This window comes from Bacillus rossius, chromosome 5, assembly GCF_032445375.1.
Source record: "Bacillus rossius redtenbacheri isolate Brsri chromosome 5, Brsri_v3, whole genome shotgun sequence".
Taxonomy (NCBI): Eukaryota; Metazoa; Arthropoda; class Insecta; order Phasmatodea; family Bacillidae; genus Bacillus; species Bacillus rossius.
This window is the reverse complement of record NC_086333.1, coordinates 67,568,816-67,640,904: the sequence shown is the minus strand read 5'-3', so window position 1 is coordinate 67,640,904 and position 72,089 is coordinate 67,568,816. Positions and strand designations below refer to the sequence as shown.

General features: G+C 39.9%; 2 protein-coding genes and 1 long non-coding RNA gene across 5 annotated transcripts in view; 1 reads left to right on the top strand and 2 right to left on the bottom strand.

Moving 5' to 3' along the window:
• LOC134531948 (mitochondrial nicotinamide adenine dinucleotide transporter SLC25A51) overlaps window positions 1–2,809 on the bottom strand; it is a 6,762-nt gene extending 3,953 nt beyond the window's left edge. Inside the window, exons 1-2 of one of the 3 annotated variants that reach the window (XM_063368036.1) lie at window positions 2,463–2,809; window positions 1–813 (exon numbers count right to left, since the gene is read on the bottom strand). The exon at window positions 1–813 is cut by the window's left edge and continues 3,953 nt beyond it. In XM_063368036.1, the coding sequence (XP_063224106.1) occupies window positions 100–813; window positions 2,463–2,687 (939 nt within the window). In that variant the 5' untranslated portion in view covers window positions 2,688–2,809 and the 3' untranslated portion in view covers window positions 1–99. The remainder of the gene's footprint in view (window positions 814–2,462) is intronic. The other 2 variants (XM_063368037.1, XM_063368040.1) reach the window with 2 other exon arrangements.
• Window positions 2,810–3,058: 249 nt separating this feature from the next.
• Window positions 3,059–8,557, top strand: LOC134531947 (uncharacterized). Its single transcript, XR_010075099.1, has 2 exons — window positions 3,059–3,201; window positions 7,946–8,557. It is a non-coding gene; the product is annotated as an uncharacterized LOC134531947 (long non-coding RNA).
• A 6,245-nt stretch (window positions 8,558–14,802) lies between these two features.
• Window positions 14,803–65,611, bottom strand: LOC134532288 (glypican-6). Its single transcript, XM_063368706.1, has 11 exons — window positions 65,453–65,611; window positions 54,144–54,312; window positions 32,499–32,657; window positions 27,464–27,698; window positions 26,767–26,923; window positions 24,884–25,049; window positions 23,537–23,667; window positions 22,070–22,231; window positions 19,397–19,512; window positions 17,055–17,230; window positions 14,803–15,772 (listed from the first exon to the last, which is right to left on the bottom strand). Exons 1-11 carry the CDS (start codon window positions 65,609–65,611, stop codon window positions 15,474–15,476), a joined length of 1,929 nt encoding a protein of 642 aa, XP_063224776.1. The 3' UTR covers window positions 14,803–15,473.
• Window positions 65,612–72,089: the final 6,478 nt, after the last annotated feature.

Genomic DNA, 72,089 nt, shown 5'->3' with positions numbered 1-72,089 from the left:
GTAGTAATATGTCACAGCGTATTGCAGAGGACAGAACAAACAAACCCATAAAAATAATATTTTCTTCTCATTCTTAATCACATATTTACATCTGCCATACTAAATTACAGTTTTCAAGTATTCATAGGATGCGTTGATAATGCCCCAACTGACAAAAGCCCGTGTGTAGTTAAGGTGTACGCCCCTATACAAACTTCTAACGCCGTGTTCGCGTACCATTTGGATAGTGAACTTGATGGTGCTTTCAAATTTTCCTCCCAGCTTGCTCTGCACGTGTACTTTGATGACGTTGAACGGATAGAAAATTGTGCTCGCCGCCGCCCCGATAACAGCTCCGCTGACAAACAACTCCGAGATCTCACCCCACCACGTTCCACTCGCCGGGAACAGGGATTTCACCTCGTCGCGGGCCACGAAGAACACCGTGCTGGCGCCGCAGTTGCGCAACAGCACGGGGACGAACCCCCGGTAGAACTCGGAGAGGCCGTAGTCGGCGGCGACGACCCGGAAGGTGTGGACCGTGTTCCTGAAGTGGCGGTCGAACCGGTGGTCCTGCAGCAGCGTCTGAACCCGCTCGAACGGCATGATGCAGGCCTCGACCGCGCCGGCGGCGACGGCAGCGCCCGTCCTCGCGGCCAGTTCAGGCGCCCGCGCTGCCACCAGCGCCCTCCGGCAGTCCTCGTAGACGCCGAACATGAGCGACAGCGCGACCGTCTTCTGGCACAGGGGCGGCAGGATCCCGCGGTACAGGAAGTACGCCCCCTCGCTGGACAGCTGGCTCACCGCGTGGTTCACGCCGATGTTGTGTATCATCTGTCACAGAACCCTCCTCGTGAACATGTGCACAACACTGCATGTGCCAAACCACACCATCCTTAATTCACATTCTTGCTCCTCTGTTTGGAGATTACTGGGCATAAATTTAATGGGGAAACATATCTTCAGATAAACAACCCTACAAAGTTACCAAGCCAAAAGTGGAGCATGACTCACTATTTTGTATTTTCTGTAATGACGGTAGTAAGCCCTAGGTCTCAAGACACTTGTATAATTGGTACCTCAAAATAATTCAGAATTTTTACTTTCATTAAAAATCCAAAATTACATAAATATTTTAATGTTGTATGTAGGTATGTGTGCATTACTGTTTCCAAATAGCGATTATTTTTTGAAGCAAAAAAAAAAAGTATTTTAGCTACTTTTTTATTTTCAATTGAAAATATAAACCTACGCTCTTTTTTGCCATCTTATCTTTTGTAATATTTGTGTGACAACTTGTTCAATAACTGTTTAGTTGGTGCATTTTTTTTTTTAAGATTAAAAAAAAAAGTCATTGTTTTAAAATTTACAGTCTAATGGAGACTACGTAAAAGTGGCTGCATGTATTTTGAGGCCAGGTTTAATATTTATTTTCTGGGGTGCTTTGAGTCAGCTGTGATAAAAAATTAGAGGTTTATAGGTATGCAATATGTAGTTGAAAGCTCAATTAAGCTATTCTAGGAGAAGGGGGGGAGGGGGGGAAGCGAATTTTTACTTGGATTTATGAGTTCTAAAAATAATACTTATTATTCATCTGGAAAGTGTTTTGTAATTTTTTTTTATACATTTTCAGGAATGTATAGTGTAAAATAGTAACTCTGTAACAATATAGTGTGTGTGTGCTGAGGGGGGGGGGCTCTACACAAGCAGGAAAACGTCCTAAGAAGTTCTCAGAAGAAGCATAAAAAGGGATAAAATTTACTGATAATTAAATTATTGGAGAACATATACAAGAAGTATGAGTTATGACATTTCAGGAAGAGAATACAATAATCAAAATATCTGACATCAGTGTAACAAAATCCTCAGATTTTATATTTCCATGCCATTACAAGCATAATGTTACTGAAAAGTTTGCCAGAATATTGATGATTACAGTGGTGCATTGGTGATATTAATATATGTATATTTTTTTAATGTTTTATTACTGAATTATAAATTAATCTGAGATTTCTTTGATAAGTTTTATTACTAAATTATGCTATGAAATATATTTTTTCATGCCCTACTATTTCCAAAAAGAATGTTAAATACTTAACTTTATTCTAATTGATAAAAAAAACTTGTATATATTGATGTGTTCATGTGTGTAATGTAAATAAAATGGCTAGAAAAAAAATTTGTATAATCTTTTATTTTAGTTCGTTGCTTAGGTAAAAACTGCATCATAATGTAATATTTTGTTAGTATTGCATTTATCGTACTATTGTGTGAAATAAGAAAAAAATAAGGATTATTAGCCAATGGGCTTGTGCCTAGCAGTAGCTCGATTCATAATTCAATACTTTTGATGTATATAAGATACATTTTATTACTATAAGACTATTGAATTGTTTTAGTAAATTATCAAGCTTAATATTTTGATAACAATTATGGAATTTTGGTCATTGCTGAGCGACTAAGACATTAATTTTAGTATTTACCTGCCTGAAAATTAACTTGTTTACAGGATATGTCACTGATACGTTAATAAACGCTGCACCCCATCCGCAAATAAATTCTTTGAAGTTTGAAAACACAGATATTTTTTTAGGGTCATCATTACCCCTGGAAACCAAAATCTGTAAAATTTCTTTGTGTGGTAGTTTCTGCTGCTGCGAATTTCTCCTATTCTCTTCTTGAACGCCATCGGGATTTTCTGAACTCATTTCACACTTCAAAAACTAACATAACAAGCTTTACTCGACCATATGACTATTGACAATTAACGTTCCTTTAGCTTCTGCTAGCTAAATTAAAAAATAGAAAACAAACACATTTTTCACCAAAGACAAACCCTACTTTACAGTCAAGCCAACATGTAACAAACGTATAAAGTAAAAAGTACCCAACATTTAAGTTAATAAAAAGGTATATATATATTTTTTTTAATTCTGTGTGATCACAATAATTTTTAATGTTTGAGAACATGTAATAATTACGTGAAGATTAGCAAATGCATTTTATCTCCTTGTTTTTTTTTAAATTATACTGGTTTATTATGTTTGTTGTGATATCTCACTGAGGTCGGTCGGTGCGTATATCTTTGGTACGTAACTGCTTACGTCATTGGGACCCATATGTTTACGAAACATTGTTTTGTGAGTCGAAGTGTGTTGTTGGGTTGGCGTGGATGGTTGCATTTGCGTAACATTTTGTACGAATTAATCATTGCTGCCGTACGTAAGTGTTTAGAACTTTGGTTTATTTGTCAGTCGTTGATGATAGGAATGAGATGGGAGAGCTTAAAGGATAGAAGACAGAAGGAGAGATTGGTCAAGATGTACCAGGTGCTGAGTGGAGTGGGAGGATGGGGAGAGCTGGGGGGAAAAGTCAAAATGGGAATGCCTAGAAGTAGGAAGGAAAATACTAGGAAGGTTTTCAAAGAGAGGAGGAGAACAGAAAGGGGAAAAAATGTGATGGTCGTGAGGACAGTAGGGGAATGGAATAGGCTGGAGGAGGAGTGTGTGGCAGCTGGGAGTGTGGACCAGTTCAGAAGGAGAGTGAGGGGGAAGTAGGGAGAATGCTTGCCACCGGGCACTTTGTACCCAATCGCAGCTATATATTAAATATTGTAAATATCTGTATGGTGTATCATGACTAGTAGCAAGTAGTAGTTGCAGACATCGCCTTTACATTGTCTGCGATTATGCTGGTAAAATTTAAGTGTGGTGATTTATTTCGGGCGGTAAATGATGAGGTTGATGTTGTAATAACACTGGCGATGATAAGTAGTATTGTACGCAGAATTTCATTTAGATGGATTGTGGGCGGGGGGGGGGGGGGGGGGGTGAAATTTAACCACGTTTCATTTGTTGGTGCGAATGATAGATTTTTCAGGATTTCGAGGTATCCCCTCCCCCATGATAGAAGTATTCTGACTCCACCGGGGAAGTAGACGAGCCGGGCTGGCGTATAAGTTTAGTTAGCTTTGTGCGCTAACAGCAGCAAGCAGTCTGGTATACTCAGGGGCGTAGCCAGGGGGGGGTTTTAGGGGTTCAAACCCCCCCCCTTAGCACCGAATCTTCAATTAATTTCTTATTCATCATCAAACAAATTCCATATTAAAATTAATAATTTTTTTACCATTACAATATTTAAATTTAAGTACCGAAAACTGCTAAAATAGCACTATTTTACACCTTAAAATCCAAATTTTCCCGGGGGAGGACCCCCCGACCACCCGCTTTAATACACCGGGGGTGGGGGCCATGCTTCTTATTAACACCCCCCATAGACAAATCCTGGCTACGCCACTGGGTATACTGCACAGTGAATGGTTGGTTTGGGTACATACTTTTATACGTTTGGCTTTGGGCGATTAGTGCAGTGTTGACTGTTAGTGATTATGTTGTGCTGAGATTACAGATTTGACTAACAGCAGTAGCAGGGCCGACTTAATTTGCATAGAAACGGCCAATGTGTAAGTGGTGTACGGAGAGGCAAATAGAAATCCAGCAGGAGCAGTGTGCATTTACCACATTTCAAACTGAAGTGTAGCGAATAGGAAGACTTTCATACGGCGTAACCGTTGAATTCCTGGTGAATTGTCTCATCGTTGCTTATTCCAAATTTTGGGTATTTGAACACTAAAGACATTACTCTTTTCACCCTGAAAACAGTGTTTTAAAAAATCCGACTGAGTTATGAGAAACAGTAAATAATGGAAAGGTCCGTCAGAGAAAGTGAGGGAAATGATATGGGAGAGTAAAAGATCGAAGATGGGCAGCGTGGTTGATGAGTGGGGAAGGGCGGAGGAAACTTAGAAGCAGGAGGGAGCACTCCAAGAAGGTACTTAGAGAGAATGAGGACAAAGAGGGGGAAAAACTCGTTGGTTACAAGAACAATGGGGGAATGGAATAGCTTGGATGAAGAGTGTGTATTGGCCAGGAATATAGTGTACTTCCACAACTGCAGCAACAATCAGTCAATCATGTACATACACGTAAAGTTAATTTTTTCCATAACGTCACGGTCTCTACTATAATAAAAGGCTGTACGGAATGTATTGCATAAATAAATTATATGCATTAGGAGGTTAAAGTTAATATTTTCACCATTGTGTCTATAAATCACTATCCAAGCGTGTGCTTGAATGATTCCGTACCTTATACCATGGACATTTCTTATTTGATTATGTTGTAGGTGTGTGTCATTTTGATTCACTAGATTTTGATACACTTTGTGTACGGTAGAGTCTCACTTATCCAACATAAATGGGCCAGCAGAACGTAGAATAAGCAAAAAATTTGGATAATAGGGAGGTGTTGAGAAAAAGCCTATTAAACGTATGTAACCCATATATATGTTCCTAGCCTATAGGCTGCACACAACTATCCTCTACGTGTCTTGCCCTGTGCTGTGCAGTTAGTAAACAGTACATATCATGTTTGTCATAATTTATTTACTGGAACACACCTATTTGATAAATTATTAAGGGTGTCTCATACCTTTCTTAGCCAGTGGCGTCTCGTCAGGTCAAGCAAGGCAAGCAGTGCTTGCCCAGGCAGTTTCCAGACATTGTATTTTTTAAATAAATATTTTATTCAGAATAGTATTTTACTTTGGCTCGTGCAGTTAGGTATATGTATTTTTTTGCACTATCTTCTTGGGACCCAATACTGTGCGCTGCGTGCTATAAGAAAAGAACTCGTTGACACACAAAACATGCTGTTTTAGAAGCGTTGCTAGGTTTAGAAGCGCTGGTAGGACCGCTTTCAGCAGGAAGGCTGCCGCAATAGTTTCCTTTCGGAAGGGGGGGTGGCATGGTACAAAGGTTCGAGGAGGGGATTGACTGTAAAAATACGTGGTAGAAGCTACGAAGGTAACGCTTTCTTGCCGAACTGAAGCGAACATGGCCGAAGCAGACCGTGGAATTCTTCCGCCGACTGCTTCTGCTATGTCCGCTACAGTTCCGCACGGCAGGTGGCGAGGTGGCGTTTCAGGAATGGTATTATTGACGTGCCAGTTTCTTGGTACACGTACCAGTTAACAGAGTTTCTGATCACGTATGAAGATAATTTCTTTTGTGTTGGTACGAAAAATACCAATATTTAATTTTTACTATTCTATTTTTATGAGGTTCTTCTCTTTATTTTAAGTACCTACTTATTTTGGTATGTGTTGTCTGTTTATATATTTTGTACCAGATATCGATGATACTACACTCCCACTTAGTATATAAATAATGTAGAGTAGGTATTTTATTATCATAATAATGTAAGTCAAACATTATTTTTCAAAAATAATTTATAATTTAAAAAAAAAAGTCTATATTTCTACCTGTGGAATAGTCATTGTTCAGTTAATAAAACTACTTAAATAGCACCCTTTTTTACCTTGAAATCCATATTTTCCCGGGGGAGAGCCCCCACCCTCCGGTCAAGTTTTGGGGCGAACGGAGTTGTTGCTTCCCCTCATGTAAACCTCACGCCTCACCACTGTTCTTAGCTTATGATTTAATAGGTTCACTAATAAATTGTAGAATTTATGACTTACATGAAATTTAAAAAAAAAAAAAAAAAATTCATGGAAAATTTTTTCAGAATCAACTTGGCTAAATTTAAAGCCAAAATTTCAATGATTTTGGGATGTGCAAATAAGGAATACCAAAATGGATTTCAGAATTAGAATTTTTCATTTGGAATACAGTTGCAGTAAAATGAATTTTGGCTGGTAAACAAGTAGTGTCAACAGGCTCCCATAATATGATGAATATCGCTTCATATAATATATTTTTGATATGACCAACAACAGCTGCAAGGGATGGAAAAAACAAAGGTTGGAGGACAAATAATATTCACAACTCCCTTAGTAAAGTACACTATCCAATCCGTTCAAACTGTTTGTAAACCTTATAAATAATAGCTAAAACTTTTGTCTGAAACAATTTTTATACAACCAGCCATTGCTGCTAAGGGTGATATAAAATAAACAAGGGTTAACGGAAAAAAAATTCCTTAATCTCTTATTAGGTAACTTGTAAAATCTATAATAATCAATTGTACTCGTAAATTAAAAATTATCTCAAAATTTGGCTTTGAACATTTTTTGATCACTTACATTATCCAATCTGCTCTTATTTAATTTAAATTTCTAATTATTGTCTAAAACATTTGTCTTAGATAAATTTTTATGTAACCAACAATTACTGCAAGGGGTGGAAATAACATGGATTGTTAGACAAAATATAATCATAACTTGTTTAGTAGGTATGCAATCAAATCCATTATAATTATAATTTATTGCAAAAATTCTAAACATTCTCCAAAACATTTGGCTGAAACAGTTTTTGATTAAAGAAACTATTAACTTAAAAACAGGGGTTGAAATAAAATAAAAAAATCAATATTTTCTTACTATCAAATTTGTTAATAGGCCTAATATATTTTCACAATCTACAGAATCACAATCAATAGAATAATTTGCTATTTTTAATTTAATCTGATCTCAACTTAAAAAAACACTAGTATTTTCTTGGGATTACTAAAACACTTATAGTGACCCTTTAACTTATTTTTCTCCCCAAAATTTAATTAAATATTTTTTCACAGCTTTTTTTGTGCAATAAAATAAGATTTTTTTTAATTTAGTTTATGTATTGAGCTGCTTTGTGGTACAATTTTCCTATGTGGGTGCCTTAAAATAAACTAACAGCTTTAAATATTTTGTAATTTTAATATACTAAAGCTGATTCATTTCTAAGATCTGTATGAATAATTAATAAAAACTTAAGAAACCTGAAATTTGTTAAATTAGCAATTGCATAATTTTTGTGTTCTGAGGCATAATTAAGTAGAATTGGTAACTGGATTATCCAATTTGGAGTAGAAAAAAACCACATCAGCCCAGCACTAAATTTTTATAGAAATCAAATTTACATTCAAAAGAATGAGGAGGAAACTAAAATCACATTATTTATTTTCAGGTAAGTCGCGATGCGTCAGCTGAAAGGAAAGGTGAAAGAAACGAGCAAGCAGAAACGAGAGAGAAAGAAAGACTTCATAGAGAACAAAAAGAATTTCTTCACTATTGTGCTGCCGTCACTAGCAGCTGTATTTGTTCTCATTGCTGCATATGTTTACGTCAAGACCAGGCCTAAAGCCAATTTGGACTACTAAAGGAGAAATGTGAAGGAGGGAGGTAAAATTGTTCTGTCTGTCTGAAAGTGTTATATCTTTGTTAACTCCACCATTGATTTGTTTCAGTGGGAAAACGTGATAATTCCTTTGAGGGGTCCAATTAGCAATACTTGCTAGTTTTGTGCAAAGTTTACCTAACAGAAAAATATATTTTATTATAAATTTTTATGGGTTTGTCTCATTGTTGATGTTTAAATGGTGAGTTTAGAAACAAAAATATTATTTCTTCCAAAAAAAATACATAGAAGTAGGTTTTTTAAATGTTGGGCATTTATATATGTATTCCAGGTGTTATATAAACTATATTGCATGAGGTTGCCAGACAACAGCTACACAATTCTGTGATGTTTTAAACCTGTTCATAAAAATAAAATAAAAATGATATAAATCATATAAAATGTGTACAGTTCATTGAGTCTAGCTTTTAGAATTATTCTTTAATGTGTTGGTCTGAGATATGGTAAATATGTATTGTACGGATTAGCGCCAAAAAAAATCTTACAAATATGAAATAACTTTCATTATATGCTATCTTACGTCCTCTTTTCAGAACCGCCTGCGGAGATAAAAAATTCCAAATACATTTGGAGATATGGCCGTTCTTATTTTGCTATACCAGACGTGTGTATTAATTTGACCGTCGCCATTTTATATTTTGCCGTGTGCGCGTGAATGTCTAAATAACAGAAATTTTCCATTAGGTAAGGTTAGTTACATTATAAATACTTCAAAATAAACCAAAATTAAAAATTATATCAATTTATTTTACATGTTGTATAGTTTTAAGTATTTATAATGTAACTGACCTGACCTAACAAAATGGGACAAAGGTAGATTAGGTCAGGTCAGCTACATTATAAATACTTTGAAACTGAACAGACATTAAAAATAATAAAATTAATTTTATTGGTTGTTTAGTTTTAAAGTATTTATAATGTAGCTGACCTGACCTAACAAACCGGGAAAAAGGATGAACAGAATAAACTCACGTAAGTTTCTTTTTACATGATGTATTCGTTCACGTGAGAGTCCTAAGATCCACATAAAGTTCTGCCATTCCCGATTACACCCGAATATTCACCTTCGGCCAACCTCGGGATTTATTTATTTTTGCGCAGGAAAAATGAATTGAAATATTAAAAGTGGTCGGATAGGTTAGCTACATTAAAACACTTTAAAACCATTTGGATGGTTAGTTAGGTTAGTATAGCTACATTAAAATAAACACAGAAATATTAATAAATAAACCCGAGGTTGGCCGAAGGTGAATTGTTCGGGTGTAATCGGGAATGGCAGAACTTTATGTGCATCTTAGGTTTCTCCGTTTGGGAACATCGCAAAAAAAAAAAAAAATGATACTTGTAAACAAGCAACCGTTATCGCCGCACGAGTTCACAGGATGAAAATTAAAAAATTCGATATCTCCAAAAGTATTTGGAATTTCTTATCTCAGCCGGGTTTAATGAAAAGAGGAAGTTTAAGAGCACAGAATAAAGGTATTTTCGGATTTTTAAATTTTTTTTTAAAAAAAATCGCCAAAAAATGAAGATTAAAAAATTCGATATCTCCTAAAGTAATTGGAATTTTTTATCTCCGCAGGCGGTTCTGAAGAGAGGACGTAAGATAGCATATAATGAAAGTTATTTCATATTTGTACGATTTTTTTTGGCGCTAATCCGTACAATACATATTTACCGAATTTTAATTAATGTTTCTACTGCAGCAGACATTATAGATGTATAATGTTCATGCTGTTCAGTCATTAAGGATTACTTTCACTCAGTTAATTAGGTACTTCGTTTTAGTTTAGTTAGCCTTATGTGGTCCACCAGCAATACTTACTTTTATGTTAGTGGGGTGAGGTGATAAGATTGATGCTCGCTGGTGTTTCTAGGGTGGTATCACCTCTAAGCACAAGGCTCTGAACTGGTGCACTGTCTTCTCGTCGTTCAACTATGTGATGTGAGCGGTAATAATAATATTTTAGGGTATAAATTGAAGATAAAGGTGTAATGCAAGTCCCTTGAGTGTTTTCAAAAATCTTTACTAAAAGTTTCATACTTGATATTATTCTGAAAACACAAATTTTTAACAATTTTCACTCTCCAAAAAAATACTATTTGAAAACAAAATATGGAGGCATTACTAACATACTGATCTCAATGTATTCGTGAAAGCTTTTTGTGAACAGACACCATTCAAATATGCTGAGTTTTTAAATTGTGTTAGTAGGTAGATAAGTAGGCGGGCCCTTAGGGTAGTTCTGTGATCTCTCTGAAAATTCTGATTTTAGTTGGAAAAAGTCACTTGTCATCAATTCTAAGTTACCCCAAGATTAACTTCAGCAGAATACCACACTTGCTGCATATGTGTGTCCATTCGCGGAACAAAGTATGTATGTACACTCTACCTACAATTACAGTTTGAAGTCACAGTGTTCCAGCACAGTTAAATTACACAGTGATGAGACAGTTCATTTTTTAAGTGCATCAGTTCTGTAAGGAAGAAGTAGGAGTTCTAATTATTTTCTGTTGTGTTAAGTAGTTGTGCATAATATTGAAACAGTTTCTTCATGCATGTCATTACTGTCGAATCCAAACTGTCAATTATGTTATGACAACAGAAAAAATTCAACTTATGCTGCTAGCAATATTGGAAGCACTACTCAAAAGCATAAAGCACAATCCGAAAACCATTAGACTTAAAGATGTAAAGCAGTTCCACAGTTTTCTGCGATAGCTGTGGACTGCTCAGTTAATAATGTCTACGCATTGTCAGTTAGTACTGTCTGTGTCGAATATTGGCAGCAAGTTGTGGGCTGGCTGGTTGGCTCTGGTAGCTAAACCTCTAGACATTTTATCAGCATACAGACTGTTACAATGATATGGGCTGCTGATCGTTGCATACGTCTCCTGCAATGACAGAGGAATAATTTGGTAGCATTCGTAAATATAATTCCGTTGATGATGATTCCTTGATACTTGTGTCCCGAGCACGGTTAACCCCGGTAATGCTGCGGTGAGGGAAGCCACTGTGCACCTGGGGTTTTCATGGCAGGTTGATTGTGTAATCATTTTACCGCCACATCCCATGAAAGTAAACCACAACACGGATCCTGGATCTGGGATCAAAATAATTTTTCTAAGAGAGAAAAATTTCGGACTCTGTCGAGAATCAAAATCAGTGTCTTTGGCTCACTAGTCGAGAGCTTGAAACACCAAGCTAAAATAATTTCAGACATGATTAGGTAATGACATGGTATTTGTGAGTATTTGCAAAATTTTTATTGATATTCATTATATAATTCACAGCTTTTCAGTATCTGGTTAGGACAGTTCTCATATTATAACTTAAGACAAAAATAATATTACTTATTAAAACTCAAAACACTGGCTGAGTGACAGACAACACATTGTTTAAACCATTGGGTCTAAAAGCATGAAATTTTGCTTAAGAGTTCCTTACATAACGTAGGTGAGCACTAGAAATAATTTTCGAGAATTTGTTCCCTGAAAATTTGTATTGAAATATAATTCCATTGATGATGATTCCTTGATACGTAGCATTTCTTCTCAAACTAGTTGTTAAATAATCTTATTTTCATGTATTATTTTCTCTTATATGAATTTATATGTCAGTTAATAAAGACATGTATATGCCACAATTAAACAATTAAAAAATTTGTTTTGACAGTTCTAGGAAGTCAATACATGACGTTAAACAAAGCTGTATGCGATGTGATTTTAAGCCAATTATAGTTTTGGAATGAGCGGATGAATGAAGAATGAGAAAATAAAAATGAAGTCAATGGTGACAATGATGGTGATTAGATTAGACTGGCGTATTGACAGAATGAATGGGTAGGGTGTACAGGAGTACTCCGAGAGAAGCCATAGACCACGGCAACGTCAGCCGTGTTTCACCCAAGCAAAAAGCTGGAAAAGGAACCCGGACCACCAGGTGGCGAGTGTCTGAATGCATTCATCGCACGTTGTATGCCAGCTATTGGCAGTTCATTTGATTTATAATTATTTTTTGAATTTATAAAAGCTCACATAGATCTGAGTGTATTAGCCAGTTCTTGTCCATTATTTTTTATCCTGCATTCTTTGGATAAATATTTCACTAACAACAGTGTATTTCCTGGCTCTTGTAGTTCCTTTTAATAATGTTGCACATAAGCCTTCTACAGGATTATTTATTTTCTCTCCATACTGTGAATCACTTTATAGTTGCGCTAGCATCCATGACATGTGAACATAAACAATGTTTCTGCGTGAGTAGATGCCTCCCCTAACGGAAGCCATACCCTACTCCCTGCATTTTCAACCGCCGAGATGTAATGTAATCTTAAGACAACGGGCCAGTGCTGTGTACATCTTTAATTAACTATTTTCAGAGCTCAAGAAAATTTATTTGAAAGATAGAGCCTTAATATAGGTCTCAAACTAAACTGAGAGCTTAGTTATTGCAAGAGCTAATTGATAGTTCTTTCAAGTGGTGCATGTGTACTGTGTATTATCTTTAACTAACAAATGAAGAAAGCCGTGGCTGAGCTGTCTCATATAACCTGTCTATCTCTAGCGATTTCCAATTTCCAGGTTTACTTGTTCTATTGTGCATAGGCATTAAAAAAAAACATTATGAGCAACATACAAAAATTCAGTTTTCAAACTGTTAGTTGATCATACCTTATTTTTCACTATAATTTTAATGAAACAAATTATTTTAGATGGTACCACTTCACACCAGTTAATAATGCTGGTGCAGAAGATTTTGCTGTGTTGCATTTTGTTAATTTTCAGAGCTCCGCCCGTATTGTGGCGTTGTCAATGGTAATGTAAGAAAACCTTTGTTATGAGGTTACACTGTGTGCTATTCCAGTTTTTTTTTTAATGTTGAGGTTCTGTCTTAAATCTTTTTTTGCAAATGGCGCACTGGAAGCAATAGGTACTGCTGAAAAACCTGGCATTACTGGTGTGTTTCAAACTGAAATTAAAAATATAATAATTAAACGGTTCCATTACTAAACATGCATTTAATTCATAAAGTGGAAAAACAAAACTAAAATAATCCTGTACAAATAAGTTTCTACGAAGTCTAATAAGTACCATCTTAATGCTGCACTCTGGCGTATGGTGGTGTGTGGTGTGGCACACCGTAGCATTTCTTCTCAAATTTGTGCGTGAGAAAATTCAGCAAACATCACTGTCAATCAACATGTTTCCATTTTATCTCATTTCACCATTGCTAAGTTCCGACGTTTTCCTCTATAGTGTAATGCATAAATAAACTGTAATGCTGGTATCACAATAGTGCAATGGGCACAAAATGAAGAATACAATGTGCAAGAAAAAAAACATTGCATTTTGTCAACTTGAAGTTTTTATCCACACGACAAACAAATATTAAAATTATTCATATAAAATGTTTGTTGCCATTAAAATAACATTCATCAAACATTCAACATCATGAATGTTTACAGGTTTCTTAACCAAAATATAAAAAAAAAATATTGTTAAAATTGAATTCACTGTAATGTTAATTCAAAAAAAAATTACAGCATAAATGAATTTCAAATCACAGATGAATTTAGTAAAGAAACCTAAAAAGTGTATAAATAATATTATTACCAGTACACCAGTCTAACCACCTTTTGCAAACAAAATTCTTTCTTATTTCAGTAAAAAAAAATATTTCTAACCAGAAAACCTGTCATGTCTGCCATTTTCGCAATGATAAAGTTACAGATGTGTCGAACATGATTGGTTAGAAAAATATTTTATTTGCGTTCCATCACATTGCGCTCGTCATGCTATTGTAATTCCAGCATAAATCTCATATTACATGCCTTCATATTATAAACAGGACTTAAATTTGCATGTGAACTGTTTAAGTCACCCACAAATAAAATAACCATACCAAGCCGGAGTGAGTTCTTCAATAAATACGGTGGTACATAACATTTGCTATTTTCACAGCCACAAGTAATTGGAATTCTTTTAAATTATGGTATTATATCTATGTGCACAGCTCAATCAATATATCTTTCAATATCCATCCAAATACAGTAACCAAAAGCTAAATTGGGATACCTACATATTTATTCCTAAATTTCTGTATGCTGCAGAAACTGTGCAAGGAATGCGTTTGTGGCACCGGAATTTATTTATAATTTTTTACATGCCCTAAGTAAATTTGTAGACAATTTTTTTTGTAATGGTAATCAGTCCTGTGTGTAGCTAATTTATAGTTTAAGTGGTTTATTGTCATAGCAAGTCCAGAAAAACATGCACGGATGAATAATAATGTATGTATTCTAAAACTTTCAGAAACTAATACGTATGTAAGTACATACATGAATTTTAAGATGTAGTCCAGTCAGCATTAAAAATATATATAGCTTAGGTTGAAATGAAAAAAAAAAAAAAAGTACACAAATCATACTTTTAAAAATATTGATATATATTATACTGAAAAGCGATTATAAAGTATCATTACGTTTTTAATTTGCAAGAAGAAAGAAAATATTATGAACTTGAAATATAACTACGTATTAACTTATCTTAAGAAGCAGAGAGGATGAAATGGAAAGGTTTTTATCCAGGTAGGCACAAGGGTGACAATGGAAACTATTGTAAAATTATAAAATAATGCATTTTACTACACAACAGATCTCGCTATGTTAGAAATCCAACAATGTTATTTTTACAGATTATTTCATAATGACCAATCATTATTATTATACCTATAACATGACAAATTCTACTCAAGTTCATACACAACAGCTTTTTTTTTTTAAGTTTCGCATAAATGGCACCCAACAAGGCTGTTCCATCTTAAAATTGACAACATATTGAAGTCCGATAATTTATCACAGAACTTATTACGTGTAAACTTTTCAGATCACACATCAGCTCTCGATAGATGTAAGAGACGTTCATTATCGTCCATTGATAATACAAATTATGCCGCATGCTTCGGAGATAAGCGAAGTCCTCTTTGACATTTTCCAGCATCTCTCTGACGCACTTGTGAAATTAACAGCCGTCCGAAAAGTTTTCAGCCGGAAACTCGCATTGTTTACGTCGGTTGTGGGACTGGAAATGAATTACGCTCGGAAATTCATCTTCGCTTGTATCTTCAGTCCACTTGCACGTCAGATGTAAAATATTGTTCGTTTATTACGGATACACACATAAATTCACATTGTTTTTACCCTGTCTTAACAATGCAACTTCCTTTTATAAAACACTGAGAACACCTCTTCTGGTCGCAGCTGGAAGGGAGCGACGCAGGGCGCTGCGGGGGGGATCACAGCCAGTCAGAGAACATCCCCCCGAACCACATGACCACGATGGGCAGCAGGTACGTCGCGACCGCCCGGCCCACGGAGACCCGGGGGTGGAGCGACGGCCGCCCGCTCCCCGCGGTCGTGTTGTACGTGTCGCGGGGGGCCTCGGGGTCCGTGATTCCGGGGACGGGCTTGTGCGGCTTGGGGCCCGCGTCCGGGGGAGGCACGTAGTGCGCGCCGGAGCCTTCGAAGGCGTCGCCGTCCTCCGTGTCGTCCGTCCCGTCACCGGAGCCGCTGCCCGATCCGTACGATGTCTCCTCTGCGGGAACGACAACACGTTCGCTGTGCTACAACCGACGTTTCCTCGTATGTGTATTTGAAGAAACACTCTCATCACACTAGAATCCATTTATTACATATAGAGATATCACACAGTGCCCTTTGTGTTCTGCAATAACTTCGTAACTCTGTTTAATACGATAATAGTCCAGTGCCTTCTGCCAAGTGTGAATTTAAGGGTATGGTACACAGAGTATATTGATGGCATAGAATGAAAACCTTGTATCTCATAAAATGCATATTTTACAGCAGAGACAAAAAACTATTTATTTCTACAATGTGGAGTGCTACTGATATACGTGGTTTCTTTTTTTCCCGATAGAAAGCAGTAGGGTGCACATTTTATTTCTTTCTGCCAAACATTTTGTGAGAGACGAGGTTTTCATTCTAAGCCATCGATATATATATATATATATATATCCCTACACTCCCAAATATGATATTTGTGTTAATTTTATAGGGCCAATTTCACTGCATGGTACTGTGCGTTACAGATGATTTTTTATTGGGTGTAAAGAAAATAGGGGGAAATCCAAGACATCATGGAAGTTGGCAAATGACAACAAGCTTGAATGGAGGAACGAATGAAAATTAAGTAGTATGTAATGTTTGCAACAGTGAAAGAATGAAGAGAGTCGTGAAAATAAATATGTACAAATAATGGTTTAGATTTTGGAACAAAATTAAGCGGTTGTGGTACAAGGAGTGAACTAAAAATTGGAATGTAATATCGTAAAATATAAAAGTGATAGAGTAAGTATTTAGTTGGTAATAAGAAAATTATTTAAATATGTGGTGATGAGTGTAGCAGCCACAAGAGAAAGAAAAGTTGTGTTTCTTTATGCTGAATTAATTTAATGTGGCAGTGTAGAAAATGAAACAGTGAGAAGTGACGGTTTGTGTTTAGGGATGTACATATATATATAAAACACACATCACTGCAGGTTCTAAAAATCAAAAGTCAAAACTGGAAGTTTAAAAAAAACTGTATTCTAAAGTAACTTTATCCCAGCATTATTTTATTTACTTATTTTTTTAATGTATTTGTAAAGATAAGTTACTAGCTTTAAAAAAAAAGTTACTTTAAAGTGTGTTTACTGAATCTGGTACAGGCAACTTTTTTTGTGTCGAATTTGTGAAATAATTAAATGGACATACAAGGCTTTGCAATTGGTTTGCAAACTTGTATTATCACAGCTACGTGAATGGGTGTTGTTCGTGTCCTGGGGCCCCAGGGAAGACGCCCGCGCGGGCAGTCGTACCGTAGTCGATCCACTCAACGTCGTGGCCGTTGTATGCGCTCTGCAGCTTGCTGGTGATGGCGCGCAGCGTGAACACCTGCTCGTTCAGGACGCTGCTGGGCCGGTTGACGTCCACTGCCACTTCCGGGTTCCCGCGCTGGTTCACCAGCCCGTCCCCGGCGACGAGGGTGTCGTACCTGCAACCGCCCAAGCGTTCGGTGCCTCCCAAGCGTTCCCAGCTCCCGTCGCTAGGCCAGAACTTATTTGGCGAGGGGAGCACGTCTTTCAACTTATTCATCCATGCATGTTTTTGTGGACTTGCTATGACAATGAACAACTTAAATTATAAATTAGCTACACACAGGACTGATTACCATTAAAAAACAAAGTGTCTACGAATTTACTTAGGGCATGTAAAAAATTATAAATAGATTCCAGTGCCACAAACACATTCCTTGCACAGTTTCTGCAGCATACTGAAATTTACAGTGTTATGTTACATTTTTTGAAAAATTGCACTAAGTCCAGGGATGAAGGTGTTATAATGCATTCTATGTAATGGTAAAGACACCTTCCCTGTAACATTCAAAAATTACATAGTTACGAGTTGATGAAGGTGCTACGTACACATAAGCAAGTAGCAAACAAATTACTTTCGGAGCCTTTTTCTCAAAACAATAGTTTTGTAACATAACACCTTCATCCACTTGCCCCCAATTATTGTTAAATTAAATATCACATTTCATCATCTTTATTTTCCAGCTTGATATTAAAAAAAAATTTCAGCAAAAAATCTAAATGTTAGCGAAAATTAGAAACAATATAGATATAGCCAGTAAAAAATCATACCCTTTTAGTTTTGAATAGCACCGTGGAACAATGTTAAGATGTGTCACAATGGAATAGAGAGTTGAATAATATTTTGATACGTATTCAAAACTTCTCAATTCTCAAATCATCCTACACGGCTCTACCTCCTGAGACTAACTCATGGTACACTTGAGAGAGAGGGGAAGGAAAAGGGGGGGGGGGGTAACTCCCAGTTTGCGAACCACTGCTACAGATGCTAGGGAGCTGAGTTTGCTAGAGAGCCATGTACTTTGCTCGTCAACGTCCACGCAGGTTAAAATGCACCACAGCCAACATCCCACGATACAAGAAACGATACATTTGAGAAACAGTATAAATATTATTAAAGCCATCAAACACAAATAGAGAAGATGGATACAAGTCAAGCAGAATTTGGGAACCACTCTTCAGAAATCCTCAAAACCTAACTGCATCCAACTAAAGACAGATCGTCTCTGGTTTGCCAAACAGCCCAGCCAACCAGGAGAGAAGAGACCACTGCTTGTCCAGCACCCCCAGCCAATCACAGAAGCCCAGACCAACAGGCCAACCAGAAGAATTGGCTCACAACTGCAGCCAATCTGGAATCACTCCCCTCTCAGGAGTGTGTGTTATTGACCTCAGTAGGTAACTGCTCCCTTATGATGGCGACTGCAACGTCGACCGAAAATTCGGTGATATCTTCGCCTTCGATGCAGCTTGAACCCCAAAGTCAAGTAACTCCAGATAAAGGCAGCGAAAGCCTGCAATATTTGTTAAAATATTGTATACTAGCAGTAGTGGGGCCTTGGGTGGGGCAGGGTTGCTTCTCCCCACCCAGTAGTTATCCCGGGGGGGAGGGGGTTTATAGTGATTAGTGAAATCTTGCTGCTCCAATATTCACAACTAGACCAACAAGATTTTAACTATGCCTACTTGGTGGCTCACTTTTATTACATAGCCTACAAGCTAGAATCAACACAGAAGACTATCAGCCTGTTAATATGAACACAAGGGAAAGTTATGAGGGGAAGTAGTAAGTGCATTTCAGAACTCAACTAAGTGAGGCCCTGTAATTTTTGATGACATTAGTGTCTCGCTTATCTCGTTATAAGACATAATGGGCTGACAGAACGTAGGATAATAGGGAAATTTTAGGAAAAAGCCTATTAATTTCAAATACATAATTTTACATATTATAAACCTAAATATTTTTTTTTAGAAAAAAGGCAAAAATTTAACTGAAAAAAATAATAAATTATAGTTACAGAATTATCTGAAATTAAATAAACAACAGTTCTTAAAAATATCAGTCTTGTGAGAATTAAATAAAATTTTTGACTAAGTAGTAGTAGTTGTAGAATCGGGAGCAACAAAAAAAAATACTGAGTTATTGCTCACAACTAGCAGCCCTTTTTTGGCAATTGAGTTTTTTTTTGTCGGATAAACAAGACCCTCAACCGCAACAGCAAAAAATTACACAACACGTCCGAGCGTGCAGCGGATGCGGTAATTGTGAGCGCAGAGCGTCTTACTTGGCTTTCATTTCTCCGTTCCAGCAGCTGTCGTCCTTCCCTGGGCCGGCCGCGACGTTGTCATTGTTGCAGATGTGGTACGGCAGGTGCACCCAGAACTGCTTGAGGTCCTTCACCTGCACAGCGCACCACACTACTGCGGGATCCTCCATCCAGCCACAGTGCCACCATGTGGCCTACATCTGCAGTTTTCATCTTGTGTGTGGTGTTAATCCAGTGCTCTGTGTCTACCCGTCGCCAGGGGCGCAACAACTAAATTTCCAAAGGGGGGGGGGGGGGGGGGCAATATACCTTTTTATAAAGAATCATCAATCCCCCCCCCTATTGAAGCGGGAGTCCGGGGGTCCTCCCCCGGGAAAATTTGTATTTCAAGGTGGAAAATGGTGCTATTTAAGCAGTTTTATTATCTAAAAATTGATTACACAGCACTTTCTTTGCCCCCACTTCAAGGTTTCAGGGGGGGGGGGGGGGGCAAAATACCCTTCCCCCCCCCCCCCCCCCTGTTGTTGCGCCACTGCCCGTCGCAACACCCATTTCGGATTATATACGTTAAATATTATAGCCAGGGACGAGAGAAATCTCTCTTTGGTCCAAGATTACAGTGAGCAGAGCTTCAGAAGAAACTATGCCATTTAAAAACTGATCAAGATATCAGAATGTTGTCCATTACTGAAAATAATTCAAGAATGCACTGAGGGCAAAAGGATGGTTCCGTCTCCATATTTTATTTTTAAACTGTTATTTTTAGGATAGTGAAAAAGGGCTCTAATGCGTGTTTTCAATAAATTTTAAACCTGAAACTTCCGCTATCTTTATTCCTCCGCCATCTAAGTCATGGTTACCGCTCAAATTTCATAGCTGTCTCATGCATGATGAGAAGACTGCGTGTCAGTACAGAGCCAATGCCGCGCTAGAAACACCAGCAAGCGTTGCGCTTATCATCTCGTCTCACTGACACAGATGAATCGCTGACTTAAGCGGGCCCCTCAACGTTATGTGGTTGTGCACATAGACGTAAGTGACGGGACCTCCAAGATTATAGTTAATTCTGAAACCTCTTGGGTACCAACTCGGTGCCCATTAATGTGAGTCATGACGAGGTGTTGAGTCAAACCCAATACTCTACATTTCACATGAGTGTGACACATTATATGATTATATGGTGAATAGAATTAAACCTAAATTGAAGTCAATACACCATGTAACACTGAAATGCAAGGCAAAACACAAATTGCAATGAACTTCAATTATCTCAATTTGCTATTAAAATATATAATCATTACATGAATCTTTATTCTAAGCTTTAATTTAAAAACCTTAAAATGATATTAATTAAGTTAAAAATGTATTTAATTCTATGTATAGATTATTTGAAGTAAAATAAATAAAAGTTATGTATAGCTGATACCATACACACATGTTTAAAGACCTACAAAGAAACACACTATAAAAAAAATAACAAATAAACATGTCAAAATATAAATCTTGGCTCCAGACACTGCAATAAAAAACATGTTAAGCTGTAATTTATATTTTCATATTTATAACTTTCTCATGAACTAAGGAACATAAACGAAGACTACTGAATTTTTTAGTTGCTGTTTTTTATTTAACTTACTCTCATGACAAATGTAGTATGTAGTGTTTTATGTACATATTTTAAGTGTTGATCAACAAAACTGTGCTTGATATGTACTTATTACAGATGGTTTATTTTTAAAAGATGGTAAGGCTGAAAATCACTGTTTTTATTTATTTAAATTTTGTTCCACGCCCACCAACAGTATAGGGACTAAAGCGGTTGGCATAACAAACACAAATAAAGTGCAAGTGCATGGGCACTGCCAACCTGCAGGCACAAAGCAAGCAGGTGGTACCACCTGAAGAGGAAACACCCGAGGAAGTAGGCACTACCGCACGGTGCAATCAGCGTAAACCATACACTTTCAGGGACTAACAATGAAATTTATGCACTTGCAGGGACTAATAACGAAATTTATGCACTTGCAGGGACTACAACAGAGGCTAAAAAAAATTGATTGTAAAGTCGGTTTACGGACGATAGTTTAACGTGACAAAGTCATAACAAAACATTGATGAAATGATTGCATACTTTTATGAATAAAATTGAATCATTTTTATTGAATTATCACTATTTTGTATGGATACAAAGAAGGAGTGAAATGAAATCTACAATTTAATTGATAAATTTACTTTTATTTGCACTCATTAATTCAAATATGTTCAAATATGTTTATTACTTTAACTTTTGCTATTTAACTTCCAATCTGTGTTATTCTGTTAAAGATAGGACGATGATAGGAAAAGTAGGAAACGAATGAGAGTGTTTCAAGTTTAATGTGCCTCGAAAAAGTCAAATCGATGGTTGTTCCAATCGAGTGGAAGAGAGACAGATGCGGCGCAAGCGTACAAATAGCGTAACGGGACAATGTGCATTACAGGACACTTTTTTGTGCGTGCAGTCGGCATTCATCAATTTATTAGACTTTGTCACGTCAATAATGAAATTTGCTTTTTTATAACACCATAAAATCTTGGCACTGCGCATTGGCGACCCTGCCTACCTTGTCGAGTGAGGGATCGCGTAGGGACGGCGAAAGAGGCAGAGACGGGTCGGTCGCAGAGGACAAGTGCGGTCCGTCGAAAACCCACCTTCTGGCGGATGTCCTTGACGAGCTTGTCCAGCGACGAGTCGGAGTTGACGTTGTCGCCGGGACCGCTGTCGAGCTTGCCGAACTCGAGGGGCTCGAAGTTGAGCTCCGTGGTGTCGCGCCGCCTCCGTCCCAGCACCGGCTTGCCGCAGCCACTGAACACCTGCACCAGGGCACCTCTCACCGCAGGGTCACGGCTACAAAACTGCCGCGAGCGATCAGGCTCGCGCAGTCTGCTGAACGGCAAGACGCGTGGCTAGAACCCCCCCTCCTAAACTGCAGCCCCGGATCAGAAAGAAAATGCACTTAAGTCAGATTAACACATAAATACAGTGTGTGTTTAATCTAAGAGAAGCAACGAGTACCTCTTTCCTATCGTTTTTCCATCCTTACTTTCACCTGATTTTTGTTCGTATACTCACCAGTTCTATGACAATCCCTCTTTCGGATATTAGTTTCCGTACAAAAAAAAATTTCAATTTAAGTAACAATATTTTTGTTCAAAATTAATGTTAATATTGTTTCTTTAATTCTCTCAAGCAGTATACTAGCTACAAAGCACACAGCTTCATTTATCTGACTGTAACAATATTATGCGAGTTTGCTCTTTGCCAGGGGTGAATTTCCCAGCATCATTCTGACATAAACAGGAACTTCACCCATACAAATATGCTCCCTTAACTCTTAATACAACAGCTGAATATCCACCACTGTCTTTACTTTGGCGAGAGAGTGAATTCGGGAAACACAAAACACTTACTGATTCAGTTTTGGCAGATTTCCTGGGCTGGATTTTTGTACAAGCATCAATTTTTGTATATGTTTCCATACATCAGTAACTTTTTATTACTTTCAGGTACTTTAATTATCGTTGAAAGCCAAACAATTTAATTAAGGGAGGATATATAAATGTTTTAATACACACTGAAATTCCAAAGAATAAATTATATTTAACAATGAAAATAGTCAAACAGTGCCAGGAATTCATACAGGGGTTGAAGTTCGGAAAAAATATGAGACAAACCTCTATTTCCTTAACAAGTTTTTAATTTTTTTTTTCATATCAAATTTTCTGCATCTGCCACTACACAAGACAGAGCACTTTGACTGAACAATAGTTTGTTGTACAGAAACGAAACTGAAGCTTTATTCGGAACACGTCTGGAAATTTGTGAACATCTGGCAACACGGCATCAATTGTAAGATGCACCTCATTTATGACTCGAGAAAGTCACAAATAAGGTGCATCTAAGAATGAAGTTGTTAAATGTGTGGTAATTATAGACGAGCTTTCTCACCCATGATAAGACATAAAAAGTTCTGACACATGCAAATGGCATGCTTTTAGGAACCAAACAAAAGATACTTGTAAAAGTCACTAAAAAAAGCAGTTTAACTGGTGGGAGTGCATTACTCAAATAGTTAATACTTAAAAATAAATAAATAATTAAACTGAGCATCAACTAACTCTTTGGGTAACTTCGGGGCCATTTTCTTGAAAGTTCATGATAGCTTCAGATATCTTGATGTTTATCGGCTCCACAACCATTTCAATATTGAATGGTCCCAAGAGTCTTTCCGTTACTTTTTCGATTGCATCTGCAAAAAATAAAGGCAAGAAATGTATATACTCCATTAACACAAAGGTATGTAAAACCATAAGCATAGTCAATGGCATTTGTTGTTGCAGTAATTTTTGGGAATGACTGTAATAATACTGTAAATAGAGACTACTTTATTGTATAAATTTATGATCTCTACCTTGATGAAAATAAATTACTAACATTAAACATTAAAAAAATATGTAATGGATTGAAAAGTATTGAAACCAATAAGGGCATATTTCAGTGATCTTTTCTACTTAACATTAAAAATGCTTTCATACTCATCATTTAAATAGGTATATGATGTTTTTTAAAAAAAATGGAGATTCTAACATCATCCAATGTTATCTAACACCATTTCTGCAATTTTATGGGTGAAACAATTTAGTGACTCAACTACGTCTTAGTATGCTGTCACTTGACAATTACTAACTCCATGGTTTCACCTACCCAGCGATGTAGGCTTTGGTGTGGTCCACTCTAAAACAATGAAAAACCTAGCAGACCACTCTGTATCCTGTATGTTTAACTTAGTATCACCAACAAAAGCTCCTTATTCCCCTTGATTTTATGGCATTTTGGTTAGTAACAGAACAAGACAGTACAAAAAAACTGAGTATAATCACAGTTTGCATCTACAACTGAAAAGAATCATTCGTAAATGGAAATTTTGCAGTTTTTATTACAGTAAGACACAACAGATCTGAAAGCACTGGTAACAGTTGAATCTATTCTTTAACGAGAAAAAACAAAGACTAGTCGGGGTTAGTATATATTCTGCATAACAGCTATAAAACATCCAGCATTTGTAAAGTACAAGGCAACATCTTGCTCTTATCAAAGGTGGTTAGAAGTGGGGCTCTAGAAAGGGCGATAGCCCCTCTCAATTCTGAATTTTTTTACTTTATTTTATTTTTGACATTAGATTAATGTTTAAAATTTTTTATGTAAAGTTGTATGGAACGGTTAAAGTTTGTAAATATTCCAAAGCCTTATTTAATGTAATGTTTGCAACTGTACTTTCTTTGTGCAACAACCCCTGTCGAGAAATCTACCTGAAGCCGCCCCTGGTTGGCCAAGCTCACGGATACACTGTGCCTACTGTGGAAGTTGAGCAAGCATTTCCCGTCCGTGTAGCGGGCCGTGGACCAGGCCTCAGCGCGCTGAGAACAGCCACATTCATTGCGAACGGGAGGGAAGGTGTGTCTCACCGACGTAGTGGTTCCACTCTGTGTCCAGCTCGGTGTAGTACGAGAGGCAGCCCTTCATGACGTTGATGCAGTAGTTGCTGCACGCCTTCAGGTCGGGCAGCCCTTGGCAGGCGGAGCACCCCGACATCTTGGTCAGAGCTCGCACGCACTCCGGGCTGGGGGGAATCTACAGCAAAACATGCCACCGGTCAGTGGCGTAGCCAGGATTTGTGTTGGGGGTGGGGGGGGGGGGGGGTTAAGAAGCATGCCCCCCCCCCCCCCCCGTATTAAAGTGGGGGGGTCCGGGAGTCCTCCCCCAGGAAAATTTGGATTTTAAGGTGTAAAATAGTGCTATTTTAGCAGTTTTCGGTACTTAAATTTAAATATTGTAATGGTAAAAATTTTATTAATTTTAATACGAAATTTGTTTGAGTGATAAATAAGAAATTAATTAAAGATTTGGTGCTAGGGGGGGGGGGAGTTTAACCCCTAAAAACCCCCCCTGGCTTCGCCCCTGGTATGAAGTACTTTTATTACAGACTACCAAACCGAGGGTTTTTTCAGGTACAGTCCAGTGGCGGATCCAGAGGTTCACCTCGGAGGGGGCACTCTAGGATTTCAGAATAGCCAGAGAAAAAATGTCTTAAAATTACTAAATTTGTATTTAATCTACTCACATTACACATAACATCCAACCACCAGATTTTATGATTCTACAAGAAATTCATCAATTATATTAAAATATTTTATTGGTTTCAAAAACAAGCATTTTTGTCGGCAATATTAATGTAGACAGACAACTGGTTTTTCGTGGGGGAGGGGGGCACTTGCCCCTGGTGCCCCCCCTTGGATCCGCCACTGGTATACAGTCTGAGATCTTCCACCAGTATTCTTCAGTTTGGAACATTTCGTATTCCATCACAGATTGAGCTGCTCACATTTTTTTTGGGGTAGATCCTGTTTTCTACAACCATAGACCAGCTTATTACAATTATTTTTTAATGTCACTGTACTGTGTATTAATTTTTCTTTGGTATTTCCACAAAAAACTATTGATGCTCGGTAATCCGGCAAAATCCCTAATTGGGCACAGCTGTAGTCCCAAATGAGCCAGATTAAAAAGGTATTATTGTATATTGTAGGAGATTTCACTGTAGTTTATAGTCTGAATTCAAATAATTAGTTTTTTTTCATTTCTGCTATTTTTCTTATGTGTGTGAAATAGCACTTTAAGGATGCTAAATAAAAAAAAATTGACAGACAAAATGTTACAGTTAATAGTTCAGGGTCACAATACCAAGACAATATAAACACGATGAACTCTAATATGGCTGTCTGCAAATCATTCCAAACCAAATGTGTCCATAAAAAGCAGTTATAATGTGCTGAAAACAGTGCAGGCCCTACAGGAATATTTTATTTCCTGTTGATAGCTGAAGTGCGTGACAATATGACATTTAGTCATTTATTGCACAAAGTGAGATTAAGTTTATTTTAGGTACAAGGAAGCAAGCTACACATGTGTTAATAAAGGAAAAAAAAACACTATTCTTCTGTTAGCTATTCTAAAAATTAAAAATAATCATAATAAACAGTTGAAGTCACACTATAAATGTGAAAGTTTACCCAGATGTAAAACAAAATTTCAATTTTTAAGCATATAAGATTTACAAAGTAGGTAAATATTTTGAATTTTAGTCCTGTAAAGTATCAGTTTTGCTTTCCGTCGTACAGCATAACACAACGAAATTAGAAATAGAATCTACTTCTCATGGGCCATCGGGGCACGTAGTTCGTCGTGTTGACGTCACTGCGACCTTGTATTTCATTGGCTACTGAGTGTGTCGGGCCTATCGTGTCGTGTTCGTCGGGGCATGGTGACTCCAGCTTAAGAGAGTATGTACCTTTATCATGTTGCTGATGACATCGTTCGCCACGTTGAGAGCTTGTGAGAACGTCCTCGTGGCGACGAACGAACGCTTCAGCTGGATGGAGAGTTTGTGTGGCACGTCCCCGAACGGATTCAAGTCCTTCATGTGCTCCCCCACGCAGACCAGGTACCTGGGAACACATGAACACATCAAGTGATGCATCACTAGCGATTACAAGAGAACATGTCTGCCATCTTACCGAGACACTCTCTTGGCGAGGCAGTGCCCGCCTGAAGTAAACATGTGCTTGTTTCCGGAAGTGACACCACAAGGGCTGCCTGAAGTGGAAGTTAAGTATGCAAGTCGAATCTGTGTACTTATTATAGTTAAACGTAGCTGTTTTTTTTTTTTTTTAAACTTTTGTAGGTTACATTTTGTATAACATTTAGATAAAGTAAAGGTTATATTTTATATAACGTTTAACTAATTTGGAGACTTGTAAAATCATTTTCTTTTCATGATTGAAAGTTAATTAAAATCAATATTTTAAAGCATTCATAAGTAACATCAACAGATAAATGCACATATGTACCGATCGTAACTAAGAAATAAAGATAGAATCATAAATAAAACTGTCGTAAATTCATACGATACTAATGAAGTGTTAAAAATTAGTAATTTCCGTTAAACAAGGTTTAAGGAGGGGAACGCCAAGTGCAGAGACACTCACTTGTCGTCGAAGTGGTACTGCGCGTTGAGCACGGTGAACATCTTCTGGTACAGGGTGTTGAAGAAGTTCTCGAGCGCCTCGCTGAGGTCCACGTGGCCAGTGCTGAAGTACCGCTCCAGCTGGCCGAACAGGTCGGTGAACACGTACGAGTTCTGCTCGTACAGGATGCCGTACGTGCGCTTGAACATCTCGTGGAAGTCTTTCTTCGACGTCGCCAGCAGGTCTTTGAAAAACCCTGCAAGGCAAAAAACATCTGTCGCTATCCGCGTCTGTCTGCTGTCTGTCTGTGCTTACTTCTTCCAAACTAAACAATGGATTTTGATGCGGTTTTCACCCTCACGAAGACAGCGAGACCATCCCTGCACGAGTTCAAAAGCCGACCGAGGGCTCTTTGCTTGCTGCGAGGACTCCAACGCAGTCCCGCAACAGTGATGTCAGAATCGAAGGCGGGAGACTTCTTACTTAAGACGCAGTATTTCGAGCTGGCATACGCTTAAAGGCATTTATGCCATGATAATTTTACCAGAGCTCAAGTAATAATTTTGAGATTGGAGTCTTTTAATAATAAATGTTCAATTTAAGGACAGTTTTCTCAGATGGCAAGAAAAATAATTGATAGTCTAATTTTGCAACATCGTTTGTAAGGGATTCATTTTGTGGGGAAATAATAACATAACTTGTGCTGTCAATTTCTTTAGCTTATTACGAATTAATAGCAGCAGTAGTGTTTTTAATGATCAACTTTGTCTGCAGTCCAGTTGAACTGAAATATAATATTGTGCGGCCTTAGTTGTTTCCAGAATATTGTTTGTAACACTTTAAGTAAAGGCCTTTTTGAATTATTATTGTAAAATCTCAGTATTTCAGGTGTGTAATTTCATATTATTTAATGTTCACAGAGCGTCAGTCGTACATGTACTCCAAGACCAAGTTGTAGGAACAAGAGAACAGGTGCAGTATTTACGTTTTGTCAAAGAAATCTTGAAAATAAAGCAGTATGTATTTACGCTCATCGATTCTCCCGCTCGTTATTAAAAAAAAAAAAAACACCGTCTAGTGTTACGCCTCCCAGGGTACAGCACTGGGCAAGAGAAGGAATACATTTGCGCGTTGAGTGCCTTTCCCACATGGACAGCTAAATATAGCCCCATTTCGCGTATGACTTCTAAATCTGTTTTGTGTTGAGGGAGAAAAAAAACTTGTCAACATTGTTTACAAAGAAATTATTTAGTTGTGGGCAGTGCGTGTTAGTATGTATATATTTTTAATAAAAAAAAACGCAAGGCACTTACGAGAAATTGATGCTTGTAAGTACTTACTTGTTAAATATAAATGACGTCACAGCGATGGATCGCATCCGTGCGAGGACGGGCGGGTCGCTAGTTTGTACTTACAAAGTGTCGTCGATATCCAGGTCACTAGGGGAACAAGTATAAATTGCAACAGATATCAGGGATATTTGGAAATAGAATCGAGCAGGAACACAGCATTTTTTTTGCAGTGATTTTAGGAATCAGGATGTCGTGATCCAGGATTCGAACCCAGGTGCTGCGGAATAAGACAAGTGCCTCCGCCTCACTGCCGCCTCGCCTATTTCATTGCCAAGTGATGCCTCTCAGTTGACAGGCAGGAGGCAGGAAAATGTCGCGAACTAATAAATTGTCCTAAAATAAATACAATAGAGATACCACAGATGTATAGGAAACTTCTTTACCCTTCATGTAGTAAAGTAAAATCCTGACAAATTCACTACAGTACATTTAATTTTTAATTATAAATTTAAACTCTAGTAAATATAATTTTTTGAAATTATGCCAAAGAACGCATGATTTTGCATGGCTTATTTGCCACATACAACTGTCAAAATGTGTCTCATGGCGAATGTAGATGCCTTAAATCCTTAAATGTTGAAATCAAAAATTCTCCAAGTCATTTTTATATACAAGTTTTTATTCACGTAAGTGTGTGATATTTCATTGCTAGTTATTTTCCTTCAAAATGCTACTTGATACAGTTCATACAAGGGGGAAAAAAAAGGGAGGTAAATCTCGGAATGAAAGCTACAGACGTATATAAATCTTTTTTTTTGTTGACATTTTATATGTTATCTCCAAAGTCTCATAAAATCTCGTGTACGCGAGTCAAGATATTTCAGGTAAAAGGTCACATAAACTTTTTTTTGTAAATATTTTGTTTCCTATGCTCTAAATGACTTTTGAAGTTATGAGAAAATTTGTAGATCATAATGTTATCTACAAATGTGATCCTAGGCAATATATTATACAGGTAACCCTTCTTGAGATAGAGCTCTAAGGGCGAGGAACGCTAGCCGTATGTTCGAGAACGCAAGATTAACTGATTAATCCAGTACTTAGCACAATATATTAAGCTAATTACTCACTAAAGTTTTATAATTATTTACACATCTTAAATTATTTTCTAATAAATAAATATTATTTATGAACAAAATATTTTCGTTGTCAAGATAGAGTTTGTAACCGAGGAATAGGCTTAGTACAGTGTGTGTCCTCTTACATAATTTTAACAAAAATATGTGTGAGCTGTAATTTCATTTGTATAAATGATAATGCCTCGTTTACAAATCGTTCGCCAATGACTGCGTCGTGCGCAGAAGAAAACAATCTGTCTACCCATCCGGCCCGCCTGAACAATCTTGCAATAAAGTAACATTATCAGACTGACTGTCGTGTATCCACCATCTTAGGTCTTCAGCAGATACTTGTATGAAGCCAAGATATTGTCACAGATATATATATATATATATATATATATATATATATATATATATATATATAATCTATTACTATTTATGAAATTTACACAGTGTTTCATTGCAATTATTCAATTATTTAAAGCTTTCTTTTTCTTTCATTTAATTTTTTTGACGTGACGTCTAATATGTCGATGAACGCCGGCTGCACGCAGGAAAAAGTGTCCCGTTGCGCACATTGTCCCGTTACGCTGTGTCCCGTTACGCTCATTGTACGCTTGCGCCGCATCTATCTCTCTTCCACTCGATTGGAACAACCGTCTATTTGACTTTTTCGAGGCACATTAAACTTGAAACACTCCCATTCGTTTCCTACTTTTCCTATCATCGTCCTATTCTTAACAGAATAACACAGATTGGAAGAAGTTAAATAGCAAACATGTATAAAAGTTACAGTTAAAATAATTTCTTCGTTAAAGTAATAAACGTATTTGAATTAATGAGTGCAAATAAAAGTACATTTATCAATTAAATGGTATATTTCATTTCACTCCTTCTTTGTATCCATACAAAATAGTGATAATTCAATAAAAATGATTCAATTTTATTCATAAAAGTATGCAATCATTTCATCAGTGTTTTGTTATGACGTCACGTTTAACTATCGTCCGTAAACCGACTTTACAACCAAATTTATTTATTTTTTTAGAAAAATACTGCATTTATGTTTAGGGTTGTTGAAATGTAATATTGATTCATGGTGACCAGCCCTGGGGTTAGTTTATAAAACAACACGTGGCCCTCGGAAAGAGCAAAGATGGCCGTCAGTGGCCCACATCGAGCCGTGGTTGTGCTGAGGGGACTGCCACTCACTAGATAGAGATTACGGTGGACTAACGATTCTTCCGTACCAACATCAGAATGTCAGTCACATTCAGAGCTAAAATATAAGTATTTTTTAATAATGTGGCTTGTGAACAAACTGCAATTTTACTTTCTTAATATGATTATTTTGAACAATTTAACTTTTTTTTTTTTAAATGAATCTGCGAATCAACAAATAATACACCGTTAGGTTGGACTCCTCGAATGTTTAAATCGGGTTCGTTAAAAGATCGTTGTGGTTAGCATATGCATGTTTGGTTTATTTAAAACAATAAATCGGATGCATGATTATTAAATGAAGTGTAGCGCCTAAAAGTTAAGGAATCGGAAGACCTAGTTAAAGTTTATGTTGGAATACCAACATTTAAGTAAATTATTTGTGCCCATCTATGTTTGTATGTATCAGATCATTCTTGAAGGCACTAGTTACTAGTGCATTCATTTTTTTCTCTCGGAATTTAAAGCTACCAATTTCAAGAAATTCTATTTGTGTGTTGTATTAGATGGGCATTTATGTAAGTTAATATCGCGAATTTACGAGCCAAAGGTTAACCTAACATTCTTTTAGAACATCCAACGTACACCATCTTCATTTCTAATACCATCTTATGAAAATCCTTAGTTGCTATTTTATTAAAACGTATAAATGTATTAAAAGAGACACTAGATCCTGAACCCGAAGAATTGTGTGAATATCCTAGATCCTGATATTTTCCCGGGACAAAAACTAAAATTCCTTAATTTTCTGCTGTGTGGTCGATGGTGTTGGAATCGTTACTTTCAGGGTAAGGAGTTTTGTGTTTTAAACGAGGGAGTGAGATCTCTTGTTTACTTGTGTGCAAGGGCGACGCCAGGGAGGGGGGGGGGTAGGGGGAGGCAGTTGCGCCCCCCACCCCCCTAGAGACCTAGAAATTTAAAAAAAATGTAGCCAAATGCAAAACAGAAATACATACTATTCCCGCAACTTCCCCCCCCCCCCCCAGGCCATCGGCTGGCGACGCCCTTGAATGTGTACTCCATGGTTCTAATCAGGGCCGGTGCAAGGTAAATTGGCGCCCTAGGCGAAAATCCTTTATCCCCCCCCCCCGGACACCCCAAAATAAAATTTTCGTTGCCTCAAAATACATGACATAGGCCTAAGATTTCGTCAACAATCAAATGTAAGCAGGCTTGTGTTTTTTTATATTTTTTTTACTTATTACAAATCATAAACAGGTCACCGTGGACTTTAAAAAATTACTTATATCAATTAAACCTTCCAAACTGTTACAAAAATCCATTTTCATCTAGTTTCAATAATCGTTAAACATATGATATGAGCTGTTAATGCGTCGTGCTGCGCCGCCCCAGCTACTTGGCGCCCTGGGCGGTTGCCTCGTTCGCCTGTATGGACGCGCCGGCCCTTGCTTGTGTACTCACCGTCGAACCTGCGCGCGCGGGTGCGCAGCAGGCCGCCCAGCTTGTTGAGCGAGTCGCGCACCGCCTTGTCGAACTCGCGCCGGCTCTGGGCGCTCAGCTGCTGCTCCATCTCGGGCGTGCAGCACGTCTGCTCCTGGGGGCACACCCTCAGCTGCGCGCCTGCAACAATGCAACAATCCCCGCGCGCCCGTCAGCTCTCGTCCACCCTCTTCTTCCAACCGCCGCCACATCCCGAAGGGGGGGGGGGGGTAGAGGAGGACATACCCCCCCCCCCCCTTCCGGACAGCCCGCCAACTTTTCCCAGATACACCAACAAAAAGAAAGTATTTGAAAGCAAACAGCAGGCAAATATGTTCTATTCACCCTCCACCCCAACTGATGGATTGTATTTTTAAAAACGGCTAGCGACCCTAATATCGCTTTTAATTCTGAATGTTCAAAAATTAAAAAAAAAAAATAAAATAAATCTAATTTTGTATTAATTTGTATCAAAAATAAGTACAAATTTGAAAAAAATATATATATTTTTTTTTTTATCCAATTGCTACCAAACTTCACAGGATCACTCGCTGGGCTAATCTTATGATTGCCTCACGAAATTCCATCAAAATCGGTCAAGCCGTTTTGGAGTCCATTGGGAACATACATACACACATCGATTTATATACGTAATATATATCATCATCCACCGCCGCCTCACATCACAGCTAGAGACCCAGAAATTTCGCGGATTCATTTAGTCGCAAGCTAGAATGCAAACCTTCACACTCTCGAACTGTGTTCATGATTGGACCGCAGTTGTTTGGACACGCCCCTCCACGACCGTGAGCCAACGATGCCCAGCTAGAAGAGAAGTAAGCGAATCAGGTAGTGTCAAAAAAAAAAAGGATAAAATGTTCTCGCTAAGAAATCAACCAATGGGAAAGTAAACATGGGTCGAGCACACCTATAATTTTGAATTCTATCCTGAGGCCAGAAGAATCCGCGAAATTTCCGGGTCTTAATCACAGCACATCCACCGCTACGCGGGAGGGGGGGGGGAAGAGGAGGAGGAAATACCCCTCCTCAACCCACAACCACTTCTTTTCCTTTTCCGAGATCCTAAAAATTCCATTACAGCCACCAGCAAAAGTGAAAGAATTCGAAAGCAAACAGCGGGTGAAGATGGAGTTACTTGGCTTCTGGGCTGCAGCCGCGTCGCCACCACCAGCGGGCAGTTACCTCCTCAGAAGCCAAGCGACTCCGGACAATGGCCGCGAAGCCTGCGATCTTTGTTATCCGGTAAACATGTTCCAACTCTCCTCCACCCCCTTCCGCAATCCTTAAAATAAATAAATAAAATGTATATTAATTATGTCATTCCCACCAACAAAAATGAAAGAATTTAAAAGCAAACAGCAGACAGATATGTTCTATTCACCCCCCCCCCACCCCCCCGATGGATTGTATTTTTAAAAACAATATATAATAAATCGTATATACACGCTTTTATTTGTCTCTCGGCGTTCTTGGACGGCAACAGCGCTGACCTGAGGGTAAAAGTGATTGATTAATACAAAAGAAGATAATAAAATAGGGCCGTTGTTAAACTGACCTGATATTTGTTTTCTGATTTTTTTTTGTATCATAGTAATTATAAAAACTATTTTATAATGTACTAAAATTTACTTTGTGTGAGTGTGGCCAAGACTTAATTAGTACCTTTTTTTTCATGCACATGTATTTTGTACTTTATTTTAAGAAGGTTGACAACTGTGTAACGCCTATGTAATGTGTATGAACCGTAATGCAACTGGGTATTAGTATATTGTGTGAATGTCGACGTGTTTTAAATCCCAGAGTGTTGGATCTACGAAAAAAAAAATATAAATATAAACAAACAATATATTTATGACAATGTCCTGCGTCCCACGCAACCGGTTTTTTTTCACACGGGCCCTAATCCGTATCCGAGTGCAATAATACGTGCGGTCGTACGCAGGTTATCAATAGACAGCTCAAAAATTCACGCATTAATTTCACGATAGACTAGAATCCAAAAAGTTTGCATTTTTGCTGCTTCGGTGATTGGGCCACGGTATATCTGAAGGACTTTGGGCCAATGAAAAAAAAAATGTAAACAAACGAAGTAGCGAATCACGAGCACCCCAGTTAACAGGTGCTGCGAGTCAGTAACCAATGAGCAGATGCAATTCGCCCGAGTTGCATAGACGATCATGGAGTCCATCCTATAGGTCATTGAAATCGCGGATTTTTCTGGTCTCTTAGTTATCAACACGTGTCCCCGCACACGCGTGTTCTCCCACTGTGGCAAACCTGGCTTTCGTTTCTATCCTGCTGCTGCGTTAATTTCCCAGCGGAATTAATGAGCATGCCTGAGCCACCGCATTCCCCACATCCGCACCCCTTCCATTCCCCCGCAAATCCTCTTTACGACGACACCAATCACGGCCCAACGACCACCGGAACACGGTCCCGAGGTAAATTGCTCCTCAAACATCAAACGTGGCGTGAGCCGAGATTAAAAAACGTTCTTAACGCGAAAGGATTGCCATGCCGTATGGAAAGGAGAGTCGGCGCGGTCTGCGAGAGAAACGGAGCACACTAGAAGGAGCATGGGGGGAGGGGGGGGGGGTAAAATAAAAAGCTAGGGAAAGGGCAATCACGGAGCGGACAGCGAGCCGGACATACGAAGCGGCGTCTTTGATGTGTCGCTTGATGAAGGAGGGTTAGGAAGGGGGGGGGGGGAATGTAACCCGTCGCCAGGGAACTCCCGTCTGTGGACCTGCGAGATCATCTACAGTCCATCCCACCCAGTTTGGTGGGTTTTTTATTACTAAGCTTAAGTGTAGGGGCATGCAGATTTCGCGAAAAGATTTCGAGACTAGCTGAAAGTTAAAACACTGTAGCATCGTCTGTGTTTCGTGATTGGGTGAGTTTCTTTCAGGTACACGTATTTCGTAACAACACCAATCACGATAATCCAGTGCGGAAGCAAACGCGTCCTGAGTGGCTCGGTCAAATAAGGCAACTACTTCTCTCGCAGTTGGCCGCCAATCACAAGGAAGAAACCACAGGTGCGGGTATACCTCGTTGCAGTCTAATAAGTGTTCAGATCTTTTCGCGAAAAATTCATGCCCCTACTTAAGTGGGGTTGCGAAATGCATAATTCCGTGTCGCCAATGATTCCACAACCACAGCTGCTTACGTGTTTGGGTAGTGTTTATAACCACAAACCTGTTGTATTCATGTTTTAAGTTCTTTTACTATTTAACGTTATCAACTAATGTTTGTTTATATTCTTCGGTACAGCAAAATGTCTGAATTTTAGTTCTTAGGTTATCAGGTTAGTTTAGTATTTGAAGTTTACGAAGTATGAATTTTGTGCAGTTGTGTAGTTCTGCGGGTAAGTGTAAGGGCCTTAATTTCGCCATTAAGTCAACAAATAAATAAATAATACGAACCGAATAACCGCCATCTTTGTTTCAGGAGTTTTTATTCAATAAAAATTGTTTTTGACGTTTAATATTGAAATTTAAATTTCGTTAAGAGATCACAAGACAAAAACTAGTGCTTATTGGCAGTAATATTACAGTGGTAGTCATTCCCATAAATTAATTCAATGCTAAGGACAATGTTTTCACAAGGAAAACTATTTGTTGCAGCAAGTCAGCGTTATCTTCATGCATTCCATTAAAGTATGTAGCCTACTGTGCTTCAACGAAGCATATTTTTGAAACGGTTAAAACCAAGATGGCGTCTCTCTGTTCCTATATCTCCCATGGACATCGCATTGAGAGCTAGGTCATTATATAATATATGTGCACCACCACCCACCCCGTAAAGATTTATGAATGATACATTTCCGAATATTATTTTCAGTACATTTTCTAAGTTCGTATTAGTGGCATGACGCCACTGACAACAGTCAAGAACAATATCAACGAAATGCTTCAAAGCGGCAAGATTTTGAGCTTCGGTGACAATTAAGGAATGAATTTGAAATCATTTTTTTTTTCCCATCCCTCTAATCTTGAGAAGTTTTCCTTGGCTATTTTTGGCTGTTCGAGAAGACAACACAAAACCATGCATACTTGACAAGGAATCAGCAATAGCTAGGAGCATGCATATTTCGCGAAAAGATTCCGAGACCAGTTTAAAGTTAAAACACTGTAGAATCGTCTGGTTTTCGTTATTGGGTGAGTTTCTTTCAGGCGCATGTAGATTGTTACAGCACCAATCACAGTAATTCAGTAGGGAAGCAAACGCGTCCTGAGTGGCACTGTCAAAATTTGCAACGACTCTTTCGCAGACGGCCGCCAATCACAAGGAAGAAACCTCTGGTGCGGGTATACCTTGTTGCAGTCTAATAAGCGTTCAGATTTATTCGCGAAAAAAGCCTGCCCCTACCTATTGACACAACGTGTCCATTGCTAGGGGCACACTTAGTTTCTGCGAAAAATATATGATCGCCCATTAGACTGCAATAACGTACTATATGACCGCGCCACCGAGTGTGTACTTGTGATTGGCGGCCGTCTGCGAGAGAATTCATTGCTAGAGACAGGAAAAATTCGCAAATTCATTTCGCAATAGGCTAAAATACAAATAGTTATACCTCAGTGTTGTGCCTTTGTTATTGGCTCACAACTCACCTAGATGACTCTGGGCCAATGAGAAACACCCAACCAAAGCTGTATCGAATCACAGGCTGCTACGTTGGGACGTCTCACAAGACAGCAGCCAATGAGTGGGTGACATTTGACCGAGTGTACGTAGAACTATGGAGTTCATCCTGCAGGTCATTGAACCCGCGAATTTTTCCGGTCTCTACTGATATGGCCATAGGTTCAACTCCAGCCAGCTGTGAGTTCTGCCAGCAAGGCCAGGGACTCTCGGTCCATGCGTTATTGATATCCGTCAGTTGCGGTCCACACATGGAACTAGACAGACGTCATGAAGTTGTGGTGGGATGTTTTCTTTTTTTTACGCGTAAACATCTCAGATCTCCGTACACGGCATTTGGTAGGAGTAATTTCGTGAAAAATGGAACGGAAGTCGATGAACAGAAATATGACACAAATATGGCGAACCCATGTGTAGTACTTAACACAAACCCGTAAAAAGTCACTTCCGTAAACATTAGGGAACACACCAAACGTTAAGGTGTGCTAAATGAAACTTTTATGATTGTCAGACTACCCTGGAATATATTTGGTAAAACTAAAATAGTGAAAAGTTAACACAAGTTTTAAAATACCTATGAAAACTGACATTACAATGATTATTATAATACATACTCGCCTTATAAATTCTCCAAGATTACTAGCACAGTTGTATAGCGCCAGCTTAGTAATCTCAGGAGGCGTGATTCAAATCTCATCATTGGATTTTTGTTAACCTTTTTAATGACATAGTATAATATAATAATATTGAATCAGCGAATGAGGCTAGGGTTTGTTTGCAGGAAATATGTACAGTCTGATTTCAGTGTTTAAGCAAAAACAAATATACAAACAAACTCTTAGTGTTATAATATGTTTTACAATTTTTCACGATTTTTTTTTGTAATACCATAAAGTATGACTTCTAACGTGTGCGGAAACTTTAAAGTATTAATTTGTTTTAATGAATTTTAATAATATGGGCAGTATTTAAATAAAATTCCTTGGAAACCAGGCACAAATCCGCGGTTTAATCGGAGCAGTTTATAATATTTAAATATTTACGGTTGTTTCGTGCTGTTAATTGCCATCTGCGTTTGATGGTGGTAAAGCAACGTTAACGATTCAGGCAGCGAATTATAGCGGCTGGCGCACAAAGTATGTGTTTGATTCGCATTAAGAAATGTTGGTAATTGAAAAACGACTATTTTATTTATCTGTTTATATATCAGGCTTGCCATTATTGAAATAATTTGCATTATGAGTTTATTTGCAACATAAAAAAACAAGAGTTTGCTTGTTACCGAGATTTAGATGTTTACGTATCACTGGCGAGTGTTGAAAGACTTGCTCACTGATTTTCTCGTCATTAATTATAGTTGGAGACCTGAAAAATTCTGGGGTTCATTTCGTGTTATGCTAAAATTCAAATAATTATACCTTAGTGCTGCTTCTGCCATTGGTTCACTGTTAATCTGGAGGACTGAGGGCCAATTAGAGACCCTCACTCATAGAAGTGTCGAATCACAGTCCACCCAGTCGAGACGACTCACTAGTCAGCAGCCAATGAACAGTTGGCATTTGCTCGAGTGTGTAGAGGACATTGGAGTCTATCCTGGAGGTCATTGAACCCACGAATTTTTCCGGTCTCTACTTATAGATAAGGTAATTTCCATGTAAAATTTAACACTAAGCTTCTCTAAAATATGTTGTTTTGGCACAAATATTTTCAACTGATATTTAATAATTTAGTAACATCTGCAGAAAATATTTGTGGCAGAGCAACATCGCTAAAAGTAATAGCGGAAAGAAGTGAAGGAGGGGAAAATATCCCACGTGGCTTGTGAGACCAAGTTTTAAATGTCTTTCTGCAGACCTCCACAACTTTAAAAATAAAAAATAAATAAAAACCTGCGCGGCTGGAATCAATCTTGTTATTTTCGGGGACAGGAGTAAACGGTCCGAATGTGTTCACGTGTGCGCGACTCGTGCGGACGCTACGCGTGGTTAGTGTCGCGACCCGCCGCCAGAGTGCAGAGGAGTGCATGAGTGGGGGTGGGGAGGAGGGAGGAGGGAGGAGGGAGGAGAGAGAGAGAGAGAGAGAGAGAGAGAGAGAGAGAGGGGGGGGGAAGGTGAACAGCTCCCCTATATTTATCCCCGCGTCACGTCGGGCGCCGCCGCTGCGCTGCTCCGAAACGCAAACACCCACAAAACACGAAAATAGTGAGGAGGGGGAGTAGCGGTGTGGAAAGGTTTTAGTAAAGGGGTGGAAAAGGGAGAGTGGGGGCCCAACCCGGCGCTAGCTTCCCGGCAGTGTTTTGTTTCCACACTATTTCACTCAGCCGGCCAAACAACTGCCGCCCGCCCCAGCTGCCGCCCGTAAATTAATTGCTGTTTGCGCGCGCTTTACAAAGCGACCGCAGGTGACGACCGAGTTGTTTTCACGCCGACCGCGTCCGCGCGAATCCCTGGGACACCTCCCCGGGACCGCTGACTTCGGAGCCCCAGGGGCGCTTACGAACACCTCGCCGGGTTAGCTCTTTCAGAGCGAAGCTGGGTAAACAATTGTAAAAAAAAAAAAAATAACGGTAAAAGTAACAGTCCGTCGTGCGCGCAAGATATTACCGCCATGTTTTTTCGAACCTACCGATTCACAATGGCTAGAGACCTGAAAAATTCGCGGGTTCATTTCGTGTTATGCTAAAATACAAATAATTATACCTTAGTGCGGCTTCTGCCATTGGTTCACTGTTAATCTGGAGGACTGAGGGCCAATTAGAGACCCTCACTCATTGAAGTGTCGAATCACAGGTTAACTAGTCGAGACGACTCACAAGTCAGCAGCCAATGTACAGTTGGCATTTATCCGAGTGTGTAGAGGATATTGGAGTCCATCCTGAAGTTCATTGAACCCGCGAATTTTTCCTGTCTCTAACAATAGCGCATGGGACAGTCGTGCGCATGGGAGGGAAAATCGATATATTTTATTTCTGTTACGGACGCACGGTGCAACAGCCAATGAGAATAGAGTAGGAAGCCCCTTTTAACGGGGCTAGAGAACTGTTTATAAAGAAAAAAAGCATCGATTAATTTTTATATAAGTTTAGTTTTTTCCTTTGGTAAATTAAAAAAAAAACGACAATATGAGTGCACGATAGTCATTTCTATAATTTTCCAAAGGAAAAAACAAACGCGTGGATTTTATTTGATGTTTTATTTTTTCATGTGGTACGGTTATGCACCAGGGATTTATGGCGACGTGATCTCCAAGATTATTTTGGGGCTTCGAATCACTTAGTGACTGACTCGGTGTTCACACATTTGAGTCACGCCGAGTTGTCGGCAGTGGTCGTCCTACGGGAGGGTCAGTGGGCGCGATGTGGGGTGGGGGAGGGGATTAGAGAGACTCCCCCCTCCCAGGAATTAAGAATCCCCTCACCGTTGGGGCCCGCTTGCTCTTGCAAAATTGTCACTCACTGTGAAACGAGAATTATAACGTAATTACCCCCCCCCCCCCTTCTCAAAAAAATGGAATTCCTACAGAATTTAGCCCCTGCGCCTCTCTCTCCAAACAAAAACAAAAAATAATAATAATTTACTCCATTGTTTTAACGTATTTTAATGTGATTAGAAATGTGTTAAAAAAAGTTTCTTACGGTACTAGTTTTTCCCCCCTTCCAAATTCCGGACTTCCAATTTAACTGGGAACGGTCCCATACCACCAGTCACTCCCCCCCCCCCCCCCCCCCCCCCACTAGACGGCCGTAACGAAGCTGAGTCCACCCTTGCGGTGTTGTGATTGCCTCCCCCCTGACCCACGCCACATGAGCTTGACGGTTAGCGATCACGCACGGAGTAAACGGAACGATTCCCCGCGCCTTCGCGTGAGTAACGGAACGCACGCACGGTCACGGCATTTCGGAGGCTGTTCTCGGGTGGAGAAAAAAAAAGAAGTGGGAAGGGGGGGGGGGGGGAGGCGTCCGAAAACAAACAGCAGCGCGCCACACGGCGGCCATACTTGTGTCGGCGAGGCGATTAGTCGACGACCAAACATAACCTCAACTCTCCTGACGCGCGTAAACAAAGTGCGCGACGTTCCGTGGTTCTATGGCGGCGAGCGTACAATTCCATTATCACAAGCACGGAAGGACAGCCGGGAAGAAAAAAGAAAAAGAAAGGTACTATATGACGAGAGTTTATTTTACTAATCGAACCTTACCAACCTTGAAGGAGGGGAGGGGGGAGCACAGTTCATCTGGAATTACGTGATCGTCACAGCAATACATCTATTCTGGTAATGTGTATGTTATTATGTATACCGTCAGCGCTGTCGTACAAACAAACTAGAATAAGTTAACGTTCCGTCAACCATTTAAACTTTAGGCCGCGTTCATAAAACTAAACAAGAAACGCAAGAACAAAAAAAAGTTAAATAAAGACGTCCTCATTATAAATTACGCAAGACGCACACAAACGAAAAGCAAGCATCGACCAATTTTAAACTTTTTGCGTTTCAGCTTGCGTTTCCGCCTTCTAGATTTGAAGTTAATTATGTGTAATGGGGCTTACTCAACAAACAAACTTCTTCGTTTGTATTTCCTGCAATGCGCAAGTTACTGCAACTCGTAAAAGTAATTTATTTGTGCGTGAATGAAATATTATTTTTAAAGAATGTCTGAAAGGTAGGACGCACGCACTGGTCGACCATCTACGGTGTTGCCTACAGGCTACTCGCAGACGCCATTTTGTCGTACGCATCACGTTTTCACATTTTTAATTATAGCACGGTGAAAGCAAATGACGCTTTTGAATCAAATCATCAAAAAAAGTTTCACACTTTTTTCTAAAAAAAAATTAATAAAACAAACCTGATTAATGATTTTTTCCCTATAGTTTTACTGTTTCAAGTTGTAGTGTTGGTGACGTTCAGCGACTTTCTTGATTTATAAACTACCACAGTCTTCTACCGTTCGTTAGCTGTGTGTTGCGTCCTTGAGCTCTTGCGTTTCTTGAGAAGTATATAAACCCGGCATTTAGAGACGAAAAAAAAATTCAATCTGGATCCGAATAAGTGAAACCATGGTGACTGACGATCCTGCTCGCGAAATTTGACTGACTGGTGTAGGGGAGAGTGGGGGAAATCCGCCACCTGGGGGAAATCCGCCACCCATAGAATCAGACGAGGTGCGCATGCTGGAGTGAAGTGAATTGGTGCGAGATCTAGCGGAAGGAGTTTGAAACATGTTGTGTTAGCGTCCGGTGCGGTTCTTGCTGCGTGGTTTTTTTTTTATCGACGATAAATAGTTTTTTCTGTGTTTTCATATAATTTCTGGACTCGATTTGTAGCAAGGTAAGTGGAGTTAAATATTAACTGACACATGTAGTTATATTATAATGTTAAATACTTACTATAGTAAGTAATTTAACATATTTGTTTGTGTTCATAGTTATTTAGGTTATGTGTAAAAATGGCACAAAACGACTGATACAAAATGGGGCAATACCGCCACTCCTGCATGGGGCAATGGCGCCATGGTGGCGATATTACCCCTATACAATTTTGCAAGTAACATATCCTTTATTATTATTTTTCAGATGCCACGGACTAGGAAGAGGAGAACTGAAAAAGCAAAATGGTCAGAGGAAAGTTTGAAGGAAGCTATTGATGCTGTGAAGAAGGGTAAGTCAGTGAAAAGTACTGCAAACCAGTATAACATTCCCAGGTCAACATTAAGAGACCGATTGAAAACAAACTTAACAGAAAAACCAACCCTGGGAAGAAAGCCACTATTTACAGCGGAACAAGAAAAACAAATAGCTGATCATGTTTAATTGCTATCAAGGTTGTTTTTCGGTATTTCTATTACTGAACTTTGACGTTTGGCGTTTGATATAGCAGAGGCAAATGAAATGCAACACACCTTCAATAAGGAAACTAAATTAGCTGGCCCAGATTGGGTTTATGGTTTCTTGAACCGAAACCCGTCAATCAGTCTGCGAAAACCAGAACCTACCAGCCTAAATAGAATTTCAGGATTCAACAAGGTTGAAGTAGATCTGTTCTTCAAAAATATGGAAACAGTACAAGAAAAATTTCATTTCCCAGCATCCAGAATATATAATGTGGATGAGACCGGTATATCCACGGTACATAAACCAGGAAAGATTCTGGGACCTAAAGGCCAGAAGCAAGTGGGAGCAGTAACAAGTTGGGAGAGAGGAAAAAATGTAACAGTAGTTTGCACTGTGAGTGCTACCGGAAATTACATTCCACCCATGTTAATTTTTCCACGCCAGCGAATGTCACCACAGTTACAGAAAGGAGGACCACGTGATGCAATTTATGCATGTTCCAAGAATGGGTGGATCAATGAAGATCTATTTATGGATTGGCTACAGCACTTCCAAAAGCACACTCGACCAACTATCGAAGATCCTGTCTTACTTATTCTTGACAACCACTCCAGCCACAAATCGTACAGGATGTATTCGTTTTGCAGAAATAATTATATACATATTGTGTCACTTCCACCCCATTCGTCTCATCGACTACAACCCTTGGATATCTGTTTTTATGGCCCTCTTAAGAATGCTTTCAACAAGGAATGTGAACTCTACATGAAAACTCACAGCAGCGAGAACCTAAAAATCACACCATACGAACTGGCAGAAATTTTTAACCGAGCCTACATTCGTGTTGCTACACTGGAGAAAGGGGTCACTGGATTTTTAACAGCAGGAATTTATCCATTGAATCCCACCAAATTTGGAGAAGATGATTTCATTGCTACACGTGAAGTTAATTCAACAGTTTGCATTCAAGATGGTGAAGAAGAGCCGTAAATTTCATCTAGTCCTATTCCTACGGCTACATCACATCAACCTCCAGTATCAGAATCAACATGCCAAGATAACACAGATATGGAGACGGAGCCTCTACCTTCCACATCTGGAGGAAAAAATGAAGTAAGTCAACCTCCTTTATTGCGCCACACTGTGGGCCTAGTTGAAAAAATCTCTCCAATTCCTAAACCATGTTCATCAAAATCGGTTGGTATAAGGGCCTCAAGAAAGCAGCACTCTGAGATCATCACTTCGAGTCCAATGAAGGCTTACTTTGACGAAATCACTAAGAAGAAATTGATAAAAAGAGGATCTAATGTCACAGATGAGAGGAAAAAAAGGAAGTCATCCAGCAAACACTCAGGAAAGAAGGTCATGAAGACATGCAGAAGAGGGCTTATGTTGGAATCATCATCGTCTTCAAACGAGGAAGACATAGATGAAAAACAATTGTGTGACGACAATGAGGATGACGATATAGACCCAGTGCAGTTTGGTGATGATTTCAACGTGTGCGTTATATGCAACGAATTCGGAAAAATTAACGAATTATGGTTCCGCTGTACGCTTTGTTCCCGATGTGCCCATTCTGAATGCAGTGGCTATGAATCAGCTAAAGACATATGTGACTTTTGTTAATTTCTCTATTGTATCCTAATGGGTGGCTATGGATCAGCTAAAGCATGAGTAGGTTTACTTTTGTTCTTTGTCGTAGTGTATCCTTGTAAGTGTACATGTAAGTTATAGCTTAAACACTTCAATGTTTTAATAAATAATGTCTTCTTTACAAACAATATAAATATCTCAAATGAGTGGCGGAATTACCCCGAGTAGCGGGGTAATACCGCCATTCGCCGAATCGTAATTACATACAAATTACACATAGAAGACTTATTTCTAAGCTCTTGAACTGTTAGCATTGTGTACTAAGATCCCCAACAGTCAGGTATAACTGTTTATTTCCAGCCTATCGTCATTCGGTTGATGGCTATCTTATGTTTTCCTTAAGGTGGCGCCATTCCCCCATCTTCCCCTACATAAGTGGACTTGGCTAGGAGCGTGAGCTTGGGAAAGTGGATTTTCCTGGAGAAATATCATATCGGTGATAATTTAGTCGCCGAGATGTATTTCTTGAACGCGCTGAATAAAGAAGATCACTTTTAAACCATTTCAGGGCCAGGTTACAACTGGTTCGGAGGAGTTCCAATGGAGTGCGTGGCGCGAGGCATGGGTACTCGAGAAAGAAGTCGACAGCGTCCTATAGTCTGTCTCACGCTTGGATTACAGACCAGAGCATATGGCACCCATTGTTGCCAGATTGCTACTCCAGGCTTGTTAATATTAATTAACAATCTTAATTTGTGTTATGATCAATAGTTATAATAAGTTTTAATATATTTTAAAATATTACTAGTGTTTTATAAGATCATAAATTAGTGTCTTTTAATGAATTTTAAAAGAAAAAAATTACAAATTCTTAACACCAATTATTATTTTTCAGGAGAAACTATTTGTAGCACTAGTAACCTATTAATAACAAGACATTCTATTAATTATGTTCTATGGTCAAACAGAGACAAAAAGGTTTAATATTGAATGATATTTAAAAAAAACAACTGATCGCAAAAACGGTTCAGTTAAGTTTCCTTAAAAAATAAAAATTTAATATTCTCTTTTCATGTGCTTGTTGAAATACAAGAAGAAAATGTACTTCCAAAAATCCAATTCCAATTGTCCTTTACAAAATAAAAGATTATTATGATAATTTAAAAACATTTCATTACAATACAAAGTTCCGTTTAAAACATTCGTGCTCTTTGGGTATATCTGGAAACAGAGCATACCGAAACAAGGAGCGCGCTAATAACAGATATCGTTCATTGAAATGAGAGATTAAATGCCCATTTAAATGCACACTCAATGTTAGTATGAGGCGCGCCAAGAGGACGAAAAATTACAACTCTATTTTTAATAGAATCACAGGAAGCCTTGCTTGTAGTGCAATCGTTTACAGTTATGGTCACACAAATGTTTACAATCTTTAGTTTTTTTTCTCTCTTTATTTTAAGGTTTGAAAAATTGTACATTTAAAAAAAAAAAACACTCTGGATGACGGCTAAAGCGCCGGAGAGATGTTTCCCCTCTCAATGCGCCCGCAAGTCTCTGGGACTGCAGAGGTTACGAGGCGCACAGACTTCACCTGGCCTCCGGGAGCAAGGATGACGCGGTGTTTGCGCTGGAGCGACACAGAGCGCGCGCGCTAATAGCGCGCCGACAAAGAGGGTCCCGAAACAGCTACGCCAAAGCCACCTAAATAATTTATACGCGGCTCCTATCCTTATCTCTCCCCCTCCCCCACCTTTCTCTTCGCCGCAACCCGCTCGTTCCTTTTTTTTTTCCTCCGAGACCACAGCTATGGCAACCGCCGCTTTCTTCGACACCACCGCGGCCGCGACACCGCGCGCGTAAATCATCACATTCCTTCCCTCCTTTTTTTTTAAAAAAAAAAACTCTCGTTTCGCTTCAGATAAACTTTTTTTTATTACACATGCAACGATGTTCGAGCTCGCGCAGAAATCCCGGCATTAGTTTCAAAAACCCTTTTAAGATTTACAAACGAGGAACACACATCCGCTGGCCAGAAGAGAGAGAAAAAAAAAAAAAAAACTTGCGGTACGTGAAAATAACAGAAGGGGAAAAAAAAACTCTGTCCGATAGTACGTGAGTTATAGCTTACAAATTACGTTGACCGTTAAAATGGCATGGAAAATTTACGGTTGTCGCCTTTAAAGCAAATTATCATCTTGCAAAACGTAACGAGGAAATCAGGTAATGTGGACGAATGGGAAGCACCCACGGGTTTATATCATAAAAAAAATATATATCATCATCTAAATTACTGACTTTATCGAATTGAAAGTGGAACAAATTAGAACCCACCGAAATCTTTCTGGGACAGAAAATTAATGACTAAAAAATAATTTAAAAAAACATTCGGAATAGTCCTTAAAAAAAAACACTCACCAAACATGTGTTCCCTGTTTAAACCCTGTTTACAGCAAAACACAGAACTTTAGATCAGAAAACCCTGTCTCAGAAGTACCATTTATCTGAAAATAGGACCTTCGATTATCCGAGGTGCAATCTTCGCTGGAAAATCCGTAAATTTAATGTAATTTATTAAGAAAATTTGATAAATTTACTGTGATTTCTAACAGCACGGCTAACCTGATAAGTTATAAAATAAAATAAAATTAACTGCCCCCAATGAAAAAAAAATCATAACTCCATAAAATTGAAAAAAAATTGATTTTTTGTTGCCAAATAAATAAAATTAGTTCCCGTCCAAGATCTCTCTTTTTACACACTTTAAAAAGTTTTTATGGATTGTTGTACACTTCACACAGGGTACACTGCGTAATTTCGCCTCACATTTGTTACATAGTAATTTTTTTTACCTTCTAAAACATGGTTTAAATAGTTAACTATTTTCTGCAAAAAAAATTATTTCATTCAAATTGGTTAATGCGTGTCCAATAATCAATTCTCAAAGTAGATGTATCGCCCAGAATCGATCGTTCGAGAAACTTGCCTATTACTCGTAGTGACGTGTGTGTGTGTGTGTAGGTGTGTGTAGGTGTGTGTGTGTGTGTATAAGGGTGGTCCTTATTTTTCAAAGTCTTAATTTCAATTCGCCCACCCCCCAATTTTTTTCCTTTTGTTAAAAGATAAAAAACGAGCCCTCACTCATTAGGATAAAGCTCTTAATAGGACTTCTCTACAAAGATATAGAGAAAGGTTTAGGAAAAATAACTATCTGAAAACTAAACAACTATATCAAGATTATGTATGTGCCTAAGTTTGTAACTGTGCATTGGGACGATAAATTACTTCCAGCATCGAATGTGCGAGATACAAAGCAAGAAAGGCTGTCAGTTATAGTTTCCTATGATGGTAACAAAGAAAAATTGTTGGAGGTACCAAAATTAGAAAATAGTTCAGGAGGAGAGCAGTCCTCAGCTGTTTGGACTGTTCTGGGAGACTGGGGATTGCAAGAAAAAGTTCAAATTTTGGGCTCCGACACTACTGCGTCTAATACATGACGCTTCAGTGGCGCTGTAACGTATTTAGAGCAATATGCCGAAAGAGAGCTGATAGCTGTAGACGAGCTAGTTGTGCAGAGTGTCTCCGAACAGGAGTTTTCAAAGGCTTCGTGCAGTCCAGATATAGTTTATTTCAAAAAAATTAGAGAACAATGGAATACATTGATCACGAAAATTATATCACGGGGCAAACTTACCTAAAATAAATATTGGATGAACAAGAACATGCGAACATCAAAAATTATTTGTATGATGCGCTGCAAAACCAAAATTTAAAACATGATTACCGTGAACTGACTGAATTGTGAATAGTTTTTATTGGAAAGGATCCGGAACAGAACTACTAAATTAAACCTCCAGGAGCTCTCCATCATGCCCGATTGATGGCAAAAGCTATGTATTCCTTTAATTTTTTTTTTCAGTCGTCAGTTAACCTTGAATGTGTCTGAAGATAACAGTTTAAGAAATATATGTGTTTTCTTAGTGTAACTTTATGTAAAAGCCTGTATGGAGTGTTCGTTAGCTGTACAGGCGCCATTGAATGACTTACTATTTATAAAACAATTGAAAAAATATGAAACCATAAATGAAGGTATTTCGTCTGCTGCAATGGAGAGATTTTGCAGTCACTTATGGTATTTATCAGAAGATTTGGCTATTTTAGCACTTTTTGATAAAAATGTTGCTGATCATCAAAAATAAAAATGGTTGATAACTTAAAACGGGAAAATCTCAACACGGAAAGAAAGTATTTCGTTTCTCCAAGCGATACTTTTCACCTTACAGGTAAGATCATTTCTGTATTTATTTTTGCTTATGAAATTTATGAAAATATTGTAAACATAACGGAAACCTGTCATTATTATCCAAGCTTGGCTCAAAAACCATTTTTATAAGGCAAATACATAAATTATTATTATTATTATTATTATAGAGTATGATAAAAAATGAGTAGGGATTTTTTTTTCTTTTAGTTTCAGATAAAAATATTGAAGACTTCATTTCCCAAAAAAGTTTAAATTTCCTGAAAAAATTAGAAATTAACACTAACGCAGACGATGACTATTTAGAGAGTCAAAAAACAATTAGTAATTTAAGAGTAGTAAATGTCACGGCAGAGAGGGGCGTGAAATTAATAAAAGATTTTAACGGATTTTTTACAGCTAATGAAGAACAAAGACAATTCCTCTTTTTCATAGTGTTGAAGACCACAGGAAGCAATTCCCGGATTGCCACAAAAAAAACTTCATTGAAACGAAAAAATTTTAAGTTGGAATTATTATTTTATTAAGCACCTAAATGTTCATTTAAAAAATGAATTTTGAAAATAAAATGATATCATTTGGAATCTTTAATTTATTTGCATGTTTTAATTTTTACCCTTTGTGATACTACATTAGATCACAGAACACTGAAACTTTAATTTAAAATAATTTATTTATGTTTTTCAGTATTTGTTTGAATTTTTGTTTGTCACAAATTTATATATCTTTCATGTTAATTAACTTCTATATTTGTTTTGGATAATTGCTTTGAGCTTCGCAACCTTTCTCTATGTTAATAATGTTAAATGTAATATCTTTTAAATGCTTAATTCAAGGCCGGTGATTGGCCGATAGATCGGCGTATCTTTTAAAGACATTGTTGGTTATAGACGCTATTAATTTTGGTAAGAGAAGAGAAAAAAAACTTCGGTGTGCCATCTTGTGGATTGTGTGTGTTGTCGCGTCGGGCCTTGCCGACGTGACATTTTAAATATTATATAGCATCGCTACGTCTCTCAAATTGGCGAGAAAAATACGCCCCGAGCTTGGGCGAAGCTCTGAGAGTAATGGTTTTATTGGGGCTTTATCTAAAACCATATATCATCAAATCTTCAGGTATGACTATATGCTATGCTGAATCCTGAGCAGTCGCGTCACCGAATCATAGCACTATTTGAGGTAGTGATCATCTACTGTCTGATTATCATAATTGTTTTAAATATATCGCCTTTGAATAATACTAAAGCCTCTAGTTTTCTTGGAATTATGGCACGATTAATATGTTGTACGACTTCACTCAGAAGTCTTGAAGGATATTGAATTTCATGCGAACCGACGAATACTGAACTAGCTAAATTTAATTTTATCTCCTAACAAATGAACTTTTGTGTCTGTTGTGCCCAACGTAATTTTATTAGCTACTTAATATGTTGTTTTTTTTTTATTCGCAAGTGTAAGCAACCGTCTTTGTCATTTTATTTTTTTAATGTTAAACAATAAAAGTATTATAATTAGTATTAAATTTATTTTTCTATCTAAGAAATAATTAAGTTGAGTACCTTCGGATACTGGCGCCCATTAAAGATTCAGAAGCGCATGACAGGGAGAATTTATTAATCTGTAACTGTGAAAGGGCTCATTTACTGTGACAGTAAATTGTGTACTCATCAGGGGGCATTACACATTTTTTCCCCATATTCAAGGCCGATGTTGCACGGACTAAATTTTATTTTACTAAAGGAATTTTGTATATTGTCATTTAACCGAAAAGGGGAAAAATATAAGGGGTGGGGAAACTAGAATAGGACGTTATTTATTCCCCCCCCCCCCCCCAAAAAAAAAAAGGCTGTGTCGAAGATTATAGGAAGAAATTCCTAGAATGCAAGAAAAAAAATCATTAAGACGTAAATTTGTTTAAGTTTGAATTAAGACGTTTTTATAAACATTCCAAATCTGTATTTCTTTTACTAAAAAAAATATTCATTGAAAAATAATTAAAAATATAACAGCATTTTTAATTTATTAGCAAGTTTTAATTTTTAACCCTACATTGCCATATTCAATGGCGATGCGGCACGGGTTAACGTTAAAATTTTCAAAAGATATTTTGTAATCGTCATTTTAAAGGGAAAGGAGAAAAAAAATGAAGGGTGAACAACCCGAAATTACGAAGGTTTTTTTTTCACCCCTATAAATAAGGACCACCCTAATATATATATATATATATTATGGAGCATGCGTAAACCCTTACTATACATATAAAGCCCGGTTTATATTTTTATAATAGTTCAAAATCTATCCTACTTTCGTTACACTTTACTTTTCGAACTTGCATCTCGATTTATAAATGTATTCACGTAGATAAAAGACAAAACAGGCCTAGTTATTTGTGAATGAAAAGCTAAGTCCGTGTCCTAGTTCAACGGCGATATTATCGCTTGCCACGGTTTCACCTCTGCAGCGTGGCCAAATGCAAAAATCCACGAGTTTATTCCGTATGCTGACGTTCCAATCCAAGATAGCTTGGTTTTCGATTTCCCTCTAGCTGAGCGGGAGAAGCGATCCATACCTTTCCCCCTCCCTTCCCCATGCCACCCTTTTTCCCCCAGCACATTTCCGCTTCCGTTTATTTTTTTTTTGTTCAACTACCTTTTCGTTTGCTACGTGTTTCCCATTTCCATTCTCTCCCCGTCTGTTTTCCTCGGCCCTTTGTTGACTTTCCTGGTCGATTTGGAAGATAATTTTATGCAAAAATATTTCTTCGGAAAATGGAGTTTCTAAAGAGAGTGTGACTTATTTTCATAATTTTATTTTCTTTTTTTTTATCGACAGTACCTATTTTTCCTCCCCTCATACGAATCAATGGAGTTCAGCAGAATTTTGAGTGGTTAAATCAGGCAGCTATGTCTAAAGAAATTTAGGAGGTTAAACGTGCTTGTATTTAAGTTACGTGATTTGACCTGCTTAACCAATTAATTATCATATGTCATACATCGGTTTTTACTATATACAGCCACGATTTTTTTTTTTTTGCTGATACATTGGGTAGCAAAGTAGACTTGAAGCACATATGCATCTCCTTGACGTCGATGATTGGACTGCAGTGCTCTGGACAGGCCCTTTACGACCCTGATCCGGTTACAAACAACGAGAACATTTGGTTACCGAATCACGTGCAACCCGCCAAAGAATGAGATCTTGTTATCGACCAATGAGTAGGGACAGGAAAAATTCGCGGGTTCAATGACCTCTAGGATGAACTCTATAGTTCTACGTACACTCGGTCAAATGTCACCCTCTCATTGGCTGCTCATTGGCAATGAGTAGAGACCTCAAAAATTCGCGCACATTCATTTCACGATAGGCTAGAATCCAAAAAGTTTGCATTTTTGCTGCTTCGGTGATTGGGCCACAGTATGTCTGAAGGACTTTGGGCCAGTGAAAAAATGTAAACAAAATAAGTATCGAATCACGAGGATTCCAGTTAACAGGTGCTGCGAGTCAGTAATCAAGAGACCGGAAAAATTCGCGAATTCATTTCGCGATAGGCTAAAATACAAATCGTTATACCTCAGTGCTGCCTCTGCTATTGGTTCACAACTCACCTGGATGACTCTGGGCCAATGAGAAACACCCAACCAAAGCTTTATCGAATCACAGGCTGCTACGCTGGGACGTCTCACAAGACAGCAGCCAATGAGTGGGTGACATTTGACCGAGTGTACGTAGAACTATGGAGTTCATCCTGCAGGTCATTGAACCCGCGAATTTTTCCGGTCCCTAGTAATCAATGAGCAGATGCGATTCGCCCGAGTTCATAGAGGATCATGGAGTCCATCCTATAGGTCACTGAAATCGCGAATTTTTCCGGTCTCTTCCAATGAGTAGAGACCGGGAAAATTCGCGGATTCATTTCGCGAAAGGCTAGAATTCAAACACATATACATTACTGTTAATCTGGACGACTCTGTGCCAATAAGAAACCCTCAGCCAAAGAAGTATCCAACCACAGGAAAATCAGTTGAGACGACTCACAAGTCAGCTAACAACGAACTGGCGTTATCTGCCCGAGTATCCAGAGTACTGTGCAGACTCCTCAAGCTTGAAGGTCGTCGAAACCGCGAAATTTTCCAGTCACTGCCAATGAGCATCCTCAAAAGTCTTGATTATATAGAGGTAAGCTGAGTGTAGCCTGGAGTATGCTGTATCCACGATACAATAATTGATCTAATTACAGAAGATATGAGGATATTATGGTACAGTAATAAGCGAGATACTGCTATGGAGTAACTACTTTACCCCGGGTACAGAGCGGATTAAAATTTCTAACGTTTGTATCATTTCATACATTTTTTTTGTTATTTTCACCAATTAGTGTGTATTAACTATTGGCGACAGTATTTTATAAACCTCAATATTGACCTTAATTTTTTTTAAAAACTGTTTTAGCTTTGTCATACGCATACCCAGGCCATGATCTGGAATATAATTTTGTAAAATCTGAGAACTGGAGATAATGAGGATGGTGTCCCCTTAGAATTTGAAAAGGCACTAAAAAATAGCAAGTAGCCCGAAGAGACTTGCAATTCTATTCTATGTAAATACGCCTGTTACTGAAAAACTGTGGCTTCGAGAATATATCTGAAAATTACTATACGGGCTAACATTAATGTGCGTGCCATTTTTTTTTTACTTCTTACTTAAAGTCTCATTTTTTGCTGGTGTTAAAATAGCAAAAACTGTTATCTCGGAAAGTGTTTTCGATGAAAAAAGCCATTCATAAAACTTATTTTACGTAAGAATAAGAATGCCTCGGTTGTTCTCATCACTTCTCCCTATTGAAGCCGATATTGACGAGACGTTAAGCCCTAATGCTTCATCATTACCATCATAAACTGCGAACGAACAACGTTGTAATAACACTGCTGAATTAACTAACATGTATAAAGTACTAACTGATTTGAATTTTTTGAAAAATATACGAATCTGAACTTTGACAGTTATTAATGGCTCGGTGTCACACGCCATATTGACTACTAATTTTATTGACAATTATTATTTTTTTGTTTTATATTGTTACGATTTACCGCGGGTTCGTAAAGGATAGCCCAATTAATAGATTTTTTTTATCACACCCTACAAAGTTTTATTTATTGCCACTACTTATGTTACTTACAAATAATCTAAAATGGCAAATAATCAATTGCACTTAAAAATGTTGCTTCCCCAGTCACTCGGTTCTTACACACCGCACACCTCGCTGGACCGCACCTCTGGCGCAACTCTCGCCGCAGCACTCCTCGTGGGTCTCCGCCGCAGGACTCCGTCGCCACACTCCGCCGCCGCCGACGCACTTCCCCTTCGCCGAGGGTCCACTCGACTCCTCGCTCGCAACTACGCTCGGGACTCCGCCGCGCCCGTGACTATCGCTCGGAAACTCCTCCGCGGGAAAACTCCTGACTCCACTGAACTATCTCACTCCCTGCCCTGGAACCTTCGTCCAAGGACTTCGCCACTCTGCCGCAACCGCGGCACTATCGCCCGGAAACTCCGCCCAGGGGGAACTCCACTCCGAACTCACTCAGACTCTCTGACCCACTCCTGACGTCCTCGGACCTATATATAGGCCCCAGCGAAATTCCAGAACTCACGAGAGCGGCCGGGGCTAGTCGCGTCATCGCGAGCCGTCCCGACGGCAGAAATCTCTCGGAAACACGTGTCGGCGGCTCGCGCAACTCCCAGCTGTCCGGTGTCAGTTACGTCTCAACGGCAGGGCGCCGCCCGGGGGAGCGGGGGGCTGGAGGGAGATAAAGCGCCACCCAGGTGCGCACGGCACATCTCATGTTAGGGCGTGCACCTGCGCGTGATGCGGCCTTGCTAACGTTCGTGACAATATCAATAAATTCATGATGTAAAGAACCACCAGTAAAAACTAAGGTAGTTTTATGGTTGTTTGAAGAGAAATTATTATTATTTTTTAAGGGAAATCATCACAAATGTGATCGCATAAGGCGCTCGAGGCCTCTGCGATGACTGGGGCCGCCAGGAATTTGACCCTTCTAGGCCGATCGCCGGCTGCGCGGACGCGAAGGTCAAGCGGATGCCTGAGGAGGAAGGGGGCCGTCCTGAGCGAGCGATGAATCACTTCACGCACCGCCTCTTCTCAAGGGCCCCTTTACCTTGCGTCTTACAGGGGGGGGGGGGGGAAGGGCCAAGGAAGCCGGCATTCCCGCCTGCCCCTGGCTGGAATCTCCACCTACCTGCGATCCACAGGCGAGGCCAATCTGTGCTTCCTGCCCGTAGCATAACTTCAACCGATTCACCCACGCTGAAACCACGATAGTAGTTACGGACTGGAAGAAAAAAAATTCGCGTGTTCAGCGACCTTTGGTGATCGTGCTTCGGGCGAACGCAACTGTCCATTACAAAAAGGTTTTTTTAACTTTCCTTTTTATGTTTAGTGTAATGTTTATTCTGATGTGTAATACTAATAATGTAAACGATTGTATTTTTTGGCAAAAGAGCAAAGATGCTGGAGTGTCAATGCAACCACTCTAAGATGTAAAGTGTTATCATGTAGAATAAAAAGACTTTGAAATTGAAATTGTCCGCAGATAAACCACTCACTCGTTGAGCCCGCGGTTTACTCGGCTCGACGGTGGCTCTCTCTACTGCTCGGTCCCGACACGCGCTGCTTCGCACTACTCACTCGACGGCCGCACCGTTGACGCACACGAAGCCCCGCCGCTCGTCGCCCGCTATCGCTCGCCAAAAGGGTCATTCCCCTTCTTAACTTCACTGACCTCGCAGGTAGGTATGTCCACTTACAAGTCCCGACCTGGAAAGGTCCCGTAGCCCTCCGAAGTGTCGCGTCAACAGGAAGCCAAAACTTATCTCTCGAAACTCCGAGAACAATGGCGTCCTAGTGAAGCGACGGGAAGAATCAGTGGAGGAAGAGTAGGTAAATTCCGGGTTGGACCCCGCCTGGAATAGAACCCGGATCGCCTTGGTGTGAGGCGAGTGTTCTGACCACTCGACCACAGCGCCTCCACAAGAGCCAGATTAAGAAGGAAAAAAAATAATGGTCGTTATGCCAACGCGGTGACGTACAAGGTGTAGTCAAAAAATACTGTTAATAATTTTATTACGGACAGAGTAACAAGCTTACATCAAATTTGAACTAATCTCCTTGGCTAGCGATATGCACGCATCCAAATGCTGAGTCCATTTCAGCCGCTCCGTTATGGCCCTATCGATGTAGGAAATGGCGTCAAAACGTTTTCCTAACTTCAGCACGACACATTTTTTTCTTCTTGTGATCTCCGTTTCGCAAAAAAAAAATCAATTTTAACGCATTGTTCGAAATCCATGAATAGGGATCCGGAGATTTCGCGCAATCATCTAGTCGCAAGTCAGAACGCAAGCCTTCAACCTCTCGCACCGTGTTCACGATTGGCAGCTAGGAGAGAAGTAAGCGTAATCAGGTAGCGCTAATTAAAAAAAAAAAAAGACAAAAAAATGTTCTCGCTTAGAAATCAAACAACTGGAAAGCATAAACATGGGTCGGGCACACACCATGACTCTGAATCCTACCCTGAGGCCAGTCGATACCCGCGACATTTCCCGGGTATCTTATCCATGACGCACGACAGAGACACGGTAAACACGACCTCACTCTTCCGGCTCTGGAAGCCGACTGACAGGTCGCAACTTGTTCAAACTAGACACACAGGCTATCTCAACGGATCAGGTTATCGGACTTACCACTTCAAACAAATTTACCCTCAGCAGTTGCTGCTATAAAAAAAAAATAATTCTCCGTAATTTTTTTATAACATCTCGTATATCTTGGATTTACGCGCAGTGGCCCAAACGCGCTCTGCATCTACACTCGCTCTCCGGGCTACAGTAGGCGTGGGTAAACACCCCCCCCCCCCCCAACACAACACACATACCCGGGGAGGGGGGGGGGTGATGGCGGCGGTAATGCCTCGCGTAAAAAGTTAATCCCTACGCGGCGGCGAGCGACAGATGTCGGTGTCGGCGATAATGCGAGCTCAGCTTAGCGGTGACGACCCGACCACAGCGACTGTACCTGGTACGTGAACATTTTCGCACAAAAAAAAAATTTTGTGAGCGAGTTTCCCAGTGCTCTCGCCGGAGATGCGTTAACATCTACCCTCGGTAACGAGCAAAATACCCGTACAACACGATACTCAAGACACGCAATTTAACGTAGATTTATATTAAAAATAAAGCCGAGCGTGATAAATATACACGCAAACAGTGTTTTCGACTAAATCTTTTTGACGCGAATCAAAGGTTATTTTCCCGCCTGAGCAGCCACGTCGAATATCGAATCATTCGATTTGCAGAGCGTAATGTTAAACCATGTAATGAAACGGCTCCGATAAAAGCAAAAAAAAAAAAAAGTGATGTTGGAAAAATACTAAAGCACGGTTTTTCACCTGATTTTCGACAAAGAATTTTATTAAAATACTGTCCATCTTGTTAAAGTCCACTGAGTTAATACTATATGGTTCCCTTTGGCTTTATGAACTTTGGTTCGCGCCATCCGCCACAGATGGCACCGTTGTTACACATTTCCGTTCCATTCATGAAATTTCTCCGAACAAATGAGTTGTTGCATAATATCGATAATTGGGGGCATGGCCGCTGCATGAGGTAGAAGTGAGGCTTCTCCGATAGAGGCGTGTCAACGGACATTACACTAAATTATACTGCGTGATTTAAAGAAGCAAAATTGTTAAACTTAAGGGCATACGTCCTATTCCAGTTCATTATTTTTAGAGACCGGAATAATTCGCGAGTTCATTTCGCGATATGCTAAAATACAAATAGTTATACCTCAATGCAGCCTCTGTTATTGGCTCACAACTCACCTGGATGACTCTGGGCCAATGAGAAACACCCGACCAAAGCTGTATCGAAATCACAGGCTGCTACGTTGGGACGTCTCACAAGACAGCGGCCAACGAGAGGGTGACATTTATTTGACCGAGTGTACGTAGAACTATGGAGTTGATCATACAGGTCGTTGAACCCGCGAATTTTTCCGGTCCCCAGTAATTAGGATACTAACTACCCCCCGGAAAGGCTGGCCGGCTACGGTCAATGACCACGCCCTTCAACCACGACGCGACCCGTCACCCGTACCGAACATCGCGTCTGCCGAATCAGTGCGGCCGCGAACAGACAGGCCGGCGGCGGAACGACAGGCGCATCAAGTCGACATAAAGCTAATTACGGAACCGACGCCGCGGTGTTTACCGCTGCGGCCCCGCGAGGGGGAGGGGGTGGGGGGTGGGGCGGGCACCCGCGACCGTTGTAACTCATCCCTCGCAGGGTTAACGACTTCCGCCGTCCGACAGACACGGCTTCCGCTCTCGCCCCGAGACCGAATTAAACTCCCTCCCCACCCCCCGCCCCACAAAACCATCTCACCCACCCACCCAACCCCCCCCCCCCCCCGAAGAACAATCAAATTATGTTTTTACGAGACCCAGCACGTTAGCCGCCCGGGCGAAGAGGCTTAAAATACATTACTTATCTTCATCTCTTGCGGGGGCGATATTAGTTGAAAGAAAAAAATAGTCACGTTTATATTCAAATAATAATTTATACGCCTACCTCTCGATAAAAAAAAACCGACAGATATGCTCACGTTAAAGTAATTTATGGATACCACTTATATTTGTTTACGAATTTTTGTTAAAAATGATTAATGAATAAAAACTATTTTTTTTTTAAAATTCAGTAGGAAAGTACAGTAAAACAAATGAGCCAATTTAATTCCAATTGTTTTCACCCACAGCCTTTTTTTAATTTTTGACGTGACAACGTCTAATAAATCGATGAACGCCGGCTGCACGTACGAAAGAGTCCCGTTACGCACATTGTTCCGTTACGCTGAGTCCCTTTACGCTCATTGTTCCGTTACGCTGTGTCCCGTTACGCTCATTGTTCCGTTACGCTGTGTTCCGTTACGCGTGCAGAAATAATAGGTTATGTTACAATTGACTAAAAAATTATGGTGATTCATATAATTGATGATAGATATTTGATTACAGTTTATTTTTATGAAAACTTGTTCATAATTATATTTAAACTTTACAGCTAAACGCCAGTTTTTAAAATTAATTAAAAGTCATCTACACGTGAACTGAATCGTCGACTGTTTATACAGTGAAGTGAAAAGTTAATGTGGTTTTCATTGCTTATTACAACAACAATTTCGGCAATAAAGGTTAATTATTCTTGCATTTTAAAAATCTGATTACTAGTATGATTTCAAGTGTTTATTCTTTTAATATTAAAATAAAAATGATTCAATTTTATTCATAAAAGTATGCAATTATTTCATCCATGTTTTGTTATGACGTCACGTTAAACTATCGTCCGTAAACCGACTTTACAGACAACCAATTTTTTTTTAATTTCAAAGAATACTTGTTAAGACTAGCGTATAACATAAATAGTACTGCGTGCCGACGGCGGAAGCAGCTTGGAGGTGTACACATTAAAAAATGTATCCCATCCCGAAAATGTATCCCAGGTATTTTATTCAGTCTTTAGCGAACGAGTGTCCCGTTAAGTGCGTCGGTAGAATGCCGGAAATGAATGTGTCGCAAACAGATGCGCTCACTCTATTTAACCAAATGGTGATTCGGCTGCGTACGTTGGGAGGGGGGGGGGGGAGGAGGGGGTGGTGGGGGGGGGGGTGTGTGGTACGCCATCATTGCTGGGTGAATTGAGGAGTTTGGAATAACGGAAAGCAGACTAGGAATTACAATTAATGAAGCGCTGGTATGCGGCGTACGCCGGTCTAATGGCTTCCCCGGGAAACAATCAGCCGGCATGAAAAACTCCATAAAAAATAACTATCATGTCTGTCCGTGTGCGATTGAAAACGATACAAACAACTTTACCTACGCAAAACAACAGCTTCGTTGTCGATGGCCCCGCGGAACATCTTTCGCCAAATCAGAACCGTTAACGAAGAAGAAAACACGACAAAAATTAAATTGTATTATAAAACACAAAGTTTCTTTTATTTTTTTTAAAATTAATTTCACTGTCTTTCACTTAACTACGTTAATGTTTTACAAAATACAGGTAAATATATAGAAAAAAAAACTTACATAACGAGGTTAATCTAAATCAAAACAATGACAAAAAAATTTAACAAATATAATACAAACTAAATTTTAAAAAATCTGCCAAGTATAAAACAAAATATTAAAAAATAAATTTAAAGAATTTATATTATGACAGTTTATATTTACAAAAATTAATATTTAAAATTTCCCTAAAACTATAGTTTTTGTGATATACAGAGACAAGAAAATTTTTCTGTTTCCTCCCGCGATAGGCTAGAACACAAATTCGGCCTGCTTCTGCGATTGGCCCAGAGTTTACGTAGAGTACCGTGGGCCAATTATAAACCCTAGACCAAACACGTGTACAATGACGGGAATCTCTGTTAAGATAGCTCACAATATTATATTATTATGTTATTAAAAACGTAAGCCACTTGCCAGCGGCGACACCTCCATTTAGATTTTCAAGCGCGCGCTGTGTCTCTGTGCTACCGAGCCCAATGACACATTGCAAGGAGAATAAGTAATATATGTGTAATGCCAGATTCCTTAGGTATTTTAAAACTTGAGATAACTTTTCACTCTATTTTAGTTTACTAAATATATTCCAGGGTAGTTTCACTTTATAAAGTTTCATTAGGCACACTAATACGTTTGCTACACGTGGGTCCGCCATCTTTGTGTCACATTTCCGTTCATCTACTTCCGTTCCATTTTCACGAAATTACTCCTACCAAATGCCGTGTACCGAGAACTGAGATGTTTACACGTAAATAGAGACCGGAATAATTCGCGAGTTCATTTCGCGATAGGCTAAAATACAAATAGTTATACCTCAATGCAGCCTCTGTTATTGGCTCACAACTCACCTAAATGACTCTGGGCCAATGAGAAACACCCAACCAAAGCTGTATCGAATCACAGGCTGCTACGTTGGGACGTCTCACAAGACAGCAGCCATTGAGTGGGTGACATTTGACCGAGTGTACGTAGAACTATGGAGTTCATCCTACAGGTCATTCATTGAACCCGCGAATTTTTCCGGTCCCTACACATAAAAAATCAATCAGTACAAGCACCCGATCAACGCATGGTAGAATCTTTTCTGCCTCGACCAACTAACACTTCTTCTGGCCCAATCTCTTGTCGTATGATTAACATGGCCGATTTTGGCCCCACCCACCTGGACACGCATGCGGTGTGCAGAACTTCAGGAGAAACCACAAGATTAAAAAAAAAAACTGATCCAGATGTCAGAGTGAAGTCTCTTTGCGAAATGTTTTCGAGAATATGCTGCTGAAGGCGATGAGTGGTACTGTTTCCGTATTTTGTATTTTTAGAAGAGTGAAAATGGCTGAAAAAGCGTGTTTTCAGAATAATTTCTATGCATGAAACTCCCAGCAGAGATTCTTTCAAACACTCCTACGACTTGGGACTTTAAAATAATGCATATTCGTCTTCATTCTTCCGGCATTTAACGATTTGGTCACCGCTTGAATCTCGCTGTTGCCCTAAGCACGAGAAGATAGCCTTGCGCTTGGAGGGGATACCGCGCCAGAAGTACCAGCAAGCGTCGCACTTATTAGCCCGCCTGACGCGCGAAAGTGGCTAAGGTTTTCCCTCTGTCCATGCATGTTTTATTTTCCCTGGACCGAACTGAACAGTTTAGAACGGGGGACTGGCATAGCTGGCCAATCAATCCCTGAACAAAGCACACTGTGCATGATACCCTTCCCGCTTGTTTGAAACCCCGCATGATCAGACGTGTACAGGCTTCGGCCTGAGACGCTCTTAGGGTGGTATTCCAAGACGTTCAGGTAAGGTAGCGAATAAGCACTGCCTTGTTGGGACACAACCGTAACCTAACATGCATGTCGTATTCCAGAACGTGTCCAAACCGAATCCCAGTAAATGGAAAGGAGGGGGGGGGGGGTTGACACATTGTTTTAATAAAAGGTGACCTGCGCGAGACTAGAAACTTGTTCCAAAACTACATACAGCAGCATCATCGCACAAAACCTGAATCTCATTTCTTAATTTCTCAAGTACTTTTTTAATTTACGATTGTTTCATGGTGTGACTATTAAAATGTACAAGCGTGTTCCAGGATAATTTCGCCATTATATAGTTTCATTTGGTCATTTGGCACACAATACGCTTGGTACGTCCCCCGATGTTAGACGCCGGTTCGCTAGTTAGCTCATGGGCATGCGCGGAATTCGGGCAACAGACCGGCAAACGGATACGACAGATACCAAAACCAGTTTCCTAAAATTAAGTAACTGGCCTAGGTACGTCCCCCGATGATCACAAAAAAAACTTTATAAAAGTTATTGGTGCCAGACGCAGATTCGCCATCTGGACGAAATCGACGAAGAATGTGCGCATGCCCGGAAAAGGGCACCAAAACCTGTTCTCCAAAAATAAGGGTCTGGCCATGGCCGGAAAAATTCGCGAATTCATTTCGCGATAAGCTAAAATACAAATAGTTATATATACCTCAGTGCTGCCTCTGCTATTGGCTCACAACTCACCTGGATGACTCTGGGCCAATGAGAAACACCCGACCAAAACTTTATCGTATCACAGGCTGCTACGTTGGGACGTATCACAAGACAGCAGTCAATGAGTGGGTGGCATTTGACCGAGTGTACGTAGAACTATGGAGTTTCATCCTGGAGGTCATTGAACCCGCGAATTTTTCCGGTCCCTACCTATCGTGCACCAAGAATACGGTTAGGGCGCAGGTGTAGCATATACAACACATGTACTTACCCTTGTTTCGTTTCTATGTGGTGGAATGCAGGCCTCAGATGAAGTTAGGTTAGGGTAGTGGCTCAGCCGTGGACGGCGTCGCCTAGCCCGCTGTTGCGCGGATAAGTGTATGTAAGGTAGGGGGGGGGGGATGCGCGGAGGAAGGGGAAGCCCTGCGTCATCGTCGGCGGCGGACGTGCGAGGAATTGAATCCGGCGGCGCCGAGTCGCCCCAGGAGGGGGGGGGGGGTGAGGTCCGGGGCCAGGGACGCCTATTGTTGGCGGAGTGGCCAACCGGGAGTCTGAGAGAGAGAACTCAATAGACAGGAGTTGTCTGCGCGGGGAAGTAGCGCCGGAAGTGGCGGCCGATAAAAGGAAAAAAGGAAGAGAAAAAAAAAACAAAAAACAAACAAACACGGCCGACGCTTCCCACCGCTAACCTGGTCGCGACAGGAAATCCTGGCGTCTCTTCTGCTGTCTCCAATCTCACCTCCTCGTCTTCACACAATGGTGCGTTTACGACAAACGCAAAACTTTTAATCGGAACTGTTAACAAATTTCATCAACTCAACAGGATTAAGTTAACTGAGTAATCATTTCAACTCTGTGTGGATGTGTATGAGCGAGGGTGTGTGTGTGTGTGTGTTTATAGGGGGTGGGTGTGTGTGTTTATGTGAGTTCAAAGTATAAGCAACAGCGTATGGATGAGCTCTGCCCTTATTTTTTCCCGAAGCGAAAAAAAATTAAACCGAAAATATCAAAACTAGAAGCACGGTTCACAAGTTATTATATATGAAACGTGTTTGATGTCAAAACTATGTCTTATGTAAAACTTTCTGTATATTTTGAAGTGTACTTCTTATTGCATGCATGTAGGCCAAATTATGTGCAGTGTATAGCATACGGGCACCGCATCCGGACATGACGTGTTGGTTAACCCCACGGGAAAATTCTCGGGCGGTGCGCCCCCCCCCCCCCCCCTAAATTTCCGTGGGCGCTTCTTGCGAATCCCCTAAAATTTGCGCCCCTGAAGCACACCATTACTAATTTTAAGTTCATAATTGGTATTAAGTTCGTGTAGTATTCATTTTTTCGTAATGACCATATCCCTAAAATTAGTAATGGAAAAATCTATTACAAACCATGTTGTTTATTACCGATAGAAAATTGAAGATGCATACACCACGTTTGTACAGAGTTGTGGTGCATTATTTGGCTGTTGGACAAATAACATAAATTTAAATTTTATTTTTTTAATTTTTAGTTCACTGAACGATAAAGGCTTTTTTTAAGTTTTTTTTTTTTTAACTAAAAGTTTATTTTATGTTTGTTGGGCTATTCTAAATGGCATTACGTCAGAAACGCGATATTTCACTGTTGCGATTCCATCACTCCCCCCCCCCCCCCCCCACAGCTAGAGACGACGCCGACGTGGACGAGAGTTACGCCCCGGTGAACGGACAGGGGATTTTTTCTCCCTAACCTAACTAAAACCTTTGAATATATACACTGTATAGAAGTCGCGAGTGGATAGGATTTACTCTACGTTTTTCAGAAGCGTATGATGAGCAGCTTGGGAACTTCACCGCTGCAGTGCGCTGCCGTAATGCCCTGTATCGTCTTAGTTGTTATATACACGTTAGAGCGCAGCTCTGTCGCCCGCTGTCATTCCCCGCATCCCCCACCTATCATTCACTGCAGCTCAAGTTCTTTGAAAGGGAGGGGGAAGGGGTGTTTGAAGAGTTCGACACTTGTCCGCTAGGGACCAACACAAGTCGATGCCCTAGAGATGGTGGCGATTGTGGCGGTGAATTAACCAACTACCTCAAAACCGTATTAGAAATTTTAACCTGGGCTGGCGACTTCTATACAGTATATATATATTCAAAGCTAAAACTAAGTGTGTTGGGGAATGGTTCCGGGTTAAGGAGGGAGACTAAGTGCGTCTCAGGCCGAAGCCCATACGCTCAAAAACATGCAGGGTATTAGCCATGCAGGAGGGGTAGCATGCATCGTGTGCTAGGAGGGGGATTGGCCAGCCATGGCAGCGATAGGCGCCATGAATGACTAACTCCCCTCACTGACTATACTAGACTAAAACTAGATAAGTTGAGCCCAGGTAAAACCTGCATGGACACAGGGAAAACCCCGGGCTCTGACATACGGGATGCAAAAATTTCATGCATTAAAATCAAGCAGGAAGCTTACGGGAGACAGGAGTACGGACAGGGCAGCGCTGGGCCGGAAGCAGGGAAGCCTACAACTCACGTAGTTTCGGTTCCCTACCACGTTCGTGCAACTTCGGATTTCTCTCAAAAATTGAAATTAAAAAAAATCGAAGGGTTAGGTTAGTTTAGGTCAGTCACAACATGCTTATTTTCATTGGAAATTTCTGATTTAGCTGCTGAAGTGGCGTTAATACCAAAACGCAAAACTTCGGAAATCTTCGGAAATTCTCGCAGGGAACCGAAACTGTGTGAGTTGTAGGCTTCCCGCCGGGAGCACTCGCCGAGCGCTTGACGGACGGGCCGGCTAGTCCCGCGGCTCGCCGCAAGAGCGCAGCGCCGTCGCCGCTAAGAGTTAATTGTGGGGGGGCTGGCCGCAGACGGGGCGGGACGGAATGCTAATAACCGGAGAGACAGGGAGTAGGGAGGGGGCACATCTGGCCGCACAATAAGCCATTGCGGGACAAACAATACCCTCCCACCTTCCTGGCCCGGCCATTAGCGGGGCGGACATTATGCGGGTCGCAGGTGTGGTCCGACCACGGGCTTAACGTGGGATCAGCGCCTCGTGCCGCGTGACGCCGCCGCCAGCGCTCCGAGCGGCGAAGCCCGCAAGCTCTTCCTCCGCCGTCGCGCGACATGATTCGTCCGCGGAAAGGACTCCAGGCACCGAGCAAACGAACAAAAAATTTATGGGCACGGACAGGAAAAATTCCCGGATTCATTTCACGATAGTAACATACCCACGTGTGCTCTCCTGTTGGCTGATTTCTTACGGTAGAATCTCCACTCTACTGCTGGCTGGTGGTTGACTGGTCCACAGTCGGGAGAATTGTGATCCGATCACCAAAGTAATTCAAAGGTATACATTTTTTTTTTAAATTACAGAAACCGTAGTGAACTAACATTGACGTAGAATATGTATTTTTTTTTATTTTTTTTTAACACGAAACAACCAAAACACTACGTTAAAACATTTTATATTTTGTTTCAAAAGTTAAAAAAAACTGCACAGCCGCAAAGTATGAGTGTTGAAAAACCATAACCTAAGTTTTAAATAAAGAAAAAAAGACGTGTGCATTGCAGCCATGCTTATTTCATTGCTACCAAGATAATTCAACATTGTCAAAAATTATTCCTAAGTATAATATTTTGCCATTATACTCAATACACCATTTTTTAATACGTCATTCTGTAAATTACTTTTTATTTTATTTAAGTTACTATGTTTAAGAATCTTCAATGTTTTCTTCATATTTCAAACTTAATTATTGATCTTGGCATTTATCAACCGCACAGACTTTTTAGAGACCATATTCCTCCTGTTCAGCTGCGCCCCCTGATTCTTTCAGAGATCAGGAACGGATACAGTTGGTGCATTTTTTCCCCCATGTTTTTTCCTGATTTTCACATAGCCTACCAATATGGCGAACGTTTGTTTATATTTTAATCACCTGTTTTAGCCTTCTTTTACTAACAACAGTAGTTAAGCTGTTCGGAAGAAAATTAGATTAAAATATTACTGGTTAGTATGTTTATATATATATATATATATATATATATATATATATATAAAATTCGTTTTGAAATTGGAATATATATATATATATATATATATATATATATATATATATATATTACAAATTCAAAACGAATCTTCATAATACAAATGTAATGATATGAATTGCCTATGTTTTCTTCAATTTAACCTCCAATATAGGTACAGCTGTTATATTTGTAAACATAAACGGCCGCCATATTGGTACGTGCAGAAAACTGATATCCCCTTCCCATTTTGGCTTCATCCCGCCACCGGGCAAAAAAATCGGACATTATGCTCCATCTGTATGTTTCCCTAATCTCTGGATTCCCTCTGCCACAGCGTGTTTGTGTTGGAGGGAGAGAGAGAATAAAATAAGGGGAAAGGGGAAGAGGTGAGGTTTGCCAACCCTGTCACGGACGGCAGACATTCGGAGAACAGGTGGCAGGAGGCCGTTGTTCCCGTCACAAAGGCCCGGACGGTCGCCGCGTGTGCGTCCAAGTGCCGAGAGGGTTCGGATGAGTTACGTGCGCTGCGTGCTCCACCGAGGTCCGTCGTTAGCTGCATCTGCATCTGCAGCTGCAGCGACATCAGGCCGGGCGCGCGCGCGCGCTATCAGACACGTCAAGTTTCCTCTCGCTTCAGCTTGAGGGGAATCAGGCCCTGCCATCTGGAATTTTTCCATCTTTTATTTTCCTTCTATTATTCTGTTTTTGGAATGTTTTTTCCCCAAATTCCGGCATGTCAAGGCATAAATCATATCTTCTCGACCTCAATACACCTTGTTGCAAACACGTATATTTTAACTAAAATGATGGTAGCGCACTTTAGTAGACGAAAACAAGATGGTGGCCTCCAGCAGACGAAAACAATATGTTGGATATGACATCATACCAGCTGATGATATATACCTTGGTATTGGTGGTGGGAGACCTGTCTGCAGGTGGCTTCCGTGGAAGAAGGATCTATCGTAGTTTTTATTTTTGCCTTTACCGGTTTCGAACCGAGGTCTTCAAGGCGTAAGTACGTTTTTAAATAGTATTTTATTAAAATGTAATTTATTTTATTAGAATTTTATAATTTTTTTTCCAAATTTCTAGCATAAAAATTACGGGTTGTCAACTACAACTATCATGATAATCTCACCAGTTTACAAGTGTTGTCTTCAAAAAAATAGCCAAAAATTTAGCATGGAAGCTTTATTGCAAGCCGTATCAAAATAACTGGAAATGCAAGTTGAAGAGGCCTAATCCCCCCCGTAACACCGTTATTTCCGTTACGTTATTTATTCCCAATTTCCAAGATTGGATTATTTAAAGTAGGTGTTTTCTTTACTAACATACTAAACGATCTGCATCCCGCTACACAATGAAAACGAAATCAATAAAAAAAAAAATACTTTACAAGTGTATGTTAACTCAAATTAAAGTAGCGATGAAAACAAGGATTTAACTAGTCAGCTGTAACACACCACCATGGAGGAAATGGGGGTAGGCACATCGCGACATGCCTTGGTTGACAAATTTGTTTCATACTCGCGCATGCGCAGAGCACAAACAAGTCTGCTCGCGACGAAGTTGCAGCAGTCACTCCATGGGCGGGGGAACAGAAACTCTATTTGCCGAGACTGAGACCTGGATACCTGAAGTAATTTTGGGCTCACCCGCTAGATAGCAGCTTTCATAATATATTGCTAACATAGCTACCTTGATTGTGGAACCTTCTCGCTTCTTGTGAACACACGGCTTTAACCCACGCCACAAAAAAAAAAATGTACATAAAATGTTTCTTGCCGTTACAAACGCAGTGAAAAATGAATTAGTGAATCAACAAACTGCCGTTATCAAAGTTGGGAGATGCAGGCGTGGCTCCAAAGAAACGAAAATGAAGAAGAAGAAAAGAAAGGGGGGGGGGGATAATTGCTACTCCCGAGCCAAAACTTTTGTATTTTTAATTTATTTTGGACGGTATACTTATGTTTACTTAAATACTTAAATTCATCAGAAGCTGTATGAAACTATTAAGGGGCCCGTATAGTCGGGGTGTATGTGTGTGAGACGGGATGATAAGTACGACGCTTTCTGGTTTTCCTAACGCGGTATCGCCTCTAAGCGCAAAGCTCTGAACTGGCGCGCAGTACTCTTGTCGTCACAGGACAACTGTGGAATTTAAGCTGTAACCGTAACACTATATGGAGGAGAAATGAATATGAAGGTGTAATGCAAGTCCCTTAAGCGATTTCAAGAATCTGTACCAACTATTTTACGCCTAAAAATTACTCTAAAAACACGCTTTTAGCCATTTTAACTCTTCTAAAAATACAGTTTAAAAACTTAATCCGAAATCAAAAGTACTTTTTTCCGCCCTCAGCGAATTCTTAAATGCTGTTCGTATGCAGACCCCACTAGGTTATCTTGAGAAGTTTTCAAGTCGCGTTGTTTTTCCTTCCTGAAGCTCTGCGCACCGTGTGTGTGCCCGGGCAGACGGCGTTCTATAAGGTTCATTATTTGAGTCCGTGCATTTGTAAATACTCCGCGGGCAATCTCTGACTTCCTTATGTCATGGTGAACCTCACGAGCACGCTCTGAGGGGAGAAAACCGACGACGGATCTGCTCCATCGGCTGTACCCCGGACCGGGGGGGGGGGGGGGGAGGGTGTGTCTCAGTGGGGAGTCGACCATCCATCATCTCAGGTTGCCATGGCGATAACGTTACAGAACACACCCACACGCGCGCCGAAACAACACTGCGCCGTCTTAGGCACGGTTGCCAACGGTGTCGGTTTAAAAAGTCGCTAAATAAGTAGTCGCTTAAAACATTTCAAGTAATTTTTTTTTTTTAGTAGGATTTCAATTAAACGCTATCTAGACGCTTTATGTTCCGTCTTGGCTAATTTTTCTCTACGATTTGCAATCAAACAGTTGTTCAGCTCCGACTTTTGAAAGGCGTTTAACAGCATTGTAAATCACATAAATTCATGAGTCGTAGAACGCTTATTTTTTTATAAACTATAATTTGTGGGTCGAATTCTGACTCATTCCCTCTATATAAACGATATATTAATATATTTTAGTAATATCCAACCATGATAAGTATATACTTTATGCATAGCAAAGTAATTTATCTACAGAACTAGTCTACTATCCTAATTCTTATCATTGACGTAAAAGGCACTGGCCAAAAAACCGTTTTTAAAAAATAAAGGCGCAGTTCGGGCTGGCGCAGTATATTTTTCGTCAAAACGTCGGGTTGAAATTAGGCTTCGCAAATATCTCATTATTTTTTATCAAATTTTAGAAGAAAAAAAATTTGTAACAATCATGCATGCGCCTACACAGGTACGATGACGTCACAAGCAAAACAAAAACTGCGCGACAGACATGATCTATCGGTTGTGGGCTCAACCATTGTTGGCGCATCATTAGTGAACGTGCTGCTCATGCGCGTGACGGTGGCACGCCAATTGTACGGCAGCGCATTCTAGCGGCGGACGCGGAAAATACGTGCGATTCGCGTCCAGAAATGTACCTGAAAACACATTTTGCGTAGGTACTTGTATTTATCACGCTAGGCATTATTTTTCAATAAACCCACTTTGAATCTCTTGTCCGAGGCCCGAGTTTCGTTATTTCAAGTGCATTTGCAACATGAGAACACATGAATTCGCTCCTTAATGAAGTTAGATTTTACACATCACCGGCAAGTACTGAAAGACTAGCTCACTTTTATTTTTTACAATTTAACTCGAAACTTGAGCATGTGCCTGGTCTTACTCGTTCTATTCACTTCGTTAGTGCGTGTGCACAGTGTTCTTACTGCATGTGAACGCTGGTGAAATATCAGGCTGTATTCAATTATTTTCCGGTGAGCTCTCGACGCATGGATGACGTACGTTTATAAAGCCTGAGAAGCAAAATTCTGGTACTCGTACCGGAATAACTCGTTTAGATCACACACGGACGCGTACCGTAGTTCCGGCACGAGATCCCCCCCCCCTCCCGGCTGACGAAATAAGGAGCCCAGGCAGTTGGTAGCTTGCCTGTCAGCCAGGGCGTTATCAGCAGCGGGGGGTTGAATGGGGCTCACTGTTGACGGCTCGGGGGAAGAGAAGACGTCGGCGCCTCAGGCTCCGCCGAGTAAGTTGGAGGTTGGAGGGGGGAAGTGTGTTTGTCCCCTCCCTCACCTGTTATCTCGGTGGACCGCAAACTGTGTGTGTGTGTGTGAGTGTGAGTGTGTGTGCGCGCGAGCGCCGTGTGTGTCTCTATCTGGCCCCTGCGACTCCGTCGACAAGCCAACAACGGCAGCCCCTTGTGGTCTGCCTCCTCGGCCAGACAAACACCTCCCCCCCCCCCCCCCCCCAGACACGCGCCCAGGGGACGTCGTCAGCTACTTCCCCGGGGGCCCGGGTAAGCAAACAAGCCCCGCGGCCAGGGGAAATGCCCGCTCGCGCAGATTTCTCTCTCTCTCTCTCTCTCTCTCTCTCTCTCTCTCTCTCTCTCTCTCTCTCTCTCCGCGGACGACTGGGGGCAGAAGAACCGAGCTCATCCACACCGCAGCTTTGAATATATATACTGTATAGAAGTCGCCAGCCCAGGTTAAAATTTCTAATACGGTTTTGAGGTAGTTGGTTAATTCACCGCCGCAATCGCCACCATCTCTAGGGCATCGACTCGTGGTGGTCCCTAGCGGACAAGTGTCGAACTCTTCAAACACCCCTTCCCCCTCCCGTTGAACGAACTTTAGCTGCAGTGAATGATGGGTGGGGGGTGCGGGGAATGACAGCGGGCGACAGAGCTGCGCTCTAACGCGTAAATAACAACTAAGACGATACAGGGCGTTACGGCAGCGCACTGAAGCGGTGAAGTTCCCAAGCTGCTCATCATACGCTTCTGAAAAACGTAGAGTAAATCCTATCCACTCGCGACTTCTGTACAGTATATATATTCAAAGACCGCAGCGACGCGACGACGCGGCGAAAAATATCTTCCGCGCGTTGAAACGTCACGTTCATAACTCCTTCAGCGGAATTACGTGTACGAATGTTATCTAATACAGCACTAAAGACAAGTCTTGGACATGTCACAAAGGAGGTAAAAAAAAAAAAACTTTTATATTGGTCCTATTTTACCCATTAACTAACTCGACAAAAATTTGTATAACATTACGGTAGTAAATCGCGTCCATATTTACACACACTTTTTAGTTGACAGTGGTTTTGAAGTCTAGAGAACACTAACCGAAAAAAATAGATTAAAATCTCGCGGAAGTCGCACCTAAAAAAAAAAAAAATACTGCCGCATAAAAAAATCAGCAAACATAATCAGCTGATTAATTATTTCTTCTGAATGCTCTTCTTCTTCTATCCCTAACTGGTATTCCCATCTTATCATAAATAACTAAGGCTACATTTTTTTAATTTGCATCACATATTAGTTACCATCACATGGTGCCAAAACAAATGTAATTAATTTTTGATAATTATGTGCGTTATTATTTTTAAGGTTTTCTTTCAAATCCCTTTTAAAATAACACATCCATAAAATAAACTACGTTCAGCTGTCGTATCTCGTGGGTCACAA

Bases quoted from the DNA above. Each gene is read 5' to 3' on its own strand.
- LOC134532288 (XM_063368706.1), bottom strand. From the start codon at position 65,611: ATGTCGCGCGACGGCGGAGGAAGAGCTTGCGGGCTTCGCCGCTCGGAG. The intron at 54,313-65,452 runs GTGGGAGGGTAT...TTTCCCGCGGAG, and splicing joins CTAATGGCCGGGCCAGGAAG to GAGTTTCCGAGCGATAGTCA. The intron at 15,773-17,054 runs GTACGACTGCCC...TCGTTCCCGCAG, and splicing joins CGTTGAGTGGATCGACTACG to AGGAGACATCGTACGGATCG.